This window comes from Rutidosis leptorrhynchoides, chromosome 5, assembly GCF_046630445.1.
Source record: "Rutidosis leptorrhynchoides isolate AG116_Rl617_1_P2 chromosome 5, CSIRO_AGI_Rlap_v1, whole genome shotgun sequence".
Taxonomy (NCBI): Eukaryota; Viridiplantae; Streptophyta; class Magnoliopsida; order Asterales; family Asteraceae; genus Rutidosis; species Rutidosis leptorrhynchoides.
In genome coordinates, this window is record NC_092337.1 from 85,491,249 (window position 1) to 85,563,337 (window position 72,089).

Below are 72,089 nucleotides of genomic sequence, written 5' to 3' on the forward strand. Positions count from 1 at the left end.
ATGCCCCCTTGCAGTGTTAAGCACGTGATATCACATTCCGCACTAAAATAAGTCCACGGCTGCAACGCGTAAGCCCATGGACAATTATTTAAAGACCATGGTCGCGTACGCGCGCCCTTGGCATATTTATTAAGTCCATGGCTGTAACGCGTAAGCCCATAGACAATTATTTAAAGACAGTGGTCGCGTACGCGCGCCCATGGCATATTTATTAAGTCCATGGCTGCAACGCGTAAGACCATGGACAATTGTTCAAAGACCATAGTCGCGTTATGCGCGCCCATGGCATCTTTAGTATAATCTCATGGCTGCAACGCGTAAGACCATGGACACTTATTGTAACCTCGTGGCAGCATTGTGTAAGCCCATGAAATCACTTTATTTGCTCATGGTTACATACGTGCTTTTGCACTTCCCTTCTAAAAGAGGTTTAAGTTTCATTCTAGATTTCAACACCACTAAGTACTTTAGTACTATTGAAATGGAGGCTACCATGATATGAGCATAACTATTAGAAAGGATTATTTTCCTTTCAGTGATTAGCGGTCGCATGCCGAAAATCCTTTAAACAGGTAGGATAGACTGGTATACACATCACATATATTATTTTCACGGTTAAGCCCGTAAAGAAAACACACTTATTGAGGGAACTGATCCACCCTCTGCAGACTCAGTGTTTCTTATTTAGTGCATCCAAAACATTATAAACATTAAGTATGTTGATTGCATGCACCGCTGCATAGGAACGCTCCGAATCCCGAGTGGCATAGTTTAGTTTGGTTACTAAAACTATAAATAATGTGACAGTAGTAAAACATTGGTTTGTTTCAAACGCTTGTACACCGCACAGGACGGAGAAATGCAAAGTCATGACTATAAAATACAAGTTTGGTTACTTGTTAATATCACGGGCATTGGATTTGCCGGAAGACTCTTGAATAAGCATTTGTTTGCTTATATACGGATAGTGACATTGGTTTGTCCATGCGTAAAATACTTATAAGAAATTTATAAAAGTCAAGAGTATAATATTTAGAGCATTGGCTTGCTCTCTATGCGGACAACATTGGATTGTTGCCGCAAGAATAAAAAGATTATGTCTGTATAGAGGGGCCGCTCCCGTCATGCAGCATAACATTTATTCTACGTTATTGTGCAAATAATGAAAACTGGCTTTTTAATTTGCTATTTTGCAAATATTAAGGAACTAAGTTGTTTCTTTGCTCGAGCATATGCCAGAATAAACATTAAATGCAGAATAACGATGCGCGCATAAAAATACTACCAACAATAAAAAAAAGGCATTAGTTTGCCTGAGTAAATATACGCAAGTATACGCAAATTGCGGCATTGAATTGCTCGAACAATTAAATACCCCTCACCTTTTAGTTGGGGTGCCTCAAAATGACTGAGTACGGAGCTTGCAAGTCAGAGATGCCTTGAATGCAACATCGATCTCCGATTTATCGCATTGTTGTATCAAGAAGGCTCCTATGTGAATAGCTGGAGAAGCCTCGACGTGGCCTTGAGATTCGGAACTCAAAGTCACTAGCGAGATGTCTTGAACGCAAACGTAAATTCCGAACAATGTTTGCTTCAGGAAAGCCTTACTTTATGATAAAACATTTTATGAGTAGACCATGACTTTGTGCTATGGACCACTCTTTACTAAGTCCATGGTCGCGTAAGCGCGCCCATGGCATATCTTTACTAAGTCCATGGTCGCGTAAGCGCGCCCATGGCATACCTTCAGAAGTCCTTGGTCGCAAAATGCCCTTGGCCGTTATACGTAAGACCATGGACGCATGACAGTACTTTGTAAATCCATGATCGCGAAATGCTCATGGTCATTGTCATATTTCAACACAACTAAATACTTTAGTTATATTGAACTGGGGGAGTAACGATATACTAATATACTATTAGTATACTTTTACGGCATTGTTATATGGGGTTTATGTTTCCTAATTGTCCCGCATAGACATAATTGTCTAAATCACACCTAAAGTATATCATTCATAAGTACAGGTGTTCGACATTGGAGCTGTCATGATCACGCCGTCACTTGGCGCAAATAGATGCTCATTACGCATCATTGCTTGGCGCACAAGATGCGCATCAAATGCATATTGCAACTTTATTAAACGTGACAGGTCTTTCATGTAACACCGGCCATTTTTTTTTTAAAATACAAAGAGGAAGACTTTATTAACAAACACAATATAAGTCACGTCATTACATTAATCTAAGTAATTAAGTTTAAGTTTACACAACGGTGTTACGTTATTAAAAAACATTATTTAAACAAAAGTCCACATCAAAGTAGGGTTGTCAAACATGTCTTCTGCAACAGCACCCATCCCGACTAGCAGTACCTAAACCTGCAAGGGGAGAATATGTGGGGGATTAGCGCACCGCTAAGTGAATGGAATCTATCTAACAGATATAGCTTAAGCCACACACAAGCTATATACTAACAACAACACTTGCTAACTACCAACTAGCATACAATAAGACAATACGAGGATCGGTGGCTTGTACGAGCACACGACTCCCAGCTGATCGGGCCTGAGTCTACCGATAGTCCCTGCTACTCGATTCACAGTATAGTTATCCAGATGCAGGGGATGCATCGTTCACACTATACTCCACAATCAGTAGCCTATGGACGCAACCTCCCCTAGGCACGGTTGACCTCATACGGACTCTAACCTCTCCTAGGCATGGTCTCGAGCCCCCAGTCTCCATAGGCCAGACTGGTGCCATTCACACAGTGTACACATAATTCACGTACAACATCAGACGAACAATATTATTCTATCATGGCAATTCCTACACGATGCATGGTAAAAGAGTCAACCACAGTAGCATGATATGCTACTTAAACTCTATCCGTAGATAGACCCACTCACCGAATACCAGCAACTAGCTCAGATAATCTATCACGGAGCGGCTTCCTTATCCTTATCACCTGAACATAAGGCAAATCAAGTTAGTTTCTGCCTGTTAACATAAAACAGTACAGTACAGAAAATCAGTCACAAAAGCGCCACAAAAAGGTCTACTTAACACTTATGCATTTTCAGAATTTACATCCTAAAAATCATAAAAACACGCGGACATCATAACGGCTATAATTCAACACTTAGTAAAAATTTCACTGCCAAAGACCATCGGTCGATGGTCCCATCCATCGGCCGATCGTCTACACACCATCGGTCGATGGTCTCCCCCAATCGGTCGATCGTCAAAATTACATCAGTTGGTCAGAAGTCATATACCATCGGTCGATGGTCTTGTCCACCGGCCGATCGTCCTCACCACCGGTTGATGGTCAACGACCATCGGTCGAAGGTAGTTCATCAGCTGCAACAGCAGTAAAGTGACGGGTTTCAACCCAAAATCACCAAATATCGACTTTGGACACGTTTTTGACCTCAAAACTGGTTACATCTTTTACACTAAACATTCAGAAACATAAACCCACAACTTTTATGCACAAACAACAACAACAAATTGAACCAATTTGGACATCAAAACCCACTTTCATAAAACTTGACTAAAACACCTATTTTGACACTGATTTGATCACGAAATCGAATGAACTTTACCTTGTTAGAATCACAACAACACAAGGAACGATTTGACACCAAAATCAAGCTTCAATTCGAGATTAAATGATTTAGGGTTTGAGATGGTGAGGTTAGGTTTAGTGAGAGAGAGAGTGAAATGAAAAATCAGGAAACTTCAAGAAGGGAGCTGGTCACCAGCTTTTATTTGTGTTAAAACACAATACCCCATCACACACGGGTATTTACCAGTTATCTAAAAGCTTTCGCACAAGATTAGGTAACCCAAACGAGGTCCAATTAAAATAAACAAACCTGTTCTGGAACCCTTGTCACAAACTGGTCACAACACAAATATAATAAAACACTAATAAAATGATTAAAATAAAAATAGTCCACTTACAATTAGCTCGGGTTTCAGTCTGTTACAAATCCACCCCCTTGAAGAGATTCCGTCCTCGGAATCTGGTCTTGGTCAAACAAACGAGGGTAACAGGTCTTCATCAACTCTTCTGTCTCCCATGTAAGATTCGACCCCAAACTATGCTTCCACTCAATCAACACCATCAGAATCTCTTTCTTTCTTAGCTTAGTCACCTTTCGGTCAACTACACAGACCAGCTCTTTCACCAATTTCTTTTTCAAGTCAACCCTTAAATCTTCTAAAGGAAGAAGTTGCGTTTCATCGTCAACTTTACACTTACGAAGATAACATACGTTAAATGTATTATGAATGATGGCTAACTCTGGCGGAAGATCTAACACCACAGTCTAATCATTGAACACTTCACTGATCGAAAACGGACCAATAAATCTTGGTGCTAACTTACCACGTTTACCGAATCTGATAACCCATTTCCACGGCGAAACTTTCAGATACACTCGTTCACCCACACTAAAGGTTACCGGACGACTACGCGGATCAGCATACATTTTCTGCCTATCTCTAGCGGCTTTCAACTTTTCTCGCGCAATTGCAACTTTTTCGGCTGTCATTTGAACAATTTTGGGACCTGCAAATTGTTTCTCCCCGGCTTCTAACCAACAAGTCAGAGTTCTGCAACGAAGACCGTACAACATTTCATAGGGCGGCATCCCTATACTCGAATGATATGAATTATTATACGCAAATTCGTCCAACGGCAAATGTGTATCCCAAGAACCACCGTATTCTAACACACAAGCCCTTAACATATCCTCCAAAGTTTGTATCGTTCTTTCACTCTGACCGTCTGTTTGAGGATGATAAGCTGTACTTAAATTCACATGTGTACCCAGATTTTGTTGAAGACTATTCCAAAAATTTGACACAAATCTAGAATCTCTGTCTGAAACGATCGATAACGGCACACCATGTCGACTAACTATTTCTTTCACATACAAATTGGCTAACTCACTTAACGAAGCGGTCTCACGAGTAGCAAGAAAATAAGCACTTTTAGTTAGACGATCCACTATTACCCAAATCATATCATGTCTTTTCTGAGTTCGAGGTAATTTGGTCACAAAATCCATCGTTATATGTTCCCATTTCCATTCTGGAATCTGTAACTGGCGTAACGAACCATAAGGTTTCTGATGTTCAGCCTTCACTTGAGCACAAATATGACACTTTTCGACATAACGGGCGATATCTGATTTCATTGTTGGCCACCAACACACTGTTTTCAAATCATGATACATCTTATTAGTACCAGGATGTACTGTTAATCTGGATTTGTGAGCTTCTGTCAGGATTAAATCCCTCAAATCTCCAAGTTTAGGCACCCAAACATTGTTTAAGGTCTTTAGTCCTCGTGAGTCATCAATTAAGTCCACTTTTCATTTGGTCATTTGTTCAGATTTTACATGTTCGTCCTCCAAAGCACAGGCCTGAACAGTTCTTAAGCTGTTAATCAAATCTGAAGTTATATTTAAACGAAGAAATTTCACATTTTCACTTGACTTTTTAGGACTTAGCGCATCTGCAACCACATTTGCCTTACCCGGATGATATTTAATTTCACAATCATAATCTTTGATTAACTCTTGCCACTGTCTCTGTCGCATATTCAATTCTTTCTGTGAGAAGATATACTGTAAACTCTTGTGATCTGTACAAATAACACAATGGGTTCCATACAAATAGTGTCTCCACAGTTTCAAGGCAAACACTACTGCAGCCATTTCAAGATCATGCACTGGATAATTCTTCTCATGAACTTTCAACTGTCGCGAGGCTTAGGCGATTACTTTATCTCTTTGCATTAATACACAACCCAACCCAGCATATGAAGCATCACAGTATACCACGAAGTCGTCTGAACCTTCTGGTAAAGCTAACACTGGTGCCTGACACAGTAGCTGTTTCAAAATCTGGAAAGCCTTTTCCTGTTCCTCAGTCCATCGAAATGCTACATCTTTACGAGTCAACTTAGTCAAAGGACCTGCTATTTTAGAAAAATCTTTGATAAACCTGCGATAATATCCAGCCAATCCCAGAAAACTCTTAATCTCAGTCGGAGTCTTCAGAGTATTCCAATTCATTACCGCTTCTATCTTTATCGGATCAACCTTTATACCTTCAGCACAAATCACATGACCCAAAAACTGCACTTCACGTAACCAAAATTCACATTTTGAAAATTTTGCAAATAGCTGCTCATGTATCAACAAATTCAAAACCTGTCTCAGGTGTTCAGCATGTTCACTCTCTGTCTTTGAATACACTAGCATATCGTCTATGAACACAATCACAAACTTATCTAAGAACGGACGACACACTCTATTCATTAAATCTATGAAGACTGCTGGCGCATTCATCAACCTAAACGGCATGATAAGAAATTCATAATGACCATACCTTGTTCTGAACGCTGTTTTCGGTATATCTGATTCAGCAACACGAACCTGATGATACCCAGATCGTAAGTCTATCTTAGAAAAGAATGAAGCACCCTGTAACTGATCGAACAAATCGTCTATTCGAGGTAACGGATACTTATTATTCACTGTTCTTTTGTTCAATTCACAATAATCAATACACATACGCATTGACCCATCTTTCTTTTTAACAAACAATACCGGAGCACCCCACGGTGAAGAACTCGGTCGGATAAACCCACGATCTAATAATTCTTGAATCTGTGACATCATTTCACGGATTTCTGACGGCGCTAATCTGTATGGAGCTTTTGCAACTGGAGTTGTTCCAGGAACCAACTTAATCTTATATTCGACTTCCCTTACTGGCGGCAGACCTGGTAACTCATATGGGAACACTTCGGGAAATTCTGATACTATCAGAATATCGGCCACTGTTTTCTTTTCTTTCTTCGCATCAACCAAATATGCAAGAAATGATTCGCAACCCTTTGCCATCAACTTTTTCGCTTTCATCATGGTTATCAACGGAAAATTATACCCACCCCGCTCCCCTCGGGCCACAACACGGGTTCCATCGATCGAACGAAAGGTAATCATTTTCCTATCACACTTAATATTAGCCCTAAGCGAGCTCAGCCAATCCATTCCTAATACTACATCAAAGCTAGGAATAGGTAACACTAAACAAGTCACCGGGAAAGACTTCCCTTCGATCTCTATACAAACCCCAGACACATATGTTGTGACGGGTGTGGTCTTACCATCGGCTACTTCTACACTAACCGGCTTGGGTAACACAGTAGCTGGTAAATTCAACTTAGCACAAAAATTCAGGGACATAAAACACCTATTGGCACCACAATCAAACAATACGCGAGCAGGTATTGAGTTGATTAGAAACATACCGGTGATCACTTCGTCGGTTGCCACAGCATTCTCAACTGACATCTGAAAAGCTCTAGCATCTGCTGTCAGAGGGTTCTTCCTCTTCTGATCACTCGAGGCAGTTGACCCTACGGCTGATGCCGAACGCGCCCCTGACCCTGCCCCGGAACTACCACTCTTCAACGGAAAACAAACCGCACGATGCCCTGGTTTGTGACAACTCCAACACATACTATTCGGATACGGACATGCTGAAGACTCATGCCCAACAACACCATACTTTAAACATCTTCTAGTAGCCTCAGAACACTGACCACTATGAGAAGATCGACACGTGTGACACCAATTCCCTTTACCTGATCCAGACCCAGAACTACTCTTGAAAGGACCCGTTCATATACATTATAAACGATTCACAATAGTTGATTACATCGCGAGGTATTTGACCTCTATATGATACGTTTTACAAACATTGCATTCGTTTTTAAAAGACAAACTTTCTTTACATCTAAAATTGACGGCATGCATACCATTTCATATTACATCCAACTATAATTGACTTAATATTAATTTTGATGAACTCAACGACTCGAATGCAACGTCTTTCAAAGTATGTCATGAATGACTCCAAATAATATCCTTAAAATGAGCTAATGCACAGCGGAAGATTTCTTTAATACCTGAGAATAAACATGCTTTAAAGTGTCAACCAAAAGGTTGGTGAGTTCATTAGTTTATCATAATCAATCATTTCCGTAATAGTAATAGACCACAAGATTTCTGTTTATAAATATATGTACACTCGCAAGTGTATAAAAGTATTCTATAAGTTGTAGGCACCCGATAACAAGCCTTAACGTTCATGTTTTACCCTCTGAAGTACACCAGATCAGGTGTGTTTAATATAACCTCGAAGTACTAAAGCATCCCATAGTTAGGATGGGGTTTGTCAGGCCCAATAGATCTATCTTTAGGATTCGCGTCTACCGTACATAGACAATTAGTTTAATGTTACCAAGCTAAGGGTATATTTCTGGTTTAAACCCACCTAGAATTAGTTTTAGTACTTGTGTCTATTTCGTAAAACATTTATAAAACAGCGCATGTATTCTCAGCCCAAAAATATATATTGCAAAAGCAATTAAAAAGGGAGCAAATGAAACTCACAATAATGTATTTCGGTGTAAGGTTGGACTCGGATTCACGAACGTATCAATATTGAGATTCAATATTGCAGGAAAGTACGTAGACGCAACGGAGATGATAAACACTAGATTGACCTCACGAGCATACCCATGAACCATACCCATCACCTCCATAGCTATAACCCATAATTTCCTTAGCTTTGACTCATTCAAAAAAAACTATTTTGAAATCACTCGGACAGCAATCCGTCGTAATATTTTATGTATACTAATAATATCTTGAAATAATACAAAGAAAATATATATATATGTAATTCGATTGAGAGAGTTTAGAGAAATATATTTTCAAGTTTCTATGAAATAATGAAACATATTGAATTCTATTTATAATAGATTTTTGAATTATTAAAGTGAATTATTAAAGTATGAATTATTAAAGTGAATTATTAAAGTATGAATTATTAAAGTGAATTATTAAAGTGAAATATTAAAGTATGAATTATTAAAGTGAATTATTAAAGTATGAATTATTAAAGTGAATTATTAAAGTGAATTATTTAAGTATGAATTATTAAAGTGAATTATTAAAGTATGAATTATTAAAGTGAATTATTAAAGTATGAATTATTAAAGTTAAAGTAAAATAAAAGTAAAGTAAAGGTAAAGTTAAAGTATAGTAAAAGTATAAAACTATATACGTATAATACGCATATAAGTATATATAATATTAATTTAAATCGTTATATTTATTTAATAAAATAAAATATAAATATCGTTATCTTTATCATACTGGTTAAGTAATGAGTTGTCAAAAGTGGTTCTAGATATTTATAAAAGATATATACGTTTTAATAATAAAGTTCTTTTTAAACTGAAAACGTTTTTTGTACTTTTGAAACTAAATTAATAGAATATTATGGAAACCAATTCTCCACTAACTTTTGTCTAACTTTCATAAATGACACTTTTTGTTTTTATTTATAAATAGCTTTACAAATTATTCTGAATATCGTTAAGAGGAATAGATTTTCTCAAATCATAGTGGACCTCTCAACAGAGACTTGTAATCATAATTCAATGTTTCTGATAATTCAATGATTTAATATATTTTTTTTAATTACGTCGAAATCATATTGAAACAAATACGTTCGTGTAAGGTATTATACGTTTAATACTTTATTAATATTATCAAGTTATAATATATATACACATATACATATCTATTTATATATAACGGTTCGTGAATCGTCGAAATTTGGTCGAGGTTATAATGAATGTATGAACACAGTTTAAAATTCTTGAGATTTAACTTAACAAACTTTGCTTATCGTTTCGGAATAATATAAAGATTAAAGTTTAAATTTGGTCGGAAATTTCCGGGTCGTCACAGTACCTACCCGTTAAAGAAATTTCGTCCCCAAAATTTGATAGAGGTCGTCATGACTAACAATGAGAATGATATTATAACGATTATAGAGTTTTATCATGTTCAAGAAGAATGGATAAAATAATTCGATTACTCAAAGCGTGTGAGTGAAGTTATCGTAAATGAATGAAATAAGATAATAGTGATTCGTCGTATCTTTTGACGTCATCACGATTGATCTCCGAAAAGAAAATCTTTGTAATCTATATTGGATTTGATTATTCAGTGATTAAGGAAATTATGATCCTCTTCGAATTAATGCGATAATCCATTTTGATTTCTCTGTCGGATATTTCACTATAAATCCACCTCATTTGTTTTCTTACAACTCGCACCTTCTCAACTCATATTTTAAAGTATTTGTCAATATGCTTCATCCAGTTCTGATTCTTGATATACTCCTCACTTTCATATCTGTCGCTCTTCTTTTTCATCTGCCTCCGGAAGAATCTATTTACTTCTACTATACTCTTGGTTTTATAGTGTTATTAGTTCTCCCGTGTCTTTATATTGCTATATGCATTGATATATACGGTTTGTGATTTCTGGGTTGTTGTTGGGTTTTATATCTTCCCTTATATTTCAAAGTCCTTACTTCTTCTATAATCATTGTCATCCCCAATTAATGCTCTCTTTTATTTGCTGCAATTTATACCCCAATTTCTATTTCGGAGTTTTGTCCTTTCGTTTCTTCTTCTTGCGATTAAGCACCGCTTGTAATGGTCCAGAATTCGCATATATGAATTTCGGAATGAACATTGTTAATGTTCTAAGAAGGAAATTGTAATGGTACGATCTTGACTTGTCAAATTACTAGAATACCTCGAAAAAGGCCGAATCATCAAGAAATATTTTCTTGATATTTTAGAGGTTAAAGAGAATACAAGAGTCGTGTAACATAACACATGATGACGTTATGATCTATGAATCATCACGTTCCATTTAGAAACTCAGCATGACTTACTGTAATATAATCACGTTGATCAAGTGTCATTATATTATACTAGTTCATGCTTCATTTCTCAACACTACTTCAAAAATATTCCTATTTTAAATTCGAAAGTTTCAGAATTTAGAAACTAAAATAGTTTCTTTTATGATGTAATACCGACAGCACGAAGAGGTAAATGATTTTAGATAAGAATAATTATGGAAATATCTTCAGAAATATGGAGGATATTTATAATGAAAGATACGATGATATCTTAAAATTTCTAATATCAGAGGATGATGAAGAATATTGTCCGTAAGGGTTTAGAGTCAGGAGCAAGGTATTCGATAATGACTTCAGCAGACACGGAATCATTTGGATTCTTTGAAGGTAGATTTCGTCCTTGTGATTTATCCACAGCCTTCTTCATGGTTTGCTCAATCCGTATTTTTCAGTACCAAATATTCTCTTTTTCTGAGCTTTGCCAACACACTACTCTTTATCATCAAACTTTTTACTGTTAAGGTCGTTTATAGTTTTTGCTGCTTCATCAGTATTTCGAGAACTAGTTCGCAGTTTAGAGTGTTTTTCAGAAACTTCACATTCAAAGTATATAAGTCCAGAAGATAGACACATATAATTGTTGGCGTAGACATGCTACGAGATTTCAAAATACTGATTGCTAATTTCCGATGATTCGTATGGCAATTCTCGTTACAAGATGCAGATGAGTAAATGATGGGGTTTTGATAAATATAAAGATTTTTCGGAAAGTCAAAGATCAATGAAGTTATTAATAAGTTTACTGCTAATGTGGCGAGATATGAAAGGTTCCCCGATAATATTGATGAAGAGGTAATCATTATAATAAGGCTTATTCGATTGAACAATTGAAGTTGGTTTGCTGGAGCTGTGACAAAACCGTCTATTTTTAGAAGGGATTGAAAAGTTATTTTAGCTAGTAAATGCCAAAAGGTCTGACATGGATACATGTTAAATTATGACTTTAGTTTCAAGAGTTTTTCAGGTACGTAACTGTGGATAACATGTGGTTGGATCATCATCTCGATTGTTCATTATTTGAAGTGTCTTCAGGTATTTCGAAGGGCTTGAACACAGATTATAATCGTTAATATTCATACGATGTTCTAACACAGTTTTGAAGTTAAAGTATAGCTTTGAAAGATGTAAGAATCTAAGAGTGATGATACCGGTTATAACTTGAATTGAATTCGGCGATTTCAAAATCAGAATATGTAATTAGATTTTTGAATGAGTATGGTTGTTTTGATTTCTATAAAAGAATGTATATTGTTGTGAAAGTAGGGAGTATAATGGATGATTTGCTGAATCAGATTCGATGAATGTAACATATTAATTGTGAATTTATATATCTCTCGGGTATTACCTACCCGTTAAAAAAAATGTCACAATTAATATTTTGTACAAAAGAATTTTATTACAGTCTTTATGGAAATATATGTGTATATTTCTTCAGATGTAATATAGATTTAATGAGTTAATATTAAATTAAACTCACTTGATTTATGGTTAAGGCTAGGATAGATAATTTCTAAACTTTAGAAATTACATAATCGTCGTAGAATGTTTTCCCAATGAAGTTATGAATCAATACTTCGTCGTTGTGGTATTCCTTAGTATCTACAGGGCGTATGACGTCAATGCTCATGGGACAGATTGTGAAGTTGAGGTTTGCGATGCGGTTGTTGTTGGTGGTGGTAATGGTACTGTTGATGTTTTTGATGGTGGTACTGGTTATGCTGATGGTGCTGCTGCTGGTGTTTGTAACCTTTGCACCATATTCTCCAAAGCCACTACCCGAGCGCGAAGCTCGTTGACTTCTTCTATTACACCGGGGTGATTGTCGGTTCGGACGAGCGGATAGATACGATCTAGAATTTGGTGTAGTATATAATCATGACGAAATACTCTGGAAATGAGAGAGAAAATGGTGTTTCGAACAGGTTCGCCGGTAAGTGCTTCAGGTTCATTGCCAAGAGGGCAATGTGATGGATGAAAGGGATCACCTTCTTCTTGTCTCCAATGGTTAAGTAGATTACGAACCCATACCCAATTCATCCAAAAAAAGATGATGGCTAATTGGTTGATCCATTCCGGTCACGCTGCTTTCGGAGCTCATGTGGAAATCCATATCGGCATAGCTGTCGGAATCCGAGGAATTCGAACTGGTTGAGGGATCCATCTTGTATGATCAGGGAAAGAATTTTTGGTATGAAATAGATTGTAGAATTTAGATTTGGTATTCTTCAATACATAATTTACATATGTATATATAATACCAAAATCCCATAAATTACTGAGGAATCTTTGAAAGATGTCAATCAAAGTTCACAGTAACAGATATGCTAAGATAATAATTCGTCTATACATTATTATACAATAAATGTAGGAAAACGCGTCTAGACTTAAGAATGATAAGCAGGTAATTTCCTAAGGATGGTAAGTAGATTTCCGACTAAAAATGATAAGCAAAACTTTTGACATGCAGACACAGTCGAAGTCCAGACTTTCTAATGCATCTTAACAACTATTAGTTAGACACACTAATGCAAGACCTGGTTCGCTAAGACCACCGCTTTGATACCAACTGAAAGGACCCGTTCATATACATTATAAATGATTCACAATAGTTGATTACATCGCGAGGTATTTGAACTCTATATGATACATTTTACAAACATTGCATTCGTTTTTAAAAGACAAAATTTCTTTACATCTAAAATTGACGGCATGCATACCATTTCATATTACATCCAACTATAATTGACTTAATATTAATTTTGATGAACTCAACGACTCGAATGCAACGTCTTTCAAAGTATGTCATGAATGACTCCAAGTAATATCCTTAAAATGAGCTAATGCACAACGGAAGATTTCTTTAATACCTGAGAATAAACATGCTTTAAAGTGTCAACCAAAAGGTTGGTGAGTTCATTAGTTTATCATAATCAATCATTTTCGTAATAGTAATAGACCACAAGATTTCTGTTTATAAATATATGTACACTCGCAAGTGTATAAAAGTATTCTATAAGTTGTAGGCACCCGATAACAAGCCTTAACGTTCATGTTTTACCCTCTGAAGTACACCAGATCAGGTGTGTTTAATATAACCTCGAAGTACTAAAGCATCCCATAGTCAGGATGGGGTTTGTCAGGCCCAATAGATCTATCTTTAGGATTCGCGTCTACTTTACATAGACAAGTAGTTTAATGTTACCAAGCTAAGGGTATATTTCTGGTTTAAACCCACCTAGAATTAGTTTTAGTACTTGTGTCTATTTCGTAAAACATTTATAAAACAGCGCATGTATTCTCAGCCCAAAAATATATATTGCAAAAGTAATTAAAAAGGGAGCAAATGAAACTCACAATACTGTATTTCGTAGTAAAAATACATATAACGTCATTTAACAAGTGCAAGGTTGGACTCGGATTCACGAACGTATCAATATTGAGATTCAATATTGCAGGAAAGTACGTAGACGCAACGGAGATGATAAACACTAGATTGACCTCACGAGCATACCCATGAACCATACCCATCACCTCCATAGCTATAACCCATAATTTCCTTAGCTTTGACTCATTCAAAAAAAACTATTTTGAAATCACTCGGACAGCACTCCGTCGTAATATTTTATGTATACTAATAATATCTTGAAATAATACAAAGAAAATATATATATGTAATTCGATTGAGAGAGTTTAGAGAAATATATTTTCAAGTTTCTATGAAATAATGAAACATATTGAATTCTATTTATAATAGATTTTTGAATTATTAAAGTGAATTATTAAAGTATGAATTATTAAAGTGAATTATTAAAGTATGAATTATTAAAGTGAATTATTAAAGTGAAGTATTAAAGTATGAATTATTAAAATGAATTATTAAAGTGAATTATTAAAGTATGAATTATTAAAGTGAATTATTAAAGTGAATTATTTAAGTATGAATTATTAAAGTGAATTATTAAAGTATGAATTATTAAAGTGAATTATTAAAGTATGAATTATTAAAGTTAAAGTAAAATAAAAGTAAAGTAAAGGTAAAGTTAAAGTATAGTAAAAGTATAAAACTATATACGTATAATACGCGTATAAGTATATATAATATTAATTTAAATCGTTATATATATTTAATAAAATAAAATATAAATATCGTTATCTTTATCATACTGGTTAAGTAATGAGTTGTCAAAAGTGGTTCTAGATATTTATAAAAGATATATACGTTTTAATAATAAAGTTCTTTTTAAACTGAAAACGTTTTTTGTACTTTTGAAACTAAATTAATAGAATATTATGGAAACCAATTCTCCACTAACTTTTGTCTAACTTTCGTAAATGACACTTTTTGTTTTTATTTATAAATAGCTTTACAAATTATTCTGAATATCGTTAAGAGGAATAGATTTTCTCAAATCATAGTGGACCTCTCAACAGAGACTTGTAATCATAATTCAATGTTTCTGATAATTCAATCATTTAATATATTTTTTTAATTTCGTCGAAAATCATATTGAAACAAATACGTTCGTGTAAGGTATTATACGTTTAATACTTTATTAATATTATCAAGTTATAATATATATACACATATACATATCTATTTATATATAACGGTTCGTGAATCGTCGAAATTTGGTCGAGGTTATAATGAATGTATGAACACAGTTTAAAATTCTTGAGATTTAACTTAACAAACTTTGCTTATCGTTTCGGAATAATATAAAGATTAAAGTTTAAATTTGGTCAGAAATTTTCGGGTCGTCACAACTCTGACCACTTTTACCCTTCGATTTAAACCCACTAGACTTCTTGGATTTAGATCCTGATTGACCTGATACTTGCCCACCTTGTTGTAGCACATTATCAAACATTCTATTTCTGGCAGCCTGAACATCACTTTCTACCATCTTAGCCATCACAACAGCTTGAGACAACGATGTAGCTGTTCTAATAAAAGTTCGGTACTCTGGCAAAATGATATTAACAAAATGCTGGATACGAGATGCTTCGTCTGGCACCTATGGTTGTACAAACCTCAGTTTATCCATATACTTCTCTACTACCTCATCGATCATCATTTGAGGTGTCATCTTTATTTCAAGAAACTCAGTCTTAATTCGATTCATATCAAACGGATTACAATACTGTTCACACACCTTCCTATGAAACTGCTCCCAAGTGATCATACTCACTTGCTCTTTTGGTATACTGGAAATCAAAGAATCCCACCAAATCATAGCCCTACCTTTCAACAGTCGACTAGCATATGTTACTTTCAGCTCGGGTTCACACTGACACGCTTCAAATACCCTTTCAATTTCTCGCAACCAATTGAGAGTTATAGTCGGATTAGTACTTCCAGAAAACTCAGAGGGTTTGCAATCACGGAAGTTCTTATAAGTACACTTTTTGGGTGGTTGCATGTAAGGTTGATGAAACATTTGCATTTGGTATGGGATCATCATCATGGGATTTTGGAAAGTAAAGTGTTTTGTGGTGGCATATAATATTGGTTAGGTATTTGATTCTGAAACTGGTTCTGGTGCACATTAGGTATCGTTTGGGATTGCGCGGTTGGGAATCCAGGTGGTGTATCATCATTTCCAGAATGTCTCGCTAATTCAAGCTCATTAATTTTGTCTTCAGCCTCTTTTAGCTTGCTTTCTAAATGAAGGATATAACTATTCTGATCATCATCCGACTCAACACCCTCTTCTGGTGCTCTGAATGTTCCAGGGTTAGATGGGTCAGTTGCGTTTCTATCAGCCATACCTGTGCTACAAAACAACTTACACAAAATCTTAGTGGATATCAGTTAGTTCAATCACAACTAACTCACATATATCCTATTTTCACTTAGCTCCCACTCCCACAGACATGTTTGACTTGCCTCAGGGTTTGGGAACAAAATACGCACACGCACTTGCTGCCAAACCTTGCTCTGATACCAACTTGTAACACCGGCCATTTTTTTTTAAAAATACACAGCGGAAGACTTTATTAACAAACACAATATAAGTCACGTCATTACATTAATCTGAGTAATTAAGTTTAAGTTTACACAACGGTGTTACGTTATTACAAACCATTATTTAAACAAGAGTCCACATCAGAGTAGGGTTGTCAAACATGTCTTCTGCAACAGCACCCATCCCGACTAACAGTACCTAAACCTGCAAGGGGAGAATATGTGGGGGATTAGAGCACCGCTAAGTGAATGGAATCTATCTAACAGATATAGCTTAAGCCACACACAAGATATATACTAACAACAACACTTGCTAACTACCAACTAGCATACAATAAGACAATACGAGGATCGGCGGCTTGTACGAGCACACGACTCCCAGCTGATCGGGCCTGAGTCTACCGATAGTCCTTGCTACTCGATTCACAGTATAGTTATCCAGATGCAGGGGATGCATCGTTCACACTATACTCCACAATCAGTAGCCTATGGACCCAACCTCCCCTAGGCACGGTTGGCCTCTTACGGACTCTAACCTCTTCTAGGCACGGTCTCGAGTCCCCAGTCTCCCTAGGCCCGACTGGTGCCATTCACACAGTGTACACATAATTCACATACAGCATCAGGCGAACAATATTATTCTATCATGGCAATTCCTCCACTATGCATGGTAAAAGAGTCAACCACAGTAGCATGATATGCTACTTAAACTCTATCCGTAGATAGACCCACTCACCGAATACCAGCAACTAGCTCAGATAATCTATCACTGAGCGGCTTCCTTATCCTTATCACCTGAACATAAGGCAAATCAAGTTAGTTTCTGTCTGTTAACATAAAACAGCACAGTACAGAAAATCAGTCACAAAAGCGCCACAAAAAGGTCTACTTAACACTTATGCATTTTCAGAATTTACATCCTGAAAATCATAAACACACGCGGACAGCATAACGGATATAATTCAACACTTAGTAAAAATTTCACTGCCAAAGACCATCGGTCGATGGTCCCATCCATTGGCCAATCGTCAACACACCATCGGTCGATGGTCTCCCCCAATCGGTCGATCGTCAAAATTATATCAGTTGGTCAGAAGTCATATACCATCGGTCGATGGTCTCATCCACCGGTCGATCGTCCTCACCATCGGTCGATGGTCAACGACCATCGGCTGAAGGTAGTTCATCAGCTGCAACAGCAGCAAAGTGACGGGTTTCAACCCAAAATCACCAAATCTCTCCTTTGGACACGTTTTTGACATCAAAACTGGTTACATCTTTTACACTAAACATTCAGAAACATAAACCCACAACTTTTATGCACAAACAACAACAAATTGAACCAATTTGGACATCAAAACCCACTTTCATAAAACTTGACTAAAACACCCATTTTGACACTGATTTGATCACGAAATCGAATAAACTTTACCTTGTTAGAATCACAACAACACAAGGAACGATTTGACACCAAAATCAAGCTTCAATTCGAGATTAAATGATTTAGGGTTTGAGATGGTGAGGTTAGGTTTAGTGAGAGAGAGTGTGAAATGAAAAATCAGGAAACTTCAAGAACGGATCTGGTCACCAGCTTTTATTTGTGTTAAAACACAATACCCCATCACACACGGGTATTTACCAGTTATCTAAAATATTTCGCACAAGATTAGGTAACCCAAACAAGGTCCAATTAAAATAAACAAACCTGTTCTGGGCCCCTTGTTACAAACTGATCAAAACACAAATATAATAAAACACTAATAAAATGAATAAAATAAAAAGCACTTAAGACTAAGCACAAACCCTAAGGGCAAAATAGTCCACTTACAACTAGCCCGGGTTTAAGTCTGTTACATTTTAAGTTATATGCGGTGGCATATATAATAACTTCAATATGATACATTTGCTATATATCATACCGAACTTGGGAGACTTGATGATCCGCATAGCGTATCGGGCTATTACTTAGGCTTTCCTTTAAGCCTGGTCCGTTAGAATCCCGCTAGCCTTTCCCCTCAAAACCCTAATATGCCTCTATAAGTAAAGGGCATGACTTCTACCCTAAACATGAATTAGAAGCTTAAACGCTCTCCTCTCCCTCTAGGGTTTTACCTACACATGAAAGTGTGGGGTTTTCCCCTAGTCGCCAATCGACACGCCTCGATGGCGGCCAAGCAACCATAACCACCCTCTCGAGATCATCATCTCGGCTAGGGTTATCACGGTAACTGGACTGGAAGTTAAAGTCGCTGTACATAATAAACCCTCCTCTATTGCACTCAAGCGTATCTCTAGTATTCGGTGGAAATATGCTTGATCAGGTATAACCTGCAGTGGAAATGGCCTCTCCCCACATTTTCGGTGGTAGTTTGGAGTAAGTAAGCTTCGTTTGAGTTGCCTCGCACAACGTACGATTACGTCGTTCGACCACTCCATTCTATTGTGGGGTTCGTACAGCAGAGAAGTGAGCCTTGGTCTTTCAAATAACTATCAAGCAGATCATTCTTAAATTTCGTCCCATTATCAGTTCGAATACTCTTAACATGTTTGTTAAAAGAGCGTTGAGTCTTTTTAATGAACTCAATGATAATGGCGGGGGTTTCTGACTTAGTCCGTAGAAGGAAAATCCATGTAAATCGGGTATAGTCATCAACAATAACAAGCACATGTTTCCCCAAGGCTAGAAATCCTCATGGGTCCACATAAGTCCATATGCAATAATTGCAAGGACGATGAAGTACTGAGGTTTTGCTTAAGCAGATGATTAGTCTATTTCAGCTTACCCATCGCACATGATGGACATACATGATGCTTATCATATTGAAAGCTTGGAATACCATCAACTAAGTCTTTAGAGAATAGTCGATTAATACCCTTGTAATTCAGGTGTGACATCCGGTGATGCCATAACCATGAATTCTCCTTTGTTGAACGAGTAGCCAAACACATGGTTTCATGTGATGGTGCATCATTGAGGTCAATAGTATAAAGTGAAGCACAAAGTTTACCAACAAGGAGATCGTTTCCATCGGTGGATTGCGCCGAGCATTGACGACGTTCAAACAAAAATTTGAGATATCCGTCACAAAATTGGCTGACACTAAATAAACTGCACCCCGAACCCTCAACATATGAGACTCGTTTGATCGTTATGCCATTTTTCACAAAATCTCCATACCCGTTATTGCTGCAATCTCATCATTTCCAAATGTAACCGTTCCTAGGAATTTGTCAACCAAATTGACAAGCAAGGATTTATCGCCCGTCATGTGTCGAGAGCAACCGGAATCGATATACCAAACACAGACGTCGAAACCCTGTAAACATTAATTTCCTAGAGTTTAGGTACCCAAAGTTTCTTGGGTCCTCTACGATTAGTACCAACAATAAACTTTGGATCAACAACGAGATAATCACGTAAAGCAACATGCAATTTAGATAATAAAGCATCATTTAAAACCACATTACATGAAGCATCATATACATTATCAAGTTTTACATCGTTATCAGAAGTCTTAACACACAACTTATTCCATGCATATGTTTTGTTCACAGACGAAAATTGAAAAACATGAGATGATTTCCTAGGTCGACTAGTAGATTGCTTTTGTTTGGTTACTACTTTCTTAGTCGTGGACTTACGAACCCATACAGATTTGTAAGTCAAATTCGGATTATGACATGTGACACGAAAAACACCTCTGTTAGTTAGACGTCCAAAATTTTCAGTTGACACATGAGATGATTTATTTTACAAAATTTCTAATTTGATTTTACGTTCCTTTGCATCATACTCACTCAAATCAGGTTTAGGACTCGTGTGTTGTGTAGACTTGACTGATTTTGTTAAAAGACTCTCCTTTGATTTATTTGACATTGGAATCATAGGAATCTTTTTAGTTGACACAGAACCATTTTGAGAATGAACTTTCTTGACAACAAATTGCATTGAAGGTGCAACTTTTGAAACACGTTTACCAAATTGAGAACGTAGTGGGTTTTGAAGAATAGTAATGGGTTTTTCATCCTTAGATGTTGTTATCCCCTTCCCTTTCTTAGTAACCCCACTAACACATTCAGACACATTGGTTTCAACAGTAGATGATTGCTTAAGTGTGTTAGCCTGTTTCAGTTGAATTATCTTTTGTTTTAAGCTCTTAATCTCAAGACATAATTTCTCTGCAGAAACTATCACTTCACCTTCCTTAAAATCATAAGTACATTCTTTCTTAGGAAGTGTAGGCAATTTTTTACACAAAGCAAGCATTTGTTCTAATGATTGACACTTAAGTTGCAAATCAAAATTCTCCTTTTCTAGTCTATCTACCTTACAACTCAAAATGTGTAAAGCAGGTGCGCTAGCGTAAAATTCATTCAAAGGATCAATTGTTGCATCAAGGTCTATCAAGTTTTCAACATTTGGTTCATCTCGAGGTTCTACCTTTACATCTAAAGTAGTTTGACCTAGGGATTCTGTCTCAAAGAAGACAGTTAGTTCATGTGCTAGGTGTTCACATAAAACATTATCAGAACATGCAGGTAAGGCCGGTAGAATCGGTTTCACATCAAAAGTTGGTTCATCAAACACCTCATCTATGGTAATAATGCTAGAAATAGGTTTGTTAAACACTTCATTCTCAAGCATTAAAATGTATTTCTCTAGCATGAGTGTTGGGATATAAACCAGTCTACGCTTAGGCACATAATTTTCACGTTGCATATTCTCTTCAGTTTCAACAAGTTTCTTCAAGAAATCAGGATTTGATTTACCCATTTTAGCATTAATTTTCTCATACATTAAGCTAATTTGATGGTATTTCCGAGATTTGCGATTAACAATAATATCATCAAAATCAGCATCAGAAACATGCACAAAATGAGATGGTAAACCAGCTCGAAAGTAATCAGAATGATATAATCCTGTAATCTTTTTGGAAGCATTATCTAAGATCTGAGGATCTTCATAACCCAACCACCATTTTTCACCATGAATCGTTTTTAGTCTATTCATGAAAATTGTTTGTTTTGAAAGTTCTATATCAATGATAGCTTTAGATTGCTCTGTATGATAGAGTTTTTTCTCATATCGAGCAAGTTGAGCTTTCATTTGAAGAGACACTTTTGACAATGAAGAAATTTCAGTGTTCTTCTCAATTATGGTGTTTTCCAATTGAATAATTTTCTTGTTTAGCTTTGAAAGTGTGGGTTCATGTTGAATTTTCAAATCAGAAAGATCTTTTTCTAAAAATTGAACTTTTTCTGCAAGTCGTTCTGATTTTAGACGATAATCTGTCTTTTCGACTTTAATCGGATGAATTAATTTTTTAAGATCTTCCAACTCAGTTTTCGTGGAGCTGAGTTGAACAATCAATCTTTGCAATTCCGATTGTAATTTAGATGAAGATGGTCTGGTCTCAGAAAGTTTGATTTTATCTTTCAAAACCTTATTTTCAGATTTTAAACCTTTAACTTCTTTTGACACTGAGACCAGATTCTTCATCATGTCATTTTGCACTTTTATAAAATCAGGTGGGATTTCAGATGATTGTACCTCATCATCATCAGATGTTGAGTCAGAATTCTTCATTGCTTCCTTTGCTTTGATGAGCTTGGTCACCTTGCAAACATTTGCATGTTCCACCTCTGAATCTGAATCATCAGTCCAATTAAACAAAGTTTCATCAACCGGTTTCAGCTCTCCTCCTATTTCCACAATCTTTGCCATCAACATTTTCTTCTTGTAGTAAGTTGCATCCTTTTTCTTGGGCATCTTGCACTCACGAGAATAATGACCAGCTTTGCCACAATTGAAACAGATGGAATCATCCTTCTTGGAATCATCAGTACGTTGTGGTTTTGATTGATCAGGTTTCTTGTAGTAGGATGATGAAGATGAGTTTTTGCGTTGATTGCTTGATTTGCCTTTGAACTTGTGTTTGATCAAGACTTTGGTGAACATGGCTGTCATCTTGACTAATTCAAGGTGAGAATCATCAACATCAGAAAGATTCAACTCTTCAGAATCAGTCGATTCTTCAACAAGCACTTTCTTGGACAAACTTTTGGAAGTTGTAAATGATTTGCTCTTCTTTTTGGCAATGAGAGCAAGAGGATCACTTGGAGACGACTCTTTCCTTCCTTCTTGAAGTTTAGACACTTCAGGTTGGTAATGCATAAGAACTCCAACAAGCTCATGAATAGTCAATTTGTCAATCTCTTTGGTAGATTGAACAATGGTTCCATATGAAAGCTAATCAACATTGAGCTTTTTGAGAAATTTCATGTTGACTTCAGCATTTACTTTTACAATCTTGCACCTTTTCAACTCATTGAGGACACTATTAAAACGACAGTAGGTATCCTTGAGTTGTTCATCGGGTACCTGCTTGAAATCTTCATAAAATCCCAGAGCCTTATTCAGTTTAGTAACATCTGACATGTCATAACCTTCTTGCTGTCGTTTGATCTCATCCCATATATCTTTTCCTGTGGTGTTGCTATCAACATTTTCAAACAATTCATACGGGATAGCTTGCATAACAATGTTCTTTACCTCTATGTCACCTTGAGCTCTCTCACGTTTATCACCAGAAAGTTCATAGACTGGAATTGGCATACCAGTATCTGGATGATAATCTACAACTAGACCATCTCTCAGAGAAGCTCATATGTACTTTCCTTTCTCACCCTTGTAGTCTATGTACTGAGTGATACGGTGAAGCCACTGAGTGTACTTGCCATCAAACAACACTGAAGGACGGGAATCTGATCTAATGATTAAAGTATCTTGAGTAGACATCTTGAAATTGAGGTAGATTCAGTAAAGATTTGGTATTACACAAATCTAGGATGAAAAATCACAACAATCTAACAAAAAATGTCAGATTCGATATCTGGTTCGGTACTGTAGCAGATTCGGTATAGATTCTGTACTATAGCAGATTCGGTAAATCAGATTCTGTATCAGAAACTGATCAGAAATACAAATAACACACCCAGATTCAGTATAGATTCGGTAACCACAAGATTTGTAGCCTGAGAACACTTAAAACCAATGAATTAAGTGATACCGAGATCCTGATTCGGTAAATGACTCGGTAGTCAGATTGTGTATGATTTTGAATGCAAACACAATTCAATTTCCTTGAATTCGATTATGTAACCTTGCTGCACAAGGAAACAAGTTAGTATCACACAAAATATTAAAGATACCGAAAATATAGGATACCGAATGTCAACTGCAGCAGTTGACAATACAGAGTCTAAGTATGAAAACTTAAAATTTAAACGAATCTTTTCTCAAACCACACCAACTAGCTGCGTATGGTCAAACCGAATGTGATAGAATCATAAACACACCACAATCTGTAACACTTAATGAGAATTAATAACTTTGAAGCAGATTCGGTATAGTAGTTACGATATCGAATGTAGATCAAATCTTCAAAACTTAAAGAATTGATGAAATTAAACCGTCAGAAATGTGATTAAATACCTCACGATCACAACTGAAACCTCAAACCTTTACTAAAATACAGAATCAAGCTGGAATTGATGAATACCGAGAGTTTTAGCCACGAACTCTAAAAATCAATTTGATTCTTCATGATTGATGTTAAAAAGCTGTAATGATGATCGAAACTCTTTCTAATCAACCTAATACACCTTCGCTGAACTTATCACAAGAATCTGAACGTCAGATTATTAGATTTGATTATACCAAATCTGATTCAATATACCGAATGTGCTCAGATTCTGTAATCTTCAATCTCTGGATCGATCTAGTGATGTAATATCACTCCCTAGAAGCTCTGATACCAAATGATAGGTCAGATCATGTTGAGATTAGAAGAAAAGACATGTTAGAATGAGATTCGGTAAGAGTGAAGGATACTCGGTATGAGAGAGAATCAATAAGATTTACATTCCACAGCTTCTAGAACTCAATTACAATGCAATAGCTATCTAATTAGGACCATTTAGGTTCCTTATATAGCCCTCTTCTAAGGAACCTTCATTTAAGCATATTTCACATTAACACTATACAACTTCGGGGTCCTAACATTATCTAGAACCGGATTCCAACTTTCTAATTTATTCATTCTAGCCCCAACCGGAAGACCAAGATACGTGAATGGGAAGGATCCGAAATTATACCTAAACATTGTAGCCATGTTTTCAATTTCATGCTTTTCGACACCAATTCCGAACAAGTTACTTTTAAGGTAGTTAACCTTAGGCCCCGAAGTGAGTTCAAAACACTTTAGTATTTTGAATAGATTTCGGAGATTTCTCACACTCCAATCGCCTAAGAAAATCATATCATACGCATATTGGAGATGAGAGATAGGTATTTTTCGGGGAACCAATTTCAACACCAGTGAACTTTTTATTGCAAATGGCTCTTTTAGCCATCACGTTCAAACCTTCCGCCGCAATTATGAAGAGAAAAGGTGATAACGGGTCACCTTGTCTCACTCCACATTCTAATTTAAATTCACTAGTAGGGGACCCGTTAACAAGGATCGAAACCGAAGCCGACTTAAGAAATGATAAAATCCAACCTCTCCACTTAGACCCGAAACCCATTATTTCCATAACCTCCATCAAGAACTCCCAATTTAAACAATTGAAAGCCTTTTCGAAGTCAACTTTGAAAATCATAAGTAGTTAACGGTTTTTTTTGCAATTAAAGCTCCATCAAGGATGTTTCTACCTTTTATGAATGCGCTTTGTTCGAATCCAACGAGATTGGGCATAACCTTTCTTAGGCGATTGGAGAGAAGCTTCGCAATGATATTATAATAGCTCTCGATTAGACTTATAGGACGATAGTCATTGAGAGCCGCGGGATCACTTTTCTTAGGAACTAGGGTAACGAAAGATGCATTACACCCTTTTGATATATTGCCCGATTCCCAAAACTCTTGGATGGCCGCCAATAGATCATCTTTAATTACATGCCAGAACTTTTTATAAAAATGCATATTAAATCCATCGGGGCCCGGGGCCTTAGAACTACCGCACCCTTTGATTTCATCCCATATCTCACTTTATGAAAAAATGCTTTCTAGAAGATTAGCCCTTTCAGTCGATAGCCTACATAGTTCTAGCCAGTAGCAAATAGCCCAGGATCATGGCCAGACCCGTGGCAACTGTTCCTGATAATATCCGAATGATCGGGACCATGACCAGAAGCCGACCTAGTTGACGTGTTTAGCCCATTAATTGCATCAGGACCTGTAACAGTATCAGGTAAATTGGATCTGTGACACGGGAGAAGTGTTGGCCTGCTTCCTTGACCCGAGGTGAACATATTTCTATAATGATCGAATATAACCGCTTTAACTTCTTTCGGATCCTCACACCAAGTACCATTAATAATCAACCCCCTAATATTATTCTTATTATATTTCCTACGCATAGTTGAATGGAAAAGCTTAGAGTTTTCATCACCTTCAAGCGTCCAACGAATTTGAGCTTTTTGTCTTAACATTCCGGCCTTGATTTTTTCTTTTGTAATCCAATTTTTTCGTGATTCTAACCAACTCAAACGATCAATTTTCGAAAGTGGACCACGTTCTGCCTTTAATTCCCATTATTCGCTTGACTTGAAGGCGAGAAGAGAGAACGAAAGCATGAAGCTTCGAAATATAACGGAGAATATAAAGCCTGATAAAAACACATAAATTACAAACCATGAATATCAATAAGTATTACAACGTAAAGACACGAGAGAACTAAAAACACTATAAAGCCAAGAGTATAGTAAAAGTGAATAGATTCCTCCGGCGGCAGATGAAAAAGAAGAATGATAGATATGAAAGTTAGGAGTATATCAAGAATCAGAACTGGATAAAGCATTTACACAATCTATTAAGAAGTATTAAATAAGGAAGAAGATGTAGGAGTGGTGAAAATAATGAAACGGAAGTGGTTAATTTATAGTGAAATATCATACATAGCAATTGAGACAGATTACGCATTTAATCAAAGAAAATCTTAATTTCCGCAAATTCTGAAGAATCAAATCTTATTTAGATTATGAAGATTTTCTATTCTTTAAACTCCAGAAATCAATCGTTACTACGTCAAGAGATAAGACGCATCTCTATTCTTCATTTCACTTTTTTACGATAACTTCCCTCATACGCTTCGAGTAATTGGATTGTTTTATCCATATTATTCAACGGTGATAGAAATTCTATTTATCAACTCATATTCGTCATAAAATCATTTTTATTGTTAACCATGACGACCTCACTCAAATTTCAGGACGAAATTTCTTTAACGGGGAGGTACTGTGATGACCCGGAAATTTCGACTTATTTAAACTAATTCTCTATATGATTTAATATTTTCGGCATGATAAGCAATGAATTTTGACAAGTTTTTAAAACTTTTAAAAATGATTTTTTATATAACGGTTGACCACCCTGTTTGTCCAACGATTCACGAACGTCATAACATGTACATATTTTAATAAATATAAGAGTTTTCGATATATACGGAATCATGCGAATAATATTTATATACGAAATGATTAAAATTTTACTATTAAACAATGCTATTTCGAATTAAAAATTTTACGTATTAAGTCATTTTATTTTTATGATATAATTTTTTTATTTTTTTTAAGAAACGAAGTTAAATTAATAATGTACAATTTGTAAAGCACAACGTACAACGTGTAGCTTAAATAGTTGAATTTAAATTAATTCATTTACTATTCACATGAAAACGACATGATAGAAATTATTAATTATAAGTTACATAGAATACTCCTGAAGTATTTAATAAATACGACTTTTTAAAATTTTAAATTCGATTACGTATTATATTATTATGTCGACACACAAAATGTTAAACGAACCTGAGCTATCAAACCTTCCCATGCGATCGCATGGGATATGGTTTGGGAAGCCATGCGATCACATGGCACCCTTTTGCTGGCCAACCACTATAAATTCGATCGAATTCTGTTAAGTTATGCACAAAACTCTTCATCTCTATATTACTATGTATTATTATTATTATTATTATTATTATTATTATTATTATTATTATTATTATTATTATTATTATTATTATTATTATTATTATTATTATTATTATTATTAATCTTATTATTATTATTATTAGTATTATTAATTAGTATTTTACATAAAATACTACGACGAGGTTATGAGCGTGTCACTTTCAAAAATGGGTTTTCGAGCGGGATAGAACTAAGGAAACTATGGGTTATAGCTATGGAGGTTATGGGTAATGCTCGTAGGTATTGTTTGCAAATCAAACCTAGTGTTTATCATCTCCGTTGTGTCTACGTACTTTCCTACAATATTGAATCACAATATTAATACGTTGAGATCTACGGTTAATTTTCCATTCCGAGTTTCGGTCACTTTTTGGTGAATGATCTTATGTTCTGCTAAGGTGAGTTTCATATGATCCCTTTTACTCAATATATTTTTGGGCTGAGAATACATGCGACTGTTTATAAATACTGAAAATACTAGATTTATATGCGTGAGTTTCATATGATCCCTTTTACTCTTTACATTTTGGGCTGAGAATACATGCGCTGTTTTATAACTGTTTTATGAAATGAATACAAATACTAAAACTGATTTTTGCGCGAGTTTCATTTGCTTCCTTTTTAATTGCTTTTGCAATCTATATTTTTGGGCTGAGAATACATGCACTTTATTTTAAACGCAATGGATACAAGTACATACTAAATTCTACACTGAGTTTGAACCGAAAATCCCTTAGCTTTGGTAACTAGTAACTGCCAGTTATAAGAACTGGTGGGCGCGAGTAGTTGTATATGGATCCATAGGGCTTGATATCCCCGTCCGAGCTAGAGCACTAGCCTTTTAACGGACGTATGCTATTTGAGAAGCGTACACGTTGGTTTGCGTGTATTATTAAGATAATTATACAAAGGGTATAAATTATATATACGTTAAGTTTAGTTACCAGGGTGCTCAATTTTGTAGAATCTTTTGATAAACGTTTCTGGATGAGACAACTGAAATCTTGTGATCTACCTTTATATACAGATTATGCGCAACATTAAAACTATGAACTCACCAACCTTTGTGTTAACACTTGTTAGCATGTTTATTCTCAGGTTCCCTAGAAGTCTTCCGCTGTTTGCTTATATGTTAGACAAGCTATGTGCATGGAGTCTTACATGACATGTTTATCAAGGAAACGTTGCATTCACCAAATCATCACCGTGTATCTTATTTTAACTGCATTGTCAATGGAAGTACTATTGTAAACTATTATTTACGGTGATTGTCTATATGTAGAAATCATCAAATGTCGAAAACCATTGATTTAAATATTCATTTATGGTGTGCCTTTTCAAAAGAATGCAATATTTACAAAACGTATCATATAGAGGTCAAATACCTCACAATGAAATCGATGAATGACGTGTTCGTCCATATGGATTTGGAGCGATCGTCACATCCTTCCATAGATTAATGAAACTATCCGTCACAAGAAAATGATCAAGTTTGCTCATCTTAGTCCCATCATCACTAACTCCCCACAATTGGTATCTCAATAAGATTATTTCTAACAATAAATTCATTAAACCTTCTAGCCCTAGTTGTGAATCTACTAATTTACCATAAACCGAATGATGCATGAGTACTAACGATATCAAAATATATAACCCATCCGACTAATAACAAATTTTGGATTCAAGTTTAGGGGTAAAAATTTTGTGCATATACATAGGGAAAAAAAGATGCGAAAAAAAACGAACGCGTCTAATAAAACCAGCCAAATTATTTCGGTTTGAGATATTTTAACGTTTTTAGCCAGATCGATCATTAAAATTTGTACTCTCAAGATCAATAATACTTCGTAATATATAATGACGGTAGTTGTATTATAACAATTCATTATTCCACTAGATGTTGACTTGTTGGTTAATAGGGTTTGAATGTCCGGATAAACCTTTGAATCGTGTAGTCACTTTCGCGATAAAGTATTTCGACCCTATATATATATTGCCTTAGGGTTACACGAAATCTTTATTCGGGATAAGACAAAGGCACAACTCCAATATAGGCAATTAAAAATTGGAAGTCAAGAACATAGAGGTTTATGTATATTATGAATGTTCAAGTTTCATCATCTTGAAATGTGAGACAAATACTCTTATTTATAGAGTATGAAAGGTTACCATGAAAAGTTGCAACTTTTGGTGTAAAACTCTTCATGAAATGTCATATCTTTTGGTGTAAAGGTACCATGGTTACACAATTTCATTAAAAGTGGTCACCATTTCATGAATAGTTGTGTCTTTTGGCCAAAAAGACACCAACTAACAAACATAACCTTTCAATTAAATGACTCTAATTAGCTTAAACAAGCGTGTACTCCACACTCTCCCAACTTGTTATAAAGCTTAACTAGAAATCCATTTGTCTTAAGTAAATCACCTTATTACACAAAATGACCGATGACACTAAAATCACCAACAATTCCCCCCCCCCCCCCCCCCCCCCCATTTTAGTGTAATCCTTAGATTTACTTAATAAGTTGAACAAACACACAAACTAATGCATAAATGGAAATGTTCCGTAAGAATTGAATTTCCACTTTGTATAACATTCACGAGAATTCGAAAATCAGGGTGTTCTAAGAATTGAACCCTTCAATTCATTTGAAAACTATAAAATATTATACACATCAGTTTATTCCCTATTGTTCATTACTTGACGCTTTTATAAGCCATGCGTCCATATCCATTCATGAGTATATAGGAAGCCAAGTCCAAGCTTCTTTGAAGCGGCAAACTTCATACTCACATAGGTAACTCTTTTAGTCTTGCACCCGCGTATGCAATTTTTCAAAAGAGCTATTAAGAAGTTAAACTTCAACCAACTCAACTCACGGGTCTAAACACATACTTTGGGATCAGAATATTAATGTGTTTCAATCTTCAGAAAGTAAGCTTACCTCATTGAATTCAGCTCCTAGCGTTGTACTAGAAGGGAATTGGGCGTCTCACTTTGGAAGATTTAATGGACTTCAATCCCACACAAATAGCCTAACTTGTGCACGCTTTCGGCTAATGCTTTTGTCAAGTGATTTGTTAAATTTTGTTGTACCCCAACAAAATCCACATATATCACTCCATTCGTGATCAACTCACGAAACTTAGTTTGTCTAAGGCAATAGTGTCTAGACTTACCCTTGTACATTTAACTATATGCCTTAGTCATATGATATCCCATAACTAGGGATTATAATGGACTTACTCTCATCCTTTTCAACTTCAATCAATCATCCTTAGTAAACCTTTTATCCATGGACTTACTAAATTCCTATTCTACCATAAGAAACTCGCGAGTACTTAAATTAATTGATTGATCAGTCAGTGTGTATGTCCACTTTTCCAGAACTCCCCAATGTAAACCTATAATTTGTACACTCTAGATAATGTATTCTCATTATCTTTATGCACGCAATTATTATCATTACATTGGATGGTGAGATTATAATTATAAACTTACCTTAGTAAAACCTTTTCTAAGACCAAGAAGAAACGGCAACAAGTTTATAGTATCAATAATCTCAACAATAATTTCTTGATCTAAGATACCTCATATATACCAAGTGTAAAATCCACCAACTTGTAGGTGTATCTTCTTGTTGATTAATAGTAAACTCAATACATTCTTAATATGCTTTAAAGATTCACATTGTGAACTAAACCATAATCCATGGTTGGCTTTTACAAGTATTGAAGTACTTAAGGCACATCACAATGTATTATTCTAAACCTTGCTTGATCTTTCTAACACCATGTTATATTGGTCACTTAATGTAATAACATACATCATGCCACTAATTTCCAAAACATACTGGTATTTGGAAACAATAAAACAACATCGAATCTTAATTCCATATTAAAATTGTGAAATATTGAAACATGAATTTTTCAATCAGTACATCCATCATTAATGTACTCCGTGTATATATATATATATATATATATATATATATATATATATATATATATATATATATATATATATATATAAAAGTTACTATTGATGTTTCCAAATTGATCTTCAATCAATTTCAGACTTCAAGACTTCAAGAGGTAAATGTAAAACATATACAAATAAGTTTCAAAACCATGAAACTAATCTATGTAACGGTTATATGCCCAACATATAATTTCATATTGTCATCGGTGCAACACAACTCTCTCTTTATTACCATACATATACATAAATAATACAAATATTATTTATATGTACGATACAAGTTAACCGTTGTGTATTTTCCAATAGTTATGGCTTTTAACACTAATCATCAAATAGCCGGTTGTTCCGAACAAACCATTATGACTTAATAACAGTCACAACCTTTAACATCCCATAACTACCATTAAGTAACACAAAGTAACCACCGATAACTACCATCATGTAAGTGTTTGATTTATGGAAATCATATCATGGTCATAATACCCGTATATCCATATGCCATCTATGACAAAGGATAACACCCAGTAACAACGTGGCAAGGATCCACTGATTTTCCAAATACTTATGTATGCCAAACACGTAATTATGTATCCATTAATTAATGATAATTACATCCCAAAGCGGATAATTGTAAATTCGAATTATCACAAATAAATTTTACAAAGGAATCATTTATTCGCTAATCTTAAATATAAGTGTTTAATGGGTATACATACACTACATCCCAAATCCACGTGGATTTTAACTTCGGATGCATTCTCATATATAACAAATATCATGGCATGAAAATTAAAAGGATGGATAGAAAACGCGTACTCGGTACGTTGGTTGTTCCGCCATAAGAATTAGTCTTGATTACATACGCTTCCAAGATACATCTCCTTGTATTTATTCTCCAATGAATATGTAGATCCATATATGTTCTTGTACGAGTATTTATGTTGTCTTTTATCCATTCATCAGTGTTATATATGGAAGTAATATCCATATAAAGAATTCCATGGTCAAATTGTTTCAAACCAGAAACTAAATGACACATGAGATCATTAATGTTACTCATAATGAAAATAAATTATGAATCAAACGTGTACCGATGATGGATTGAAACCAAAACTTGGTGTGCTCTCTAGATTATTTCCACCGTATCCCATCAATTTGGATTTGACCATAAAATTATGTATGTACACCTTTGAATTTGATCACGTATAATTAAAGGTTTATCATCCGAAAATACTTTATCGCTTTGTTGGTTAATAGGGTTTGAATGTCCGAATAAACCTTTGAATCGTGTAGTCACTTTCGCGATAAAGTATTTCGACCATATATATATATATATATATATATATATATATATATATATATATATATATATATATATATATATATATATATATATATATATATATATATATATATATATTGCCTTAGAGTTACATGAAATCTTTATTCGGGATAAGACAAAGGCACAACTCCAATATAGGCAATTAAAAATTGTAAGTCAAGAACATAGAGGTTTATGTATATTATGAATGTTCAAGTTTCATCATCTTGAAATGTGAGACAAATACTCTTATTTATAGAGTATGAAAGGTTACCATGAAAAGTTGCAACTTTTGGTGTAAAACTCTTCATGAAATGTCACATCTTTTGGTGTAAAGGTACCATGGTTACACCATTTCATTAAAAGTGGTCACCATTTCATGAATAGTTGTGTCTTTTGGCCAAAAAAACATCAACTAACAAACATAACCTTTCAATTAAATGACTCTAATTAGCTTAAACAAGCGTGTACTCCACACTCTCCCAACTTGTTATAAAGCTTAACTAGAAATTCATTTGTCTTAAATAAATCACCTTATTACACAAAATGACCGATGACACTAAAATCACCAACATGACTTACGAACAGATTTCTTAATTCCAGCTATAAGTCAATTGGATGACTTTTTCTTTCGAACTTGTTGACAAGATAGTTTCTTAATTGTATAAGTATCACATTTAGTCAAATTAGTAGTTTGCTAATAATGAATTAATAGGATGGTAAATATGTAACCATATTTTAAAACAACAAGCATGAGTTTAATCGCGCGTTGTGGCAGCTAACTTGAGAATTGTTTAAGTGTCGTTGTAGATAACAGTTCTCGAGATCGATAACTTGCATGGTTCACCAGTGATAGTAGTTCATGGGTCTTCAACGGTCCATTATGAACGAAAAGCTTTTTGATAGATGTAGTTATATGTAGAGACCCGTCCTAATCCATTTGGACGAATACATTACATTTGGTTACATCGCAAGGTACTTGACCTCTATATGATACATTTTACAAACATTGCATTCGCTTTTAAAAGACAAAATTTCATTTCATCGAAAGTTGACGGCATGCATACCATTTCATAATATATCCAACTATAATTGACTTAATAATAATCTTGATGAATTCAATGACTCGAATGCAACGTCTTTTGAAATATGTCATGAATGACTCCAAGTAATATCTCTAAAATGAGCAAATGTACAGCAGAAGATTTCTTTCATACCTGAGAATAAACATGCTTTAATGTGTCAACCAAAAGGTTGGTGAGTTCATTAGTTTATCATAAATAATCATTTCATAATTTTAATAGACCACAAGATTTTCATTTCCATTTATAAACATCTCATACATAGAGATAAAAATCATTCATATGGATTGAACACCTGGTAATCGACCTTAACAAGATGCATATAGAATATTCTCATCATTCCAGGATAACTTCGGACATGATAAATTCGCCATCATTCCGGGACAACTTCGGACATGATAAATTCGCCGTCATTCCGGGACAACTTCGGACATGATAAATTCGCCATCATTCCGGGACAACTTCAGACATGATAAAAAGGGCATATTCAATTTCGATAATTCAACCATAGAATGTAGTTTCGATTACTTGTGTCTATTTCGTAAAACAGTTATAAAAGTAGCACATGTATTCTCAGTCCCAAAAATATATATTGCAAAAGCATTTAAAAAGGGAGCAAATGAAACTCACAATACTATATTTTGTAGTAAAAATACATATGACGAAACTGAACAATGCAGGGTTGGCCTCGGATTCACGAACATATAACAGTTATATATTTTAAAACATATAATAACAACTAACGAGTTTATATATTACTACTATTAATTTACATATCATATTACTAATTAAGTTATATTTATCCTATGTATTTTAAGTAGTTAATATTTATTTCTATATTACATTTATTAATATTAATATAGTAAATACTTATTAAGGTAGTTTAATAATATAATATTTATCATTTATGATAATATATTACAAATAGAAATTTATTTCAAAGTTTATATATATGATAAGAATATATATTTATATTCGTTAATATAGTTTATATATAGCTTACTTAATGTCATTTTAATAATAAAAATTTAGTAAGATATAATATTAATATATTTTTAATGTATTTTATAAAATAATATTTATTTGTAATAATAACAATAATAATGATAATAAAAATGATACTTTTGATAATGATAACTTTTAATATAAATGGTAATGATAATAATTTCAACAATGATACTAATAATAATAATAACCTAAATGATAATAAAAATGTTAATTCTAATATCAATGTTAGTAATAATAATAATAATAATAATTTTATTAATCATTTTAATAATAAGGATGATAATTTTAATAGAAATGATAATAATAATAATAATAATAATAATAATAATAATAATAATAATAATAATAATAATAATAATAATAATAATAATAATAATAATATTACTAATACTAACAATAATGATAATAATATTAATTGTATTAACAATACTAATAATTATGTTCTTCAAATTAGTAATAACCTAATAACAATAATAACTAATAATAACAAATATAATAATAATAATAAAAGTGAGTAGTAAGTAAACTACCTCAAAGAAGTGTCCCAAAAATGCCCAAGCCCAGGTTTGAACCCGCGACGTCCCGCTAACATCCTTAAACATTACGCTATGTGTTTCAATTCTGAAGTAACACCCAACTTAAATTCTTTTTAACTTTTACTTCTGCATCCTTCCTCTTTCTTTAAAAAAAAAAATAAAAATAATCCCCAGCCTAGGCTCGAACTCGAGACCTCTCGCTTAAACACAAACATGCCCAACCATTACTCTGTCTTATACTTTGTGAATTAACTAGTAACTTAATTTCTTTAACCCCTTATCTGTTTGTTTTTCTTCTTAACCTAAAACCCAAATCATCATCTTCATTGAACATCATAGTCCATCAGATATCATCATCTTCTAAATCATATTTTCGTGATCACATCATCATATCACGCTTATCATTTTATGTATCACCATCTAATCTTTATCATTATCATAATCATAATTATAAATCATAAATCATATATCATTCGATCATTATTATTATTATTATTTATCATCTCGAATCACATATTCTATCATTAACATGATTTCACCTTACCATTTTCGTTATCCCTTTTTGGTTCCACAACAAAACAGGAAACGTGGCCCAACAGAATTCTCGGCCCAACAATAATAAACTCTTCGGCCCAAATCACTTAACAAACCCACTAAATAAATAAAATGAACCCGTAACATACAACCCAATTATAGATGTAAAGAAGTCCAAAAGAAATCATGTACTCGTGTAATATATATTCGTTGTATACCCACTAGCATATACACGTCATCAGTTTAATAAGCAGACACATCCATCATGGTTTCACATTATGGATTCATATTTGGTTCTTTTAGATAAAATAATCAACCACTAATTATCAATATGCGTTATTTGTTGGCCATTAAAACCTAACCCGACCCACATGCATAAAGCGTTTGGTTTTTAATTCCCTTTATAATCATGGTGTTAACTCAATAGCATTTATTTTATTACGTACCAAATACAAGAAACACGGAGCAGTTGTATTTCAAATGGTCTTCGTGGCTTTTGTATAAGAGAGATAGAATGACAGTGTGGTGGTGAAGATGGTTGGTATGGTGGTGGTGGTGTTCATGATGGAAGGTGGTGATATTTAAATGAAGTTAGTGATCGATGGTAAGAGGTGGTGGTTCAGATTAGACTGAAACAGTACATATAGTAGTGGTGTTGGAGATTGTGTTTGGCTGTAAAAGCAGTCCGAAGGTGAAGAGGGAGTAGCAGTTGAAGGTGGTTAATGGCCGACGGTTTGATAATAGTTTAATGGTACTGATCATTGTGGGTTTGAAGTGAGGATCGGTGGTTTCGTGGTTTATGATCGTGGTGTGGTGGAGCTGTGGTGTGGGTTGATTTACGACTAATAAGGAAAAGAAAAAAAGAGGAGAGAGAGATGAGAGAGAATGAACAAGGGATGGTGGTATTTTGTTGTGGTTGATGGTTATCAAGATAGCGAAGTGGTGGCGTTTGAAGGTGATCAAAGTGGTGATGGTAGGTTGAACAAGAAACAGAAACGGCAACTAACATAGTGATGGTTGTGAAGTGTAAGAACATAGTACTATCTTTTATTTTCTGTTTAATTATTGAATTGCAGTGATAATTGGGTGTGTCTGAGTAAATGAACGAGTTATAACACTTATATTTGATCCTAAATTGTTTGCATTGAGACTGGATTGAGACTTGTAACAATAGCAGACAGGAAGTACGAGTAGTATGTAGCAGATGAATAAAATGATTAAAGCAGATAACTTAATTCAACATAATCATACTAATTGAAGACTTTGATATCTACACCTTTGTTTTGTATAGATTAGAATCAACCTTTATCAATATTAGATAGGAAAAAATAACATTTGATAGAGATAGGAATATATTCGTACACCTTTATTTGATTTTATATATTATAATTAATATTAAATATTAATAATTTAATAAATATGAATATACTGTTATTAATAAAAATAATACAGTTATTAATACTAGAATTAATATAAATACTGATAATAATATTAATAATTGAAATCATAATAATATTAATAATCCAAATAATACTAATAATAATAATGATATCAATATTAATGATATTGAATAATAAAATGATAATTTTGAAAACTATAATAATAACCAATAATTTATTTAAATCATAATTTTAATAAAGTTATTAAAATTTTATTTTTATAAGATTAATGATAAATGTTGATTTTTGTTGATAATAATAATATTGTAAAGATAGATTTTTATTGATAATAATAATATTGTAAAGATAATAATAATAATGATAATAATTTAATATTATTAATAAAAATAATGATAAAAATAATAATACTAATAATAACATATTACATGTATCAAATTCGATATTAATGTTAGTATTAATGATGTGCGTAGAGGTGTATACGAAATAGTTATATTTTTACTACAAAATATTATTAAATACGATACAATTTTACACAAGTTATTTATTTATTTATAGAGTGGATATACCTAAACCTTGCTACAACACTTATAGGCAGTGTACCTAATCGTACAGTAGTGTAGTTTTTAGTAAGTTCGGTTCGTTCCACAGGGAGCTAGCCAAGTTTAACGCTATATTTTTAAAACTATATTTGTAACTATATAAATATATAAATAAGAAGTATTATTATTATAAAAGGGGGTTTTTACCGTTTAATGACCGGTTTGTCGATTTTAAAACTTTAGTCGCAGTTAAAACCTAATGTAAAATATTAAATATATAAAAGACTTAATTTAAAGTGTAAAGTAAATGACAACAATGAAATTGTGATAAATAAAATGACGATAAATAAAATTACGATAATTAAAAAGTACGATAATTAAAATGACAATAAATTAAAGTGAGATAATTAAAAGTGCAATTAAATATGAAATAAAGGAATTATGCTTATTTAAACTTCCGTAATCATAATGTTTGACGTGTTGATTTTAGTTTATTACCATGGGTTAATTGTCCTTTGTCCTGGATTATTCAATATGTCCGTCTGGTTTTGTCTATAACAGTCCATCAGTCATAAATATAAAGTGCGAGTGTCCTCGTCAAATTATTCTTATATCCGAAGTCAAATATTCCAACTAATTGGGGACTTAAACAATAATTACACCAATTTTTCTTGTATATAATTCACCCTTGTTTTAATAAGTCTATTGACTATTAATCCATTCCCGTGTCCGGTTAAATGAACGATTATTAGTACTTATAAATATCCCGCCCATCGTGTCCGATCGAGTGTATATGGTTATTTATAGGTACGTCCAATTGTAAATCTTTATATTAAATTAACAAACTATCATTTAATTAAACAAATATAAAGCCCATTAATAGCCCATAGTCTAGTTTCCACAAGTGTCGTTCTTTTGTCCAAACCCCAATTATGGTACAAAGCCCAATTACCCCGTCTTAAATATTTAGCCCAACATCATGATTACTTCGATTTAAATAAGCATAATAATATCTTAGCTACGAGACATTAATTTAAAAAGGTTGAACATAACTTAAAATGATTAATAATAGCGTAGCGTTACACGGACAGAATTTTGACTTACACCTTTACAACATTCGCTAACATACCCTTATTATTATTAAAATTAAAATTAAAATTAAAATTATAATATATATATATATATATATATATATATATATATATATATATATATATATATATATATATATATATATATATATATATATATATATATATATTACGTTGAGATAGAGAGATAGAGAAAAGATGTGTTTACATTCGACTGAAACTGCGCCTTTTATAGCAATGTGGCCTCACTTTTTGCTCCATGCGATCGCATGGAGATTGGTCTTGCTGGCCATGCGATCGCATGGCCTGGGATTCCAGCTCACATTCGATTGTTTGCTTCTTGCCGACGGTTTTATTAAATAATATAATATATAAATAATTTTAAGAATTAATTATATATTATATTATATTCATGTGCATAGTTGACTTGTAATTTTTAGTCCGTTGCGTCGAGCGTTGAGAGTTGACTCTAGTCCCGGTTCCGGATTTTCGAACGTCCTTGCGTACAATTTAATATCTTGTACTTTGCGTTTTGCGTCTTGTACTCTTGTAATTTCGAGACGTTTCTCATCAATAATTTGAACCACTTTGATTGTACTTTGTTCTTTTTAGCTTTTTGGTCATTTGCGTCTTTAAATCGTCGAATCTGACTTTTGTCTTCACCTTTTATTATTTAAACGAATATCACTTGTAAATTGAACAATTGCAACTAAAAGCTTGTCTTTCTTGAGGGATAATGCTATGAAATATATGTTCGTTTTTAGCATTATCAAATATTCCCACACTTGAGCGTTGCTTGTCCTCAAGCAATATAGTCTTGAAATAAAAATACTAGAATCACTTCTTTATTCTTCACACTTTGTACATCAGTGATTTCTGTATGGCGGTATGAACAATGGTAGTAACGATGTGGTTTACAGTCCCACATGACTATGAAAATTTAGATCCTTAAGGAAATTGGATCTTTATGAAAACATTTGATCTTTTGAAAATTCAATCTAGTTTTTACCCTAGATAAGTTTTCCGGAATAACCCTTCACCGGTGTTTGCAAATTGTTTTTGTGGGTTTGATGGGTTTCAGATTTGAAAATTTTAGCTCAAAACTTATGGTTTTGTGTCACCCACTTGCTAACCTTGTATTGGGAAAGCAACACGTCCAGTATACTTGCTCCGTATATTACCTTTCGGTAAACTACCATCCGGTTGTAAAGGAAAGCGTTGAACAAGCAACTGTTAAGGCAATGTCCCGTGACATGCTTTTAATTATGGTCTATAACGTGTCGGATGCAATTACTATCCTTTATAGGAGCAATAGTAAAGATCACCCTATAGTTTTTCGGTCTGACACAAGGTCCTGTCTTTGACCATGCTATGCAACCACCGTTCTTACGGTTGACACCCAATTTGGTTCAGGTGACCTAATGAATTCCAGGTGAATTCCTTGGATTTTACGTTCAATGGTAATGAACGCAATGAAAATTGGTTTTCAGAAAACAAATCGGTTTGTAATTTTGATCAAAATATTTTCTCGTTCAAGCTCGAGTTTAGATATCATCGAATTCCATGAGTTTGAATTCTCAATCTTTAAAAGTCAATCTCAAGGATTGAGTAATATCAGTCTTAAAAGCTAATTTTTGATCTTTTAAGGAGATTATCCTTTCTGGAGATCTGATTCATTTGTCTTATCAAGCTAATTTGCACGACGCCCTCCCCATTTTACGAGACATATCCTCTCATGGTTAGGATAAGTCTGACCACTTGGAGACCCTGTTTGACGCTGAGGTCCGTGGATTTTCAGCTGATTTTCGAGAAAACTTTTCAAGGTTTTTCGTAGACTCTACAACTAGTCTGGACGACAACTTCCTGACCTAAATCAAGAAGCGCGTGTCTTTTTCGAAAGACTTTACTTCCTTTTAATGATGGAATTGATTCATCGTGTAGATCCATCTTTTCTTTCAAATATATTATAAGAAATTGGGTAAAACTGATAAAATTGTCCAAAACAAAAGTATCTTCAGTTATTTGTACAAAAATATGTGATATATGTTTTAAATAACTTGGTAAATTTTTCTCACACTTGACTTTTATTTTCCTTTCTTTGCCTTTTTATTGTCCCCTATTCCATTTTAAATGAATTTCTAACATTTTGGGTTGTTTTTCAATTTATGTACTTTCCGAGGTAACAATAATTTCGGTGTTAACACCTAGTTTTATCGTTCATAAATATGTATAAACATGATTTTGAATTCATTTATTTGAAAATTTTGAAAATTTTTTACTAGAATTGGGTAGTCAGTATATAAGACTAGGGCTGTTCTTTATTATCAGAGAGCACTAGATTCAAATACAACTACTGCGTTACTAGTATTTTTAATGGTAACCAGTGTATAAGTAAAAAATTTTTAAAAATCCGAAAGAATTTAACCCCGCTCCAATACAATGGATTTTACAAGGGAACCCCATGCGATCGCATGGGGTCTGATATTTTTTTTATTATTATTTTTAAATAAAAACCTTGTACTAATTAAAACAAAATAATTAATTAATTTTTTATTATTTTAAAAATTTGTTACTTTTTAAGCGTCGCTTTAAAAGCAAAGATTTTTGGTTTTTTTTTTTTTTAGTTTTTGGCATACTTTAATTCAATAAGATTAAAAATAATGATAATAAAATTTCTCGTCCCGCCCTCGGGTAAAGCAATTTCGGTTCAACGACCTAGTTTTCAACTCACGACGAATTTTTAAATATCAAAATTTTAACTTAATGAAATAAAGTAAATTTTTGTTTTTAAATCCACACCAAACTTAAATTTAAAATGCATAAAATTAAAAATTCATATTATATATACAAACTTATTTTAAAAATATTAATTTTTCAAATATTTATAAACTTAAATATATTAATTTTAAAAAGTTTACAATATTAATTTAATATTTAAATATTAATTTTAAAAACAAGGTAAAAATTAAAATTCAAAATGTTTTTGGTCTTTTATCCCACTTTAATCAATCAAATATTATCAAAAATATACGTCCCTCTTTTCGGTAAAGTAATTTCGGCTATATTACCTAGTTTTACTTCTGACGAATTTCTGAAATATTTTGGGTTGATTGATTAAAGATATTTATACCTTAAGAATAAACGGTAAATTTCGCAGTGATGTAATAAATTTTTATATGATATCATTAATTTCGGTTACGCATACCTAATTTTATTGAATACCAATTTAATACTTTATAGCGAACGATTCAGCGTTTATTATCAAAAGGTTAAAAGCAATAAAAAAATAAAAACTGTACATACTTACCTGTGAGAAAGAATTCTCAGAGACCTGCTTTAGCCGACTCATAGGAGAGTCGTGTGATTTGATTTTCCATAGCTACATAAGCATAACCTTGATTCTTCAATATCTTTTCTTCTAAACATATGAAAGGGTCCTTCTCTGCATAGAGTAACAAATTCGGTAGAATATGTTTGATTATTTGAACATTTACCTTCATGTGACCATTTTCCGTATTTATAACATCTTTCAAGGTGTCGTGCTCTTCTTGTTGTTGCGGATTTTGATTTGCCTTTACCAAAATGTATCTTATGATGATTGATAATGCTAAAAACGAACATATATTTCATAGCATTATTCCTCAAGAAAGACAAGCTTTTAGTTGCAATTGTTCTATTTACAAGTGATATTCGTTTAAATAATAAAAGGTGAAGACAAAAGACAGATTCGACGATTTGAAGACGCAAACGACCAAAAAGCTCAAAAGAACAAAAGACAATCAAAAAGGTTCCAATTATTGATAAGAAACGTCTCGAAATCACAAGAGTACAAGATTCAAAACGCAAAGTACAAGATATTAAATTGTACGCGAGGACGTTCGAAAATCCGGAACCGGGACCAGAGTCAACTCTTAACGCTCGACGCAACGGACTAAAAATTACAAGTTAACTATGTATATAAATATAATATAATATATAATTAATTATATTAATTATATATATATTATATATATATAATAAAAACCGTCGGCAGCCAGAAACTCCAGGGGTGTGAAATGAAAATACCTCTCCGCGACTCGCGGAGTTTGAAGGGCTTTTTGCCGCGAGTCGCGGAGCCCCAAAAATCATTCCTGGCTATAAATCAACCCGAATTCTGATCAAAATCATCATCATTTTTTTCTTCTCTTCATACGAAGTAATATATATTTATATTTATAATTTATATTTTAATTATAATTCTAATAATAAGGGTATGTTAGCGAATGTTGTAAGGGTGTAAGTCGAAATTCTGTCCGTGTAACGCTACGCTATTTTTAATCATTGTAAGTTATGTTCAACCTTTTTACATTAATGTCTCGTAGCTAAGTTATTATTATGCTTGTTTAAAACGAAGTAATCATGATGTTGGGCTAATTACTAAAATTGGGTAATTGGGCTTTGTACCATAATTGGGGTTTGGACAAAAGAACGACACTTGTGGAAACTAGGCTATGGGCTATTAATGGGCTTTATATTTGTTTAACTAAATGAAAGTTTGTTAATGTTAATATAAAGATTTACAATTGGGCGTCCCTATAAATTACCATATACACTCGATCGGACACGATGGGCGGGGTATTTATATGTACGAATAATCGTTCATTTAACCGGACACGGGAATGGATTAATAGCCACTAGAATAATTAAAACAGGGGTGAAATTACATTCAAGGGTAATTGGTGTAATTGTTAACAAAGTAGTAAAACCTTGGTTTACACGCAGTCGATAACCTGGTGTATTCATTAAACAAAGTATTAAAACCTTGTTACAATTCGAATCCCCAATTAGTTGGAATATTTATCTTCGGGTATAATAATAATTTGACAAGGACACTTGCAATTTATATTTATGACTGATGGACTGTTATGGACAAAAACCAGACGGACATATTGAATAATCCAGGACAAAGGACAATTAACCCATGGGCATAAAACTAAAATCAACACGTCAAACATCATGATTACGGAAGTTTAAATAAGCATAATTCTTTTATTTCATATTTAATTTCCTTTATTTTATATTTAATTGCACTTCTAATTATCGCACTTTTATTTATTGTTATCGCACTTTTAATTATCGTACTTTTTAATTATCGCAATTTTATTTTATCGCATTTTTATTATTCGCAATTTCATTATCGTTATTTACTTTACGCTTTAATTTAAGTCTTGTATTTATTTTATATTTACATTAGGTTTTAACTGCGACTAAAGTTTTAAAATCGACAAACCGGTCATTAAACGGTAAAAACCCCCCTTTATAATAATAATATCACTTATATATATATTTGTATTTTTATAAAAGTAAACTAATATAGCGTTGAGCTTTGTTTAAAGATTTCCCTGTGGAACGAACCGGACTTACTAAAAACTACACTACTGTACGATTAGGTACACTGCCTATAAGTGTTGTAGCAAGGTTTAAGTATATCCCATCCGTAAATTAATAAAACTTGTGTCATATTTTGTAGTATTTCCTAGTAAAAATAATACTATTTCGTACCCTCACGCTACATCACCAAGTTTTTGGCGCCGCTGCCGGGGAATATCTTAAAAGCCGGAAGCGCAACGCTAATATAAAAAAAAAAAGATTTTTATTTACTTTTATTAAAAGTCGTTTTTGTAAAAATTACGTTTTAATCATTCAAAAATATAAAAAGAAAAACAAAAATATAAGTATTTTTAGGATTTTGTTAAATATTTAAGTTTTATAAGTTTCTTTATCTTTATTTTAATTTATAAAAATATAAATTTTATTAAAAATCGTTTATTTAAACTAAAAACAGAAAAAAGAAAATAAAAAAAAAAAAATATAAAGAAAAACGCGTAAAAGTGAAACCTGTCAACTGTTTTTCTGAACCCCGCGACTCGCGGGGTTTTCCTCTTTAATTGCCGCGACTCGCGGAGGGTTTCTGACACACGGACAAAACCCTAAAGTTGCATTAATTACGGAGCTTTAATTTATTATTATTATTATTTAACTTAATTATTATTATTATTATTATTAATTTTAGTTTTATTTTTACTTTTTACTTTATATATGTATTTTGTTTAATTAGTTTTATTAAAATTGTAAAATTAGTAGTTTTTATTAAATAAATAATATAAAAATAATATTTTTATAAAAATTGTACTTTTTACAACTTTTTATATATTTTTATATTTTGTACCTTTTTAATCGTTGTAGCGTAACTTTTGTATTTTTAGCTCATATTTAATTTTAAACTTAGTTTTTGCTATAGTTATTTTTACTCCTATATTTTTAGGCTTTGCCGTAGAATTCCTTAAGTGCCTTTTCTTTAGACTAAGATTTAGGTGCTTTAGAATTTTGCGACGCCTTTTTAAGTTTTAGTTTCTTTTTAAGTTATTTCCATTTGGGATTTAGTTTTTCCTGTAAGCTTTAATATTTTTAGAGACCTTTTACTATGTATCAATTATCATTCCAATTAGTAATTTCAATTTGCGATTATAATTTTAAGTTAGTTGTAGTAATAAGGTTAAATTAGTTAAGTATTTTTAAGTTTTTATAAGTTTCTTTTATTTTTCCGTCACCTTTTATTTTTCAACAATTTTTCTTTTTCGACCTTTTTCGACGAACTCTTTTTCTCTCTTATTTCTCGCCATTCTAGTTTTTAGGACTTAGAATTTTATTCTACTTCTTATCTAAATTTCTAAAAATTACGAAAATTTATTTTGAGTGGTTAAATTGATAGACATCAAAATTTTCTGGTTCGTAGTAATAGTTGGATTTGTACGTGGACCGGGTTATTGGAGCCAAACAGTCCTCAATTATATTGAGACCAAACGAATCCTGCCCCTCTGCTGCATCTTTTGGCTATTCGAAACGTGGGCAAAATCAGAAAAGTCTATTGATTGGATAACTTATTATAATTTTTCTTTCCTTTTAAAAACTAATAGGATATTCTGTGAATGCACCGAGCAAGACGTTCATCACCTTTTGTACGTTCACCACCTGTAACTAGATCAAGACATCGTTTAACAAATATAACCGCCGTTGATTTTTCTTTAGAATCGTCATCCAGTCGACCAAGTACTTCAGTTCAAATTTCCGATAATCCATTTTTTGAAAAAAACCTCACAATTGAGAATCCAGAAAATATTCAGGAACGGTTCATAGATCCTGAACCATTAAACTTTCCTCCGGAACCACCAATCATTCAAACAGAGATTGTTGAGGAACGAACTATTAAATCAGAATCATTTAGTGATACCGATTCAACAAATTCAATTATGGAGAATCTGGAACCTTTAAGTATGGAAGACCGAATGAGAGCTAAACGCACTGGCCAAGGTCACGCAATTACTCATCCAGACATTAATGCGCCAGATTATGAAATCAAAGGACAAATTCTACACATGGTGACTAATCAATGCCAATTTAGTGGTGCGCCGAAGGAAGATCCAAATGAACATCTACGTACCTTTAATAGGATCTGCACACTATTTAAAATCCGAGAAGTGGAGGATGAACAGATATATCTCAAGTTATTTCCCTGGACTTTAAAGGGAGAAGCCAAAGATTGGTTGGAATCGTTACCTGAAGGGGCGATCGATACATGGGATGTTTTAATTGACAAATTTCTTAAACAATTCTTTCCTGCATCTAAAGCCGTAAGACTTCAAGCAGAAATTGTTACGTTCACACAAAAGCCAAATGAAACTCTATATGAGGCGTGGACAAGATATGGAAAGTTGTTAAGAGGATGTCCGCAACATGGTTTAGACACTTGTCAAATAGTACAAATATTCTACCGAGGATGCGACATCACTACTAGGAAAGACATAGATATAGCAGCTGGTGGTTCTATTATGAAGAAAACCGAAACTGATGCTTACAAAATTATTGATAATACTGCTTCCCACTCACATGAGTGGCACCAAGAAAAAGATATCATTAGATCATCTAAAGCAGCTAGAGCCGATTCTAGCCATGACTTAGATTCCATTTCCGCAAAGATAGATGCTTTCGAGAGACGAATGGAAAAGATGACTAAAGATATTCATGCTATACGAATTAGTTGTGAGCAGTGTGGAGGACCACATTTGACAAAAGATTGTCTCAGTATTGAATTAACAATGGAACAAAGAGAGAATATTTCATACATAAACCAAAGGCCTGGAAATAATTATCAGAATAATTATCAACCGCCAAGACCGATTTACAATCAAAACCAGAATTATAACCGAAATATTCCATACAACAACCAACAAGGTCCTAGCAATCAACAATTATCCAATAATACTTATAATCAGCAAAGACCGAATTTTCAAAACAAACCACCACAACAAACCGATGATAAAAAGCCGAATTTAGAAGATATGATGACGAAGCTAGTTGAAACTCAAACGCAGTTTTTCACATCTCAAAAACAAACAAATGAACAAAATGCTCAAGCATTTAGAAATCAACAAGCTTCTATTCAAAATCTGGAACAAGAAGTAAGTAACCTAGCAAGGTTAATAGGTGAAAGAAAACCGGGAAGTTTACCTAGTGATACAAATGCTAACCCCCGGAATGAAACAGCTAAAGCTATTACCACAAGAAGTGGTACAACACTTAAACCACCTGAAATACCTGTAACTTCTGATGAAACTATTCCTACTCCACAAGAACCACAACCTGATCAAGATAAGGAAAAAGAACCGGTAGTTGAAAAGGTTAATGAAGATAACACAGTTAAGGATAAACCTTATGTTAAACCATACCAACCACCACTTCCTTACCCGAGTAAAATGAAGAAGGAAAAACTTGAAGCCGAGCAATCCAAATTCTTGGATATGTTTAAACAGATAAATGTAAATCTTCCTTTCATTGATGTAATTTCAGGAATGCCAAGGTATGCTAAATTCTTGAAAGATCTAATCACGAATAGAAAGAAAATGGAAGAACTCTCGGCTGTTACTATGAATGCAAATTGTTCAGCAGTGCTGTTGAATAAGATACCAGAAAAACTATCTGATCCAGGAAGTTTCACAATTCCATGTTTTCTGGGTAGTCTTAGTTCAATAGAAGCATTAGCAGATTTAGGTGCTAGTATAAATCTAATGCCGTATTCACTATACGCTAAACTAGACCTTGGAGAATTGAAACCAACAAGAATAAGCATACAACTAGCCGATAGATCAATAAAATATCCTAGAGGGATAATGGAGAACATGCTAGTTAAAGTTGGTACTTTAGTATTTCCAGTAGATTTTGTTGTTTTGGACATGGAAGAAGATTCTCAAGTTCCTCTCATATTAGGAAGACCATTCTTAAACACGGCTAAAGCAATGATAGACGTGTTCGGTAAGAAACTGACCCTAAGTATAGAGGATGAGAGTGTTACCTTTTCAGTTGATAGAGCAATGCAACAACCACAATCTGCAGATGATACATGTTATTATATTAAAACTATAGATGCACATGCAGAATTATTAGAAGAATTTCCAGAATTACAAGGAACAGGAGAATGTTTTTTAGGAGAAGGTAATGAACCAATTGATGAAGCTGAAATGTTAGCTACACTTATAGCTAATGGATATGAACCAACAACAGAAGAAATTCAAATGCTAAAAGAAGAAGACAGATATCGATATAAATCATCGATAGAAGAACCTCCGAAATTAGAGTTAAAGCCACTTCCAAACCATTTGGAATACGCTTATTTACATGGTGAATCTGAATTACCTGTAATAATATCGTCTTCTCTTACTGAAAATGAGAAATCACAACTCATTTCTGTGTTGAAAGCTCATAAACCAGCCATTGCATGGAAGATTCATGATATTAAAGGAATAAGTCCTTCGTATTGCACACATAAAATCCTTATGGAAGAAGGTCATAAAACGTATGTGCAACGCCAACGAAGACTAAATCCTAATATGCAAGATGTAGTTAAGAAAGAGATTATTAAACTGCTAGATGCAGGTTTAATATATCCAATCTCTGATAGTCCATGGGTAAGCCCAGTTCAATGCGTGCCTAAGAAGGGTGGCATGACTGTCATCACAAATGAGAAAAATGAGCTTATTCCTACTAGGACTGTAACAGGATGGCGTGTATGTATTGATTATAGAAAATTAAATGACGCCACCAGAAAAGATCACTTTCCCTTACCTTTCATAGATCAAATGTTGGAAAGATTAGCCGGAAATAGTTACTATTGTTTTCTAGATGGATTTTCCGGATATTTTCAAATTCCAATAGCACCCGAAGACCAAGAGAAAACCACATTCACGTGCCCTTATGGTACTTTTGCTTACAAAAGAATGCCATTTGGACTTTGTAACGCCCCTGCAACCTTTCAAAGGTGTATGATGGCGATTTTTCACGACATGATAGAAGAATGCATGGAAGTATTCATGGATGACTTTTCAGTCTTCGGTGATACATTTAAATCATGTCTAGTTAATCTGGAACGAATGCTAATTAGATGCGAAAAATCAAATCTAGTACTCAATTGGGAGAAATGCCATTTCATGGTTAAAGAAGGCATCGTTCTTGGACATAAAATTTCAAAAGAAGGAATTGAAGTGGATAGAGCTAAAGTAGATATAATTGCTAAACTTCCACATCCCACCAATGTTAGAGGAGTTAGGAGTTTTCTAGGGCATGCCGGTTTTTACCGACGTTTCATAAAAGATTTTTCTAAAATTGCCACTCCTATGAATAAACTCCTAGAAAAGGATGCGCCATTCATCTTTTCAGATGAATGTATCAAATCTTTTAATATTCTTAAAGAAAAACTCACTAATGCACCGATCATGATAACACCAAATTGGAATCTACCATTTGAACTAATGTGCGATGCAAGTGATTTTGCAATGGGAGCCGTTTTAGGACAAAGGATTGAAAAACGATTTCAACCTATATATTATGCTAGTAAGACATTACAAGGAGCACAAACGAACTATACAACTACTGAAAAAGAACTCCTTGCTATTGTCTTTGCTTTTGACAAATTTCGATCATATCTCGTTCTAGCAAAAACGGTGGTCTATACCGACCATTCTGCTCTTAGATACCTATTTTCAAAACAAGATGCTAAACCAAGATTAATCCGTTGGATCTTACTCTTACAAGAGTTTGATATTGAAATCCGAGATAAAAAAGGAGCAGAAAATCTCGCCGCTGATCATCTTTCTCGTCTTGAAAATCCCGAATTAGAAGTTCTGAATGAATCGGCCATACAAGACAACTTTCCTGATGAATATCTATTGAAGATAGATTATAAAGAAATCCCATGGTTTGCAGACTATGCAAACTACTTAGTTTGTGGATTCCTTGAAAAAGGATTATCGTACCAAAGACGAAAGAAATTCTTCAGTGATATAAAACACTATTTCTGGGAAGATCCACATTTGTTTAAAAGTTGTCCCGATGGAATAATACGCCGATGTGTATTTGGAGATGAAGCTAGTAAAATTTTAAACCATTGTCACACAGGACCAACAGGAGGGCATTATGGGCCTCAACTAACAGCAAGAAAAGTTTATGAAGCTGGATTCTATTGGCCTACAATTTACAAAGACGCACACCTTCTTTGCAAATCCTGTGATGCATGTCAAAGGGCCGGAAAAATAAGTCAACGTGATGAAATGCCACAAAATGTCATCCAAGTATGTGAAGTATTTGACATTTGGGGTATTGACTTTATGGGTCCATTTCCAAAATCTCATAATAATCTATATATACTCGTAGCCATTGATTATGTATCTAAATGGGCGGAAGCACAAGCTCTCCCAACTAACGATGCACGAGTTGTAGTCAAATTTTTGAAACGTCTTTTTGCAAGGTTTGGAACACCGAAAGCTTTGATAAGTGATCGAGGTACTCATTTCTGTAATAATCAACTTGAAAAAGTTCTTAAAAGATATGGAGTAACTCATAAAATCTCCACCGCATATCATCCACAAACAAGTGGACAAGTTGAAAATACAAACCGAGCTTTAAAACGTATTCTTGAGAAAACCGTAGGATCAAATCCAAAGGAATGGTCCATTAAATTGGAGGATGCACTCTGGGCTTTTAGAACAGCCTACAAAACTCCAATTGGAACCACACCTTTTAGACTTGTGTATGGAAAAGCATGTCATCTTCCAGTAGAAATTGAACACAAAGCATTTTGGGCTTTGAAGACATGTAATCTTGATTTACATGAAGCCGGACGTCTACGATTAAGTCAACTAAACGAATTAGAAGAATTAAGACATGAAGCATACGAAAATTCGTTAATCTATAAAGAAAGAACGAAGAAATGGCATGATAAAAGAATCAGAAGTTCAAAAGAATTCAAAGAAGGAGACAGAGTTCTTCTTTTCAATTCACGATTCAAGCTATTTCCTGGAAAATTGAAATCAAGATGGTCTGGACCATTCATAGTCAAAAGAGTTTTCCCATACGGAACGATAGAATTGATAAATTCAAATGGGATTGAATTTAAAGTTAATGGTCACAGAGTTAAACATTACATACAGGGTCCGATGGAAGTCGACAACGAAGTTAATCACAATTTCGACACCACAGCTAACTAAGTGTGGGGAGAATCAAGTCTTTAAAGGATAATATGTATTTCTGTTAGAGTTAGATTGTCTGTTTTCGTGTAGTTCTCGAAAATGGAACACGTATGGTCTTTCCCTAGCAGACCCTAAAGAACTAGTCTTCTCCCCCCATTCTGAATTTTTATTTTTTTTTAGGTTTTTACGAAATGAAGACTGCCTGTGAACTAAACCATGGTCTAATGCTACACGCTTTGATCACTAAACGTAATAATGACATACTCCCGAGTGAAATAGTATCAGTAATCAGAGAAAGAATGGACGGAGTTAGAAAAGGATCCAGATGCGAAGATAATAAGTTACAATTTGGTAAAGGAAAATCAAAATCCGCAGCGAAAAGAAGAGCACGACACCTAGAAAAATGTCACAAATGCGGAAAATGGTCACATGGAGGTAAATGTTCAAATAATCAAACCTATTCAAATACAGAATTTGTTACTTTATGCAGAGACGGACCGTTCATATGTTTAGAAGAAAAGACAATGAATGCTCGAGGTTACGCCTATGCAGCCATGGAAGACCAATTAAACCGACTATCTTATGAATATAATAGATCATATAACTAAGAAATCTATTTCACAGGTATGTCTGTATAGTTTTTATTTTTATTTTTATTTTTAACCTTTTGATAATAAACGCTAATTTGTTCGCTAAAAAGTATTAAATTGGTATTAAATAAAATTAGGTTTGGCGACCGAAATTATTGATATCCTTCAAAAATTTATTACATCACTGCGAAATTTAACGTTTATTCTTAAGGTATAAATATCTTTAATCAAATCAACCCAAAATATTTCAAAAATTCGTCATGAGTTAAATTAGGTCTTAAAACCGAAATTACTTTACCGAAAAGAGGGGCGCATATTTTTGATAATGTTTGATTGATTAAAGTGGGATAAAAAGACAAAAAGATTTTTAATTTATTTTTACCATGTTTTTAAAATTAATATTTAAACCTTAATTTAATATTGTAAACTTTATAAAAATAATATTTTTAAAATTGTAAATATTTGAAAAATTAATATAAGTTTGGTATGAATTTATAAATTTTTAAATTAAGTTTGGTGTGAATTTTTAATTATTTTTAAAATATGAAATTTTAATTTTATGCATTTCAAATTTTGAGTTTGGTATGAATTTTTAATTTTTAATTTTGAATTTTATATTTAAGTTGTGTGAATTTAAAAACAAAAATTTACTTTATCTCATTAAGTTAAGAATATGATTTTTAAAATTCGTCGTAAGTTGAAGACTAGGTCTTTGAACCGAAATTGCTTTACCCGAGGAAGGGACGAGAACTTTTATTATCAATATTTTTAATCTTGTTGATTTAAAGTATGCCAAAAACATTAAAAAAACCCAAAAATCTTAGCTTTTAAAACAATCGCTACAAAAAGACAAATTTTAAAATTTTGTCGAGGGACGGACTAGGACATCGATCCGAAACGACCTCGTCCTAAATAACAAGGGAAACAAAATTTTAAAATTAATTTCTTAATTGTTTTATAAGTTAAGGATTAAAAAAAAAAAAAAAAAAAAAAAAAAAAAAAAAAAAGGGTAACTCCGCGACTCGCGGAGTTTTCGGTAAAAACCTCCGCGACTCGCGGAGGGTCCAAAACCCAGAAAAAAAAAATAAAAGAGCTGCTCGACTGATCACTCTCCCACACACATAAACACCCAAATACAGCTCGAAAAGAACCCGAGAAAACCCACGAAAATCATCCCAAAAACTCGATTTTTCACCGTTAATCTTCAAATTTTTCACTACAATCATGTTGAGAAGGATGATATCTAGGAACTACTCAAGAAAACAGGTACAATTACACCCCAAATCACCTTTAAATCCGAATTTTAGTGTGTTCTTGAGCATATTTTCATAATTTGAATTTTGTTAATTTTTAGTGTAATTAGTGTTAAATTGTTAGTATATTATGCATGTATAACCTAGATTGATGCTTGTTAACATGATTTGAAGCCAAAAACTTCAAAATCTTTAGAATCTAGGGTTTGTGTTCTTGAGCAAATTTGGGGCTTTTTGATATAAACAGGTTATGGCCGATTTTTGTCATGAATTGTTGCTAAATTGAGTAGTGTAACATGTCTAGGTAGTTAAATGATCCAAACTTTGAGCCTAAACATGATTTTGAGAATTAAAGTGGACTTTTTCAAGTCCAAAATTCATGAACTTGATTTTTGAAAGATAATGCCATTTGAGACTTGTTTATTTGCTAATAATGATTATTTTGACATGTTATTTGAGTTGAATGCTTATGAACTTGGCGAAAATTTTCGTATATGCTTATTTGAAAAAGTGTAGATTTGATAAAAATGTGAAAATAAGCTTAAGTTTGATGTAAATTGATAATGTCATTGTAATTATTTTGATTGATGATTTTGCTGACACTAATGCATATTTGGATGCACAAAATTTGTGTTTGATGTGTTTTGCAGAATGAAAGGGGTGAATCTTCATCCCAAGCCCGTCACGCTCCTGCTGAGAACTTGGAACAACAGGAGGTAGATAACTACTACAAGCAGGATGTACCTCATCCAGTCATGACCTTTTCAGATATGCACTTGGAACAGTTGCACCCGAACCTGCGATTTGACAGACTTTGGATAGATTATCCAAAATATCAACGGGGTTTGCATACTCTTCACTCTAAGGTTGTTGAGGTACCGAGGGTCATAGAATGGGGACCCTTGGAAGCTGTAGAATTGGCCGGGCCAATTAGGGAATTACTGGTACAGAGGTATGGTAATTCTTCTTTTAATGACTGGATATGTTTATTCACCATACGCAGACCTGTATATAAAGTATGGTGTGAAGAGTTGTTATGTAGTATAGAGTTGAATGATCGGGTAAATAGTTTAACCGATCGTTCTTTTATTAGATTTTTGTTAGGCGGTTCGATGCGCCACATGTCTTTACTGGACATGGCTCAGGCTTTACGTATATATACGCCTGAGGAATTAGCGTCTGCCGATTGTAGAGGATTGATACTAAACGGTAGGAAAATAGATGAGAATTTTGATACACACGGTGTGTGGAGTCAAATGACAAGCCATCACCGTTTTAAAGGGGGAAACTACTCTTATTTGGATATAGATAGAGCCGAATTAAGAGTAATACATAGATTTTTAGCTAATTCGATTACACAAAGGGGTAAAAACAAAGAAAAGGTAAATGAACAAGATTTGTTTTACCATATGTGTATTCGAGACCCACACAGCGCTGTAAGTATACCATATTGTGTGGGTTATTATTTATCAGCTATGGTTCGAGGGATGCGTCCACATAGCATAATAGGAGGTGGTATTTTTATTACTTTGATTGGTGAATATCTCGGTGTGGATATAAGTCGGGGGGGATTATTAGTAGAAGAGCCAGAACCCCGCGACACTATAGGTTTAAATGTATACCATGGTGCAAAAGTGTTGAAGCGGCGAAATAACGCCGCAGTACGATACAATGGTAGACATCCACAGGTAGAGAGAAACCAGGAACAAGGTAATGTAGGAGGGGGGCAAGAAATTCATAGGTTTATAGCTTCTCAGGAATACGAAAATGCTAGACAGAGAGCATTTGAAGATTGGCAAGTTCATCAGAACCAGATCATAGCGCATTGCCAACACATAGGTAGAAACTATATTCCTACACCGAAACCCGTCTTCCCTCCTTGGTCGATAGAGATGCAGCCACCATATCCTACGTATGACCCTGCCGAAGCATTCTATAGCACTTATGGTTATGCGTGGAACCCCTATTGGTACCAATATCATCCTTAGTTTACTTATTTTTTTTTTTTTTTTTTTTTATTATTTTGTAATTTGTAATTATTGATATATTTAATATTTTTGTTAATATTGTAATCATTTTTATAATTTCTAACTTTTATTCTTAGATTTTAATAATTTTTGAATGTGGGGTAATAAACCAAACTTCAAAAATATGTATATATGTTTGCAGTTTATCTTATGTACACAACAGGGTAAAACAACGCATTTTCAAAGACTGGCATTAAGTTCAGCAAAAGCAAGTAATTTTGACGACAATGATGCAAAATGTATGTGAAATAACAACAAGACGGAATGAACAAATGACGTGCACCATTTATCATTCAGCAAACAAACGCCAATATATTTGGAAACTTTGGTAAAAATTTAATCATTTTCACACAAATCACCCTCAATAATTTAAATTGTTACTGATTTCTTGCAAATGAGGGCATTGCAAGATCTTAAGTGTGGGAAGGGGTTAAATTCTTTCGGATTTTAAAACTTTTACTTTATACACTTGGTTACCATTAAAAATACTAGTAAAGCAGTAGTTGTATTAGAATCTAGTGCTCTCTGATAATAAAGAACAGCCCTGGTCTTATATACTGACTACCCAATTCTAGTAAAATTTTTAAAAATTTTCAAATAAATGAATTCAAAATCATGTTTAAACATATTTATGAACGATAAAACTAGGTTTTAACACCGAAATTATTGTTACCTCGGAAAGGAGATAAATTGAGAAACAAACTAAAATGTTAAAATTCATTTAAAATGGAATAGAGGACGATAAAAAGAAATAAAAAGCCAAGTGTGGGAAAATTTACCAAGTTATTTTAAACATATGCCACATATATTTGTAACAAATAACTGAAAATACTTTTGCTTTGGACTAAACTAAACTGTTTTACCCAATGAAAGAAAAGAAGAGATGGATCTACACGATGAATCAATTCCATCATTAAAAGGAAGTAAAGTCTTCCGAAAAAGACACGCGCTTCTTGATTTAGGTCATGAAGTTGTCGTTCAGACCAGCTGTAGGTTGACGAAAAATCTAGAAAAGTCATCACTAAAATCAGCAGGAAATCCACGGACCTCAGCATAAAACAGGGTCGCCAAGTGGTCAGATTTATCCTAACCATGAGAAGGATTTATCTCGTACAATGGGGAGGCACCGTGCAAATTAGCTGGATAAGACTAATGAATCAGATCCCCAGAAAGGATAATCTCCTTAAAGATCAAAAATCAGCTTTTAAGCCTGATATTACTCAATCCTTGAGATTGACCTTAAAGATTGAGAATTACAAACTCATGGAATTCAATGATATCTAAACTCGAGCTTGAACGAGAAAATATTTTGATCAAAATTATAAACCGATTTGTTTTCTGAAAACCCTATTTTCAATGCGTTCATTACCATTGAACGTAAAATCCTAGGAATTCACCTGGAATTCATTAGGTCACCTGAATCAAATCGGGTGTCAACCGTAAGAACGGTGGTTGCATAACATGGTCAAAGACAGGACCTTGTGCCAGACCGACAAATTATAAGGGTGAGCTTTACTATTGCTCCTACCAAGGATAGTAATTGCGTCCGACACGTTATAGACCATAATAAAAAGCATGTCACGGGACATTGCCTTAAACAGTTGCTTGTTCAACGCTTTCCTTTAAAACCGGACGGTAGTTTGCCGAAAGGTAATATACGGGACAAGTAAACTGGACGTGTTGCTTTCCAAATACAAGGTTAGCAAGTGGGTGACACAAAACCGCAAGTTTTGAGCTAAAATTTTCAAATCTGAAACCCACCAAACCCACAAATATTTTGCAAACACCGGTAAAGGGTTATTCCGGAAAACTTATCTAGGGTAAAAACTAGATTTAATTTTCAAAAGATCAAATGTTTTCATAAAGATCCAATTTCCTTAATGGATCTAAATTTTTATAGTCATGTGGGACTGTAAACCATATCGTTACTACCATTGTTTATACCGCCGTATAGAAATCACTGATGTACAAAGTGTGAAGAATAAAAAAGTGATTCTAGTATTTCAAGACGATATTGCTTGAGGACAAGCAACGCTCAAGTGTGGGAATATTTGATAATGCTAAAAACGAACATATATTTCATAGCATTATTCCTCAAGAAAGACAAGCTTTTAGTTGCAATTGTTCTATTTACAAGTGATATTCGTTTAAATAATAAAAGGTGAAGACAAAAGACAGATTCGACGATTTGAAGACGCAAACGACCAAAAAGCTCAAAAGAACAAAAGACAATCAAAAAGGTTCCAATTATTGATAAGAAACGTCTCGAAATCACAAGAGTACAAGATTCAAAACGCAAAGTACAAGATATTAAATTGTACGCGAGGACGTTCGAAAATCCGGAACCGGGACCAGAGTCAACTCTTAACGCTCGACGCAACGGACTAAAAATTACAAGTTAACTATGTATATAAATATAATATAATATATAATTAATTATATTAATTATATATATATTATATATATATAATAAAAACCGTCGGCAGCCAGAAACTCCAGGGGTGTGAAATGAAAATACCTCTCCGCGACTCGCGGAGTTTGAAGGGCTTTTTGCCGCGAGTCGCGGAGCCCCAAAAATCATTCCTGGCTATAAATCAACCCGAATTCTGATCAAAATCATCATCATTTTTTTCTTCTCTTCATACGAAGTAATATATATTTATATTTATAATTTATATTTTAATTATAATTCTAATAATAAGGGTATGTTAGCGAATGTTGTAAGGGTGTAAGTCGAAATTCTGTCCGTGTAACGCTACGCTATTTTTAATCATTGTAAGTTATGTTCAACCTTTTTACATTAATGTCTCGTAGCTAAGTTATTATTATGCTTGTTTAAAACGAAGTAATCATGATGTTGGGCTAATTACTAAAATTGGGTAATTGGGCTTTGTACCATAATTGGGGTTTGGACAAAAGAACGACACTTGTGGAAACTAGGCTATGGGCTATTAATGGGCTTTATATTTGTTTAACTAAATGAAAGTTTGTTAATGTTAATATAAAGATTTACAATTGGGCGTCCCTATAAATTACCATATACACTCGATCGGACACGATGGGCGGGGTATTTATATGTACGAATAATCGTTCATTTAACCGGACACGGGAATGGATTAATAGCCACTAGAATAATTAAAACAGGGGTGAAATTACATTCAAGGGTAATTGGTGTAATTGTTAACAAAGTAGTAAAACCTTGGTTTACACGCAGTCGATAACCTGGTGTATTCATTAAACAAAGTATTAAAACCTTGTTACAATTCGAATCCCCAATTAGTTGGAATATTTATCTTCGGGTATAATAATAATTTGACAAGGACACTTGCAATTTATATTTATGACTGATGGACTGTTATGGACAAAAACCAGACGGACATATTGAATAATCCAGGACAAAGGACAATTAACCCATGGGCATAAAACTAAAATCAACACGTCAAACATCATGATTACGGAAGTTTAAATAAGCATAATTCTTTTATTTCATATTTAATTTCCTTTATTTTATATTTAATTGCACTTCTAATTATCGCACTTTTATTTATTGTTATCGCACTTTTAATTATCGTACTTTTTAATTATCGCAATTTTATTTTATCGCATTTTTATTATTCGCAATTTCATTATCGTTATTTACTTTACGCTTTAATTTAAGTCTTGTATTTATTTTATATTTACATTAGGTTTTAACTGCGACTAAAGTTTTAAAATCGACAAACCGGTCATTAAACGGTAAAAACCCCCCTTTATAATAATAATATCACTTATATATATATTTGTATTTTTATAAAAGTAAACTAATATAGCGTTGAGCTTTGTTTAAAGATTTCCCTGTGGAACGAACCGGACTTACTAAAAACTACACTACTGTACGATTAGGTACACTGCCTATAAGTGTTGTAGCAAGGTTTAAGTATATCCCATCCGTAAATTAATAAAACTTGTGTCATATTTTGTAGTATTTCCTAGTAAAAATAATACTATTTCGTACCCTCACGCTACATCATCAATGATCTTTTCTGAGTTCTTTTCTTACTCCGTCCATTTTGCCTCTTATGAATGATACCAGTTCACTCGAAAGTGTGTCATTATTACGTTTAGTAATCATAGCGTGTAGCATTAGACCATGGTTCAGATCAAAGGAATTCTTCATCTCGTAAAACCTAAAAAAAAATAAAAATTCAGAATGGGGGGAGAAGACTAGTTCTTTAGGGTCTGCTAGGGAAAGACCATTCGGATTCCATTCTTGAGAACTACTCGAAAACATAATATCTAACTCTAACAGAAATACATATTACCCTAAAAAGATTCGAATCTTCCCACACTTAGTTAGCTGTGGTGTCGAAATTGTGATTAACTTTATCTTCAACTTCCATTAAATTATCTATGTAATGTTTAACTCTGTGACCATTAACCTTAAATTCAATCCCATTTGAATTTATTAACTCTACTGTTCCATATGGGAAAACTCTTTTGACTATGAATGGTCCAGACCATCTTGATTTTAATTTTCCAGGAAATAGCGTGAATCGTGAATTGAAAAGAAGAACTCTGTCTCCTTCTTTAAATTCTTTTGAACTTCTGATTCTTTTATCATGCCATTTCTTCATTCTTTCCTTATATATTAACGAATTTTCATATGCTTCATGTCTTAATTCTTCTAATTCGTTTAGCTGACTTAACCGTAGACGTCCGGCTTCATGTAAATCAAGATTACATGTCTTCAAAGCCCAAAATGCTTTATGTTCAATTTCTACTGGAAGATGACATGCATTTCCGTAAATGATTTTAAAAGGTGTGGTTCTAATTGGAGTTTTGTAGGCTGTTCTAAAAGCCCAGAGTGCATCCTCCAATTTCATGGACCATTCCTTCGAATTTGATCCTACGGTTTTCTCTAGAATAGGTTTTAAAGCTCGGTTGGTATTTTCAACTTGTCCACTTGTTTGTGGATGATAAGCGGTTGAGATTTTATGAGTTACTCCATATCTTTTGAGAACTTTCTCAAGTTGATTATTACAAAAATGAGTACCTCGATCACTTATTAAAGCTTTCGGTGTTCCGAACCTTGCAAAAAAACGTTTTAAAAAGTTGACTACAACTCGTGCATTGTTAGTGGGAAGAGCTTGTGCTTCCGCCCATTTAGATACATAATTAATTGCAACGAGAATGTAGAGATTATTATGAGATTTTGGAAATGAACCCATAAAGTCAATACCCCAAACGTCAAATACTTCACATACTTGAATGACATTTTGTGGCATTTCATCACGCTGACTTATTTTTCTGGCCCTTTGACAAGCATCACAGGATTTGCATAGAAGGTGTGCGTCTTTGAAAATTGTAGGCCAATAGAATCCAGAATCGTAAACTTTTCTTGCTGTGAGTTGAGGCCCATAATGCCCTCCTGTTGGTCCTGTGTGACAATGGTTTAAGATTTGACTAGCTTCATCTCCGAATACACATCAGCGTATTATTCCATCGGGACAACTTTTAAACAAATGTGGATCTTCCCAGAAATAGTGTTTTATATCACTAAAGAATTTTTTTCGTTTTTCGTACGACAACCCTTTTTCGAGGAATCCACATACTAAGTAGTTTGCATAGTCTGCAAACCATGGAATTTCATTATAATCTATCTTCAATAGATATTCATCAGGAAAGTTATCTTGTATAGCCGATTCATTTAGAACTTCTAATTCGGGATTTTCAAGACGAGAAAGATGATCAGCTGCGAGATTTTCTGCTCCCTTTATTATCTCGGATTTCAATATCGAACTCTTGTAAGAGTAAGATTTAACGGATTAATCTTGGTTTGGCATCTTGTTTCGAAAATAGATATCTAAGAGCAGATTGGTCGGTATAGACCACCGTTTTAGCTAGAACGAGATATGAACAAAATTTGTCAAAAGTAAAGACGATAGCAAGGAGTTCTTTTTCAGTAGTTGTGTAATTCGTTTGTGCTCCTTGTAACGTCTTACTAGCATAATATATAGGTTGAAATAGTTTTTCAATCCTTTGTCCTAAAACGGCTCCCATTGCAAAATCACTTGCATCGCACATAAGTTCAAACGGTAGATTCTAATTTGGAGTTATCATGATCGGCGCATTAGAAAGTTTTTCTTTAAAAATATTAAAAGATTTGATGCATTCATCTGAAAAGATGAATGGAGCATCTTTTTCTAGGAGTTTATTCATAGGCGTGGCAATTTTAGAAAAATCTTTTATGAAACGTCGGTAAAAACCGGCATGCCCTACTCTTCTAACATTGGTGGGATGTGGAAGTTTAGCAATTACATCTACTTTAGCTCTATCCACTTCAATTCCTTCCTTTGAAATTTTATGTCCAAGAACGATGCCTTCTTTAACCATGAAATGGCATTTCTCCCAATTAAGAACTAGATTTTATTGTTCGCATCTAATAAGCATTCGTTCAAGATTAACTAGACATGTTTAAAAAGTATCACCGAAGACTGAAAAGTCATCCATGAAAACTTCCATGCATTCTTCTATCATGTCATGAAATATCGCCATCATGCACCTTTGAAAGGTTGTAGGGGCGTTGCAAAGTCCAAATGGCATGCGTTTGTAAGCAAAAGTACCATAAGGGCACGTGAATGTGGTTTTCTCTTGGTCCTCGGGTGCTATTGGAATTTGAAAATATCTGGAGAAACCATCAAGAAAACAATGGTAATTATTTCTGGCTAATCTTTCCAACATTTGATCAATGAAAGGTAAGGGAAAGTGATCTTTTCTGGTGGCGTCATTTAATTTTCTATAATCAATACAAACATGCCATCCTGTTACAGTCCTAGTAGGAATAAGCTCATTTTTTTCATTTGTGATGACAGTCATGCTACCCTTCTTAGGTACACATTGAACTTGGCTTACCCATGGACTATCAGAGATTGGATAAATTAAACCTGCATCTAGCAGTTTAATAATTTCTTTCTTAACAACATCTTGCATATTAGGATTTAGTCTTCTTGGCGTTGCACATACGTTTTATGACCTTCTTCCATAAGGTTTTTATGTGTGCAATACGAAGGACTTATGCCTTTAATATCATGAATCTTCCATGCAATAGCTGGTTTATGAGCTTTTAGCATAGTAATGAGTCGAGATTTTTCATTTTCAGTAAGAGAAGACGATATTATTACAGGTAATTCAGACTCACCATGTAAATAAGCGTATTCCAAATGGTTTGGAAGTGGCTTTAACTCTAATGTCGGTGGTTCTTCTATCGATGATTTATATCGATATCTGTCTTCCTCTTTTAGCATTTGAATTTCTTCTGTTGTTGGTTCATATCCATTAGCCATAAGTGTAGCTAACATTTCAGTTTCATCAATTGGTTCAGTTCCTTCTCCTAAAGAACATTCTCGTGTTCCTTGTAATTCTAGAAATTCTTCTAACAATTCTGCATGTGAATCTATAGTTTGAATATAATAACATGTATCATCTGTAGATTGCGGTTGTTGCATGGCTCTATCAACAGAAAAGGTAACACTCTCATCCTCTATACTCAGGGTCAGTTTCTTACCGAACACGTCTATTATTGCTTTAGCCGTGTTTAAGAATGGTCTTCCTAATATGAGAGGAACTCGAGAATCTTCTTCCATGTCCAGAATAACAAAATCTACTGGAAATACTAAAGTACCAACTTTAACTAGCATGTTCTCCATTATCCCTCTAGGATATTTTACTGATCGATCGGCTAGTTGTATGCTTATTCGTGTTGGTTTCAATTCTCCAAGGTCTAGTTTAGCGTATAGTGAATACGGCATTAAATTTATACTAGCACCTAAGTCTGCCAATGCTTCTATTGAACTAAGACTACCCAGAAAACATGGAATTGTGAAACTTCCTGGATCTGAAAGTTTTTCTGGTATCTTATTCAATAGTACTGCAGAACAATTTGCATTCATAGTAACAGCCGAGAGTTCTTCCATTTTCTTTCTATTTGTGATTAGATATTTCAAGAATTTAGCATATCTAGGCATTCCTGAAATCACATCAATGAAAGGAAGATTTACATTTATTTGTTTAAATATATCCAAAAATTTGGATTGCTCGGTTTCAAGTCTTTCTTTTCTCATTTTACTCGGGTAAGGAAGTGGTGGTTGGTATGTTTTAACATAAGGTTTAGCCTTAACTGTGTTATCTTCATTAACCTTTTCAACTACCGTTTTTGTTTCCTTATCTTGATTAGGTTGTGGTTCTTGTGGAGTAGGAATAGAGTCATCAGAAATTATAGGTTTTTCAGGTGGTTTAAGTGTAATACCACTTCTTGTGGTGATGGCTTTAGCTGTTTCATTCCGGGGGTTAGCATTTGTATCACTAGGTAGACTTTCCGGTTTTCTTTCACCTATCAACCTTGCTAGGTTGCTCACTCCTTGTTCCAAATTTTGAATCGAAGCTTGTTGATTTCTAAATGCTTGAGCATTTTGTTCATTGGTTTGTTTCTGAGATGTGAAAAATTAAGTTTGAGATTCAACTAGCTTCGACATCATATCTTCAAAATTTGGCTTTTTATCATCGATTTGTGGTGGTTTGTTTTGAAAAATAGGCCTTTGCTGATTGTAAGTATTGTTAGATACTTGTTGATTGCTAGGACCTTGTTGGTTGTTGTATGGAACATTCCGGTTATAATTCTGATTTTGATTGTAGATTGGTCTTGGAGGTTGATAATTATTCTAATAATTATTTCCAGGCCTTTGGTTAATATATGAAATATTCTCTCTTTGTTCCATTGTTTGTTCAATACTGAGACAATCTTTTGTCAAATGTGGTCCTCCACACTGCTCACAACTAATTCTTATTGAGTGAATATCTTTAGTCATCTTTTCCATTCGTCTCTCGACAACATCTATCTTTGCGGAAATGGAATCAAAGTCATGGCTAGAATTGGCTCTAGCTGCTTTAGATGATCTAACGATATCTTTTTCTTGGTGCCACTCATGTGAGTGGGAAGCAGTGTTATTGTGATGACCCAGAAATTTCCGATCAAATTTAAACTTTAATCTTTATATGATTTCGACACGATAAGCAAAGTCAGTAATGTTGGAGTCTCAAAACATTTGAAACTATATTCATACAATCAAGTAACCTTTGCCTGCGCTCGACGATTCACGAACATTGTGTGTAAATAAATGTGTATCTATATATGTATATGTAGGTATATAAAATACTTATGAATATTAAACTATAATTGAAACTCTAGAATTAAATATGTAGAATAAAACACAAAATAATTATATTGTAATATATATGTAAAATAAATAAATAATTAAATATTCAATAAATGTAATCAAGATAAAATTAATAAAAATTACATAATTAATAAAATGTAATATTAATATGTTAAATATAAATGAAAGCTTAATTATAGTTATATTTATAATTATAAATATGAATATTGGTATGAACAATTTTATTAAAAATATAATATGAGATTGTTATATGAAATTTGTTATAAAATTATTACTAATGGTATTATTAAAATTATTATTGTCATTATTGTTATTAACAATATTTTCATATCACTATTATTATCATTATCAATATTATCATTATTAATATGATTACAAATTTATATAAAAAAAAAATTAATATAACATATATATATATATATATATATATATATATATATATATATATATATATATATATATATATATATATATATATATATATATATATATATATATATATATATATATATATATAAACAGATATATATATATATATATATAAATACAATTATATATAAATATGATTATATAAACAGATATATATGAAAAATAGATACTAATATGTATATATACAGAAAAATATATATATATATAAATAAATAAATAAAATAAAATAAAATAAGTACAAATATATATTTACGGATCCAAGGCATATCATAAAAAACTTTATCAATCTTGTTTTCTATTCTCAATTCAAGTCACCAGTTGAATGTATCAAGTATATAACAATAATTTATGGACATCAAAGTCTTTAAAGTGTACGATCCAATTTTAGCATTATCTGTTTGTTTAAATTTACTTCTTGTTTTATATTACTGCTGAAACATTCTATTGATACATATCTGTAAATGATTTTTGTAATTATCGAATTCTTGTTACAAGTCATTCTCAATCACATCTTAAAGCAGAAATAGTTCGTTTCATATATTACTCTATAATTGGTGATGGAAGGGGTCCCAGATTGAGTTATATATCGATCAATTATTCTGTGAATGAGATAACCAACCACCTGCATTATTATTTTTTCCTTTTCTAGCTCGATCACCACAATCTTCTAAACACCACCATTGTTTGTCACCATGATGAAACCACCACCATTCACCACAAAACACCACCATTTTTATATGTTTATGTTTCTAGTCGAATGAATACCACCACCCCCAATAAACCGCCACACTTCCACCACCTCTCTATCTCTCTCTTCTACTCTTATTCGAAGAACCACCATCACTACTATCATTTTCTGTTTTGGAACCAGAAACAACCACACTCGTTACCACCTCAACGAACAAACCACTTAAACAAATCACTCAAATATACAACCATCCACCACCATCACGATTGAGCACCATTATCCTGAACCTGTTACTGTTACAGCTTACGTTCCTGTCCCTATCTGCTACTGTTTTGATTTCTGATCAAAACTCAAACACCACCACTGCTACAGCCTTATTTCGTTTCTGATTCTACTACAATAAGTTTCCTGTTTATGTTCCTGTGATAACGAAGAAGATGATGATTGATGTTAAATGAAAAAAAAAATGAAATTGTTCCTGTTATTTTTATTTCAGTTTAATTAGAACCCAAAATGAAAACCCATTTAAACTTTCTGCTAGCTGTTTCTTATATTTGATTCTTTTAATCAACGATAAAGATAAAGATGATGTATAATGATGATGGTACAGATGGAAATGAAGTGAATGATTGAAACAAATACCCCACCAACTGTGTTCTTTATTCATGAATTTTAATCCACCTTTCCAATCCAAATTCATTCCTGTATTCTTTTAAAGATAAACTGAAACATTATAAATTGTTCATGGGTCTTTCTGTTGGACTTTTATTTTGTCTTGGGCCGAGATCTTCTATTGGGCTGCTGCTGTGCATTTCGTGATCCAACAGACCATAAGGATGTCCGAAAGTGATACAAGAGAGATCATACGGTGATGAGAGTGATGAGCGAGAATTAATGATAACAATGAAAGTAGATGACAAAGATCGCATACAGTAACATTAATGGTAACGATATGATCATGATGATAGTATGATTCATATAGTGTCGTGATGTTATGTTAGGTTATGATTATGAGATGAATTTGGTTGTTACGATTAGATAATGATTATGAATATACGGTGATAGCAATAGATGAAGAAGTGGCTAAGTGATATTAAAATGATGATGATGAGATGGAACCATAAAGATGAGATCAAGGTTAGAGGTATAAAGATGATAATGGTGAAGCTTTAATGGTGACAATATAGATGACGGTTAAATATATTTAGGGTAATGAGAATTACAGAAAAACGAGATAGACCAGAAGTTAAGGGTATTTGAGTTGAAGCAGGAGATCCTGGGTTCAAACCCAGGCCACTACATTTTCTTTTTCAAGAAAAGCTGATGTTGGGCCTTATATTTTCCTGGTGGGCCGATGGATGATGGGCTGTGACTCAATATTCAAACATGCTGGTATTAATCGGATTATATAGAAACAAGCTAGGAGTTAAATCAGAAAAACTGATACAGCATGATGGTTTAGAGTGGTGATGGGTGAATAGGAGGTCATGGGTTCGAATCCTGTTTGAGGCCTTTTATTTTTAGAAAGGCTTTGAGGTAGCTTACTTATTACTTTATTATTATTATTATTATCATTATTATTAAAAAGATCATTTTTCCTAAAATTATCATTTTATCATCATTAAAACTATCATTATTATTATTATTATTATTATTATTATTATTATTATTATTATTATTATTATTATTATTATTATTATTATTATTATAATCATTACTTTATCAAATAAATATAATACATAAAAATATATTTTATACATAATTAAATTGGTAGCACATAAAATCTTGGGATAAACATACTAACATTAATTATATAAATATTACATATAACAAATCTCGATTACTTATATGTATTTTAATGAAACTATATGAATAAATATTAATTTTTATATATAACATATAATTTAAGATAAATAAAATATATAATGGGATTTAGTAAAAATTCAATATAAACTATAAACAATAAATATATAAACATTATATAATTAATAGGTGAAATTATTTGGTTACAAATACATGTGTTTTAATATTTATATTACTAAAATAGGTTCGTGAATCCGAGGCCAACCCTGCATTGTTCAGTCGTTCAATACCGTCATGTGTATTTTTACTACAAAATACAATAAGTGAGTTTCATTTGCTCCCTTTTACTCTTTACATTTTTGGGACTGAGAATACATGCGCTATTTTTACAACTGCTTTATTAAATGCTTTGAAATATATTTTGAACTGCGAATACATGAAATGATTTTATAAATGTTTGACGAGATAGACACAAGCAAAACATTCCTCGAATGAATTATTATGCAGACAGAAGTTCTGCGGATTATTATTGAATTATGTAGACATGATAATTGCCACCATTGATTATGTGGACATGATAATTGCCACCATTGAATTATGTGGATATGATAATTGCCACCATTGAATTATGTGGACATGATAATTGCCACCAATTGATGTGAATGTTATGTATCTAGAGAATGATTTTTATACACAGGTTATGTGTATTAGTTTTTGTGCACGAGATATGGGTACGGTTACTAAGATTTGTGAAAATGGTTTCGTACACGAGAAAGGTGAACTGTATTTAAAAGATATCGCATGTACATTACAGGTGGGTATAGGATTCGGGCCCATTTATACCATGCAGCATTTAAATCTTGTGGTCTATCAAAATAATGGATTTTATTGTTTTATGATAAACTTATGAACTCACCAGCCTTTTGGTTGACACTTTAAAGCATGTTTATTCTCAGGTATGAAAAAATCTTCCGCTGTGCATTTGCTCATATTACATGGAGTCGTTCATGACATATAGAGGTTCGTTCATCGCAATGGTACCATATGTTATTGTATTCGTTCAGGAAAATTTGGACGGGGTATGACAGTTATCAATAATTTTGTAAGCTTCAGTTGCGGTTTTCTTCATAATGGAACCACCAGCTGCTATATCGATGTCTTTTCTTGTAGTGATGTCGCATCCTTGGTAGAATATTTGTACTATTTAATAAGTGTCTAAACCATGTTGCGGACATCCTCTCAATAACTTTCCAAATCTTGTCCACGCTTCATATAAAGTTTCATTTGGCTTTTGCGTGAACGTAACAATTTCTCCTTGAAGTCTCACGGCTTTAGATGCCGGAAAGAATTGTTTAAGAAATTTTTCAACTAAAACATCTCATGTATCAATCGCCCCTTCAGGTAACGATTCCAACCAATCTTTGGCTTCTCCCTTTAAAGTCTAAGGAAATAACATGAGATAGATCTGTTCATCCTCAACTTCTCGGATTTTAAATAGAGTACAGATCCTATTAAAGGTTCGAAGATGTTCATTTGGATCTTCCTTCGGCGCACCACTAAATTGGCATTGATTAGTTACCATGTGTAGGATTTCTCCTTTGATTTCATAATCTGGCGCATTAATGTCTGGTTGAGTAATTGAGTGACCTTGGCCAGTGCGTTTAGCTCTCATTCGATCTTTCATACTTAGAGGTTCCAGATTTTCCATGATTGAATTTGTTGAATCTGAATCACTAGAGGTTTCTGATTTAATAGTTTGTTCCTCGACAATCTCCGTTTGAATGATTGGTGCTTCCGGAGGAAAGATTAGTGGTTCATGATCTCTGAATTATCCCTGAATATCCTCCGGATTCTCAATTGTGAGGTCTGGTTCAAAAAATGGATTATCGGAAATTTGAATTGGAGTACTTGGTCGACTTGATGACGATTCTAAAGAAAAATCAACTGCGACAATATTGGCTAGATGTCTTGATCAAGTTACAGGTGGTGAACGTATGAAAGGTGGTGAACGTTTTGCTCGGTGCATTCACTGAATATCCTATTAGTTATAAAAGATAAAAATTATATAAGTTATCAAATTAATACACTTTTCCGATTTTGCCCACGTTTCGAATAGCCAATAGATGCAGCAAGTAGCCAGAACCCTTTAAATCGGAAGCCCACAACTCGCCACTAACAAATCCAACTATTACTACGAACCAGAAAATTTTGGATGTCTATCAATTTAACCACTTAAAATAATTTTTCGTTAAAATTTAAAGAAATTTTAGAGAAGAAATAGAAAATTCTATGTCCTAAAAACTAGAGCGTCGAGAAATAAGAAAGAAAAAGAGCGCGTCAAAAAACGTCGAAAAAATAAATGGTCGAAAAATAATAAAAAGAACGTAGCGCGTCGAAACTTAAAAGTCTAAAAACTAAGAATTAAAAGTTGCGTCTAAAAGTATTAAAGCTTAAAAGAAATTCTATATCCAAAACGGTAATAACTTAAAAAGTACTTAAATTTATAAAACGGCGTCGCAAAATTCTAAAGCACTTAAATCTTAGTCTAAAGAAAAAGCACTTAAGGGATTTTACGGCAAAGCCTAAAAATCTAGAAATAAATATAACTACGGCAAATACTATATCTTAAAACTAATTACGAACGAAAAATACAAATTACGAATTAAACTAATAAAAAGATACGAAAATATAAAAATAAAACTAAAGTTATAAAAATACAATTTTTTATAAAAATATTATTTTTATATTATTTATTTTATAGAAATATTAATTTATATATTAATAAAACTAATTTAAACTTAATAATATAAATTAATTAAGAAAACTAGAATTAAAAACTAATTAAATAACTAAATCTAATTAGGGTTAATAATAATTATTATTATTAATATAAACCCTAAACTGGTCGACCTAGGTACCAGCCCTGTCAAATCAAGCCATGCGATCGCATGACTTCGAAGTTATAATTCCATGCGGTCGCATGGAGGCGGATACCAGGCCACTTGTTGGGCTGCTACAGTGTATGGCCGAGTACTTATATATATATATATATATATATATATATATATATATATATATATATATATATATATATATATATATATATATATATATATATATATATTATTTTTTTCTGTTTTTATATTTATATAAAATATTTAAATATCTTAAATAAAACTTAAAAATTAAAATAGAGATAAAAATACTTTATAATTTTATATATTTTGAACAACTCTTAAAAATATATATTTTTTTTTATATTTTTGTATTTTTAATATTTAAAACGTATTTTTACAAAAGTAAATTAAAAATCTTTTTTTATATATATAGCGTTTCGCTTCCGGCGTTTAAGTAGTTCCCCGGCAGCGGCGCCAAAAATACTTGATGTGCGTAGAGGTGTATACGAAATAGTTATATTTTTACTACAAAATATTATTAAATATGATACAATTTTACACAAGTTATTTATTTATTTATAGAGTGGATATACCTAAATCTTGCTACAACACTTATAGGCAGTGTACCTAATCGTACAGTAGTGTAGTTTTTAGTAAGTCCGGTTCGTTCCACAGGGAGCTAGCCCAGTTTAACGCTATATTTTTAAAACTATATTTGTAAATACATAAATATATAAATAAGTAGTATTATTATTATAAAAGGGGGTTTTTACCGTTTAACGATCGGTTTGTCGATTTTAAAACTTTAGTCGCAGTTAAAACCTAATGTAAAATATTAAATATATAAAAGACTTAATTTAAAGTGTAAAGTAAATGACAATAATGAAATTGCGATAAATAAAATGATGATAAATAAAATTGCGATAATTAAAAAGTACGATAATTAAAATGACAATAAATTAAATTGCGATAATTAAAAGTGCAATTAAATATGAAATAAAGGAATTATACTTATTTAAACTTCCGTAATCATGATGTTTGACGTGTTGATTTTAGTTTATTACCATGGGTTAATTGTCCTTTGTCCTGGATTATTCAATATGTCCGTCTGGTTTTTGTCCATAACAGTCCATCAGTCATAAATATAAAGTGCGAGCATCCTCGTCAAATTATACTTATATTCGAAGTCAAATATTCCAACTAATTGGGGACTTAAACTATAATTACACCAATTTTCCTTGTATATAATT